Raw genomic sequence first — 72089 nt, 5'->3', positions numbered from 1 at the left:
ACTGAAGCTACCCACACAACACTATTCATAGAGACTATTATGCAAGAAACAGATTTTTACGACTAAGTCAGCTGCTGAAAAATATATGAATTTCACCAATGTGCATATTTCAAAAGTACCATGGATCAGACTGACTGATGAACAGCCTGGGGTACTCGAAGTTCGGTCAACTCTTAGTGAAACTGAAGAGTTCAAGGAATATTACATCTTGAAGAGAAACGTGAAGCCTTCTGATCTTCAACATGTGCAGCTGGAAACACTACACTGTGAATGTAGGCTGTCTGAAGAAAAGAGAAGGGATTTATCTATATTGATACCATTTGTAAAAGAGGAGAATACGTGGTTTTACAAGAAACTTGTGAAATGAGTGAAAATGGACATGATGGTACTTGCATCATTATCTGTGTTAAACCTACTGCAAACAGAAGGTTCATTTTCTTCAAACTGTGTATAATTTTGTTCTGAAATCCATTAACAGAGAATAAAAACACACGTGACAAGAAACCTGTATAGTTTTTGTGTTTGTATAGTGATCCAAAACTTTTATACTGCTTTTGTTGAAATGCTATATAAATTTTGTTGTTTATCTCTAAATCAGTTTTTGGCACTTGGCCCATTATTTACTTACATGCCACAAATATCCATACTTTTTTTTTCTTTTTAAGAATCCTCGTACTCCTGTAACAGTGAAGGATCTACTTTTTATATATTCATGTATGAAACAGGGGAAGAATGGTTCTTTGAATGCCTCTGTGCGTGCAGTAGTTATTGTAATTTTATCCTCATGATCCCTGTGTGAGCAATACGTAGGGGATTGTAGCATATTCCTAGAGTAATCATTCAAAGCCAGTTCCTGAAACGTTAACAGACTTTCCTGGGATAGTTTATGTACATCTTCAAGAGTCTGCCATTTCAGCTGCTTCAGTATCTGTGCCACTCTCCCATGGATTAAACAAACCTGTGACCGTTCGTGCTTCCCTTCTCTGAATACATTCAATATCCAATGTTAGTCCTGTCTGGTAAGGGTCCCACACACTATAATATTCTAGAACCAGTCATGTGAGTGACTTGTAAACAATCTCCTTTGTAGACTGATCGCACTTCCCTGGTATTCTACTAATAAACTGAAGTCTACCATCTGCTTTATCCATGACTGAACCAATGTGATCATTCAGTTTCATATTCCTGGTTAACCGAATATTACATCCAGGTATTTGTGCGAGTTGGCCAATCCCAACAGTCACTCACTGATATTATAGCCATAAAATACTACTTTCTTCATTTTGTGAAGTGCACAATTTTACATTTCTGAGCAATTAGAGAGCCAATCTCTGCAGCAAATTGAAATGTTATCAAGATCTAAATATTTATGCAGCTTCTCTAGGATAGTAGTTCATTATAGATAACTGCATCATCTGCAGAAAGCCCGATTTTACTATTAATATTGTCTGCAAGGTCATCAACATGCAACATGGACAGCAAGGATCCCAACACACTTCCAAGGGGCACACTCACAGTTACTTCTACATCTAACGATGACTCTTTATCCAAGATAACACGCTATGTCCTTCCTACCAAAAAGTCCTCCATCCAGTCACAAATTTCACTTGATACCTCATATGATAGCACTTTTTGGCAATAAGTGTAGATGCCGTACTGAATCAAGCACTTTTTGGAGATCTTGGGTATCACATGATCTTTTTCGAAATCCTTGCTGGTTAGCATTGAGGAGGCCATTCTGTTCAAGATATGTCGTTATGTTTGAGGTCAGAATAAGTTCTAAGATTCTACAACAAATAGATATCAAGGATACGAGACAGCAGTTCTGTGGATCACTCCTACTACCTTTCCTGTGCCTTTTTTCCAAGAACTGGGCATAGTTTTTTGTTCAAGGGATCAACGATAGATTAGTGAGAGAAGAGCCACAAATTCAGTATAACTGACGGGGATTCCATCACGGCCTGGAGCTTTGTTCAGTTTTAGCGATTTCAGCTGTTTCTCAATACCACTAACACAAATACCTATTTCATTCATCCCTTCAGTAGAAAATACAATCCCGGATTTTCCACAAATTTCCTGGTTGGAAAGTCACTCTTCCCTTTTTGTGTGACAGTATACTTTCCCACATGGCTGTCAAACTTATCAAACCTCTGTACGCTAAAAGTTTTATACACCAGCATAGAACTTTCCAGCACTTTAGGAAACAAAATCCAGCAAGAGCAATGCGTGTTGGAAAGATCTTTGATGTGCAATAATATGTACACTGCATATTTTCATATTACCAAAGTATATATACAAATTCCACTAAATACACCACTGTAGCTTCCAAAGCACTGAAATCAAGATAGCACAATGTGCTGTCAGCCAATCACAGCTCATATGACGCAATCACCAGCCAATGACAGCAGATATTCAGGGTATCACATAAGATAAAATGCATGTGTGTGAATATATGTCAAGCCTATAGTTCTTGAATCAATGAAGTAGTTGATGAAAGACGGATAGAATACACTGATACGCCAAAACATTTGATGACCATCCCCGCAATGTTGGCTGCCAGCTGGAAGTGTTGCAGGCATGTGACACGGTAACAAAACATGTAAGCAGAGCAACACAGACAGGGGATTACCCTAGCGAAGATATGGGAGGCACATGGGAAAATACACTGAAATAACCGACTTTGAAAAAGGGAAGATTATTATCATGTAGAGCCTGTGAACAAGTACCTCGAAAGCAACGTGGCTGCTCGAATGTTCATATGCTACTGTCATGAGCATCAACTCTTTAGGAAAGAGGTCAAAGGACCACCAGGCACTAAATGGTGACTCTTCACAGAATGTGGGGTTCAGACGCTTGTGTGATCTGTAAAGTAGGAGAGATGTTACCTCTGCCGAAAGAGCACAATGGTGGCAAATGCACAAGGGTTTCAGGCGCACCGTTCATTGTACATTGCTCTTCTTGGATGTCTGCAGCAGAGTACTCCTAAGTGTTCACATGTTGACCCAAAGACATATCAATTACGATTGCAGAAGGCATGAGACTATCGGGATTTGACTGGTGATCACTGGAAACATGTCGACTCTTCAGGTGAATCACATTTTTGCTATACTAGGTTGATGGTTATTTCCACAAATGCTGTCACTGAGGTGAACAGTGGTGCGAAACGTGCAGCTCTGGACGGATGTAGACTGGTGGCAGAAGTATTATGCTATGGGAGACATTCTTCTGCACTCTCATGGAACCTGTGGTAAAAATTGAAACGATCGTATGGCATTTTTGGCACGGGGACCCCATCTGGAAAAGTTCGCCGTCGGGCGTAAATCTCATGTCAGGTGACGCCACACTGGGCAACTCGTGCATCGGTGATGAGATGATGGTAACACTACACCCAGTCCACGGCCGGAGAAAACCTCCAAACCAACCTGGGATCGAAGTGCCTGCTGCATGGTAGGCAAGCACATTACCACTCATCTACACAGGCAAACAAAACCTGTGGTAGTAATCGAAGACAAGTCGACAGCTGTAGACCATCTGCATCCCTTCAGGCTTGATGTCTTCCCTAACAGTCATGTCATCTTTCAGCAGTATAATTGTCCATGTCTCTGAGCCAGAACCATGCTACAGTGGTTTGAGGAGCATTATAGTGAGCCCACATTGATGTCTCAGCGACCAAATTCGTCTGATGTAAATCCTACGGAGATTCCAGAATATTGTACAATATGCCTAACACTGTTTCCTGCTGAGCAAAGTTGACAATATGGACGATGATATATATGAAGGGCTTGGCACAAGATAGTGCTGGGCTTCATTTTCTCTTCTTAAATGAGTTGGTAGTTTCTTCATCATCACTAGGTGCAGCACTATTCAATATCTCTGTTAGGTTCCCAGATAGGCCAACACAGCAGCAGCAGAGGTACTCTTAAGCTTTTTATTGCCTCAATGAGATCACACTGAATATTTCAACAAGAGTAACCAAAGCCAAACACTTTCACAAGACGGCATTGACTGATTGTAGCAGTGGAAAGACGTCAGTAGAGAGAAAGCTTTATATTTCAGGAACATCTAGTGATTCGCAAGCTGTCTCTCAGATCCTGAAGATGAATATATTCCTCGCACATCTGAAGACTGGTCTCTTGAGAAAGGGTCATTTGGAGCACAAATTACATTTTCTTTGATATTGTGGCAAAGCACTGTATTGCTCAAAAATTTGCTCAGTTAATGATGCAAAGTGTGCTATAACCAAAATAATGGATCTGACCTTTATGGAATGTGTAGGTAACTTATTTAGTATGTTAAGGGGTGCATATTTGTGTATTGAGCTTTATACAGCATGCTAGATTAAAGATAGACCTTGTACCTCTTGAATGAGTAGCGTAGTGTTCTGCAGTGGGCATACACTACACTACCGAAATTTTGTCCAATGTATTTATAATCTCTCAAAGTCAAGGTTTAATTGCTATGCAGAAATACTACCATATATTTTTGTGGCCTTTTTATAGAAATAATGAAAGTGGTGATGTCCATTTTCAGGAAGAGGATGAAACGACTGTTAGACCACCATCACGACACCTACGAAGATTAAGACAGCTCATTGGGGAACAGAAATTCAAACAGTACCCAAAAAAGGAGGATGAAGATGAAGAGGAGAAGGTAAATAAGAAGAAACAAAGGTTCTCCCTATATCCAATGACAGTGCGAAGAAGAGTTACTCAGCAAAGGAGCTGGGACCTAACGAGGGGGGAGGGAGGGGGGGGGGGGGGGAGTCCTGGGTATTAACAGAAGGTAAAGCATCCAAATTTAAAAAATTCTTTTTGGAATATGACTGATTTCAACACACATAATGCATACTTGTCTTGCATTACGGAACACACAATTACTCAGAAGTACATAGAAAAGCATAAAAATGCTGCTGAATCTAGGAGCTTTACATGCTCCTACTCAGTATATTTTTCAGGAAAACATGTAGATATTTGTCATAATCAGTTTTTGTCTTTGCGTGGGTTACAAACAAAAGACATCATCAAAATATTCAGCAAATGGTAATAACAAGTTCTATGCGAACTGATAGTAGAGGAATGCATTCAAATAGGCCAAACAAGTACTCTGACCAGCGTGTGGAGATATTAGGACCCATATTTGCCTTATTCCGAAATACCAGTCACATTATTAAAAAAGCCAAAACCGAACTATAGTTTATCTGAACTATGATTTAACCATATAGTCTCTTTACACAGACTATTATGTACCATGGTGCAATGAAAGTGGTTTTGAAACTGTCAGTGCAGACACTACAGACATGTATTTTGTAGAGTGTTCAACACTGGATTTAAGGTCCCCCAATCAGATACATGTGATAACCATAGCAAAAGCAAATCCAAGCACTGCATTAAATGATCTTGAACTTTGAAAGCTTGAAGCCGAATGCAGAGCACATTTACTCAGAGCGTGGAGGGAATGAAGAATCTCCTACAGTAGCAGACTGAAGCAGCAAAGGAAAATGGCTCACTTACATGTAATAACCATGGATCTTCAGCAAGTGCTTCCTACTCCTATATTGACACCTGGGCCGGTGGTCTACCAACACAAATTGTGGACTTCGTTGTCCATGACTGTGCTAAAGGGGGGGGTGGGGGGGGGGGTTTACATGTTCCAGTAGAATGAGACAGTTGGAAGTGAAGCAGTGACAAAATTTTTAGCTGTATTATGAAGTACTTACAAATCAGCAATGCTAATAATGCAAAGAATCTTGTGTTCTCAGACAACTGCGTAGGGCAGAACACGAATTGGAACATTACAGCTTTTGGCTCCATCTAGTAATCAGTGGTCAATGCGATTCTGTGGAGCACTGCTTTCTTATCCCAGACCATACTTTTTTTTGCCTTCAGACAAGGATTTTTCTAGAATCGACAAATTCAAGAAAGCTCATTGCGGAAATGTGTATACCCTTAATGAGTGTAAAGATTATTTCAAAAAGCTGCAAGAAGAAAGGTTTCAGTCACCTCTATGGAGAGAGAAGAGATTTTTAATCAACTGATTGCTTTTTGAAAAAATACAGAAGAGGACAACTGCTGACTACAAATGCCTCTTAAGTTCGCGAAAATTCACAGTTTAAAATTCCTGAGTGAAACAACAGGAACAATATAAGTGAAACTTTCTGTGCTTGGTAAAGCACCTCCAGTCACAACTGTGAAGTGAGGACAGCCAGCAGATGTTCAGCTCATTCAGAAGTACAGGGAACCAATCCCAGCTGACTCAAAGTAGTTCAAGGATTTGCAAGATCTACTCCAGTTCAACCAGCCAGTGTACCATCCATATTATAATAGTATTAAGTGCAAAGATGCAAAGAGATAGGACATATAGGAAGTGGCGGCGATTACGACTGCCCTCTTATTAATGTTGACTGAACAATCTGTGCTTATCATTGAGAAAGAATATTTTCTTGTGCTCGACATTTGTTTCATATCACACATTAAAACATACTTTTATGAATTATTGCCAAATATTTACCAGGTGTATATGTGGACGAGGAAAAAAGTGGGGAAAATACACTTTCTGTGTTAAGTGAGAGTATACTTTTCCTTGGAACTGTAAAACTTACCTGTCTTTCGAATGGTTATGGTTTTATACACCGGTGTAGACTTTCCTAGCACTTTAGAAAATGAAACTCAGGGAACAAAACACATTTTGGGAAGATGTTTGATGTGCAGCAACATTTACACTGCATATTTTCGTATTATGAAAGTATAAATTCAGTTTCCACCAAACACCACATGTTACTTTCCGAAGGATTGAAATCAAGATTGCGATGCGCTTTTGTAAACCAGTCATAGCTCACATCACGTGATCTTGCCAGCCGACAACAGTGGATATTCAGAACATAGGACACATGATGTAGCCAGCCAATAGCAACATCACAGTTAAGTAACGCAAACTCACACATAGGAAAAGTTAACGGTTTAAATTAATATACGTAGTATTATAGTATTGCCCCTTTTTGTGTGTTTTACACTTTGCGATACATCACACGAAAGTGCCAGTAAAATTTGTAAGAACGACGTAAATGTCAGATATGGGCTTGAAATTATTCTAAATCATAATACTCAAAGGGTTGATTTTTAAATGAGAGTCAAAAGCTATGATTTAAGAAATTCATCGTGCATTCTCGCACATAGTTCATCTTGTGTAAAAGGAAATTTACTCTGAAAGTAACGCTTTTCAGTCAACCATTCGCAATATTTTCCCACGACCTGTTAGAAATAGGTTCGTTTCACCAGTTGCCAGAGCGCGCCAGATAACGAACGTCACAGCTCTTGCGCAGCTACGATGACGCAGGAAGCCCATATGTTTGTACATGTAAAACATAAAAAGATCTTACATAATGTCATACAATAGAAAAGACATTAGAGAGCACTCCAAGAGCACGGGGATTTCGTGAACCACACTAAAATGCATAATTCGGTTTAAAGTGAACATTCGTATGTAAATTTTCTTAGAGTACCAGTACTGTATTATCTCATGTTTGGTTCTTTATTATGGCATAATGCCATACGTGCTAGAATATGAAAACGTGCACCTGAAATGCAGCGAACAGTTGAAACTAGCCAACAGTGTGGAATTACACACTCAGTTTCAAATAAATTCGCAATAAATTGGCTGGTTAAGCGGAAAAGATTAATAAAAGCCAAATTTCTTTAGAAAAATCGACAAAAATAACTCCATTGCTCTGCAATGTGATTAATGCTTGACTGTCAGAAAGGGGAAATAAAATAAAATCTGAAACTAGTAACATATTTTAGGCTTCTGTAATGATGTGAAGATATTTTAACTCACTTGATAGCTCCTGGTCACAGAAATCAGTTGTGTTTTCATTTGACATGAGCAATAAACGAAAAGGAAACAGCAAAATCACTAAACATAAACACGGGTCATGTGAGGCTATCCACCTCCGCATTGCAACTTAAGGCTGCTCTGTAGATCTGCCCCGGATCTACGAAATTTCCGAACTGGGGCAATACTAAGAGTGGTGCCCCTCCTCCCTCGAGCATTTGAGGTAGGACGCCAAAAATTTAAAAATCGACTTTTCAAAAATATGTTTATTTTGTAGCGCACATACATAAAACATGTGAGGAAATGTATGACATATTTGGTCTCAAATGTGCCTAAGTGCAGTGCCACACCTCTTCACATTACATTCTTCTATCGCACGTCACTGTATTTCGGTCTGTGGAACTCAAGTGTTTAACATTTTGTAATGGGTGCCATCAAACTATATTCAGGACAGTGGAAATTAAAATGTCCTGTGGTGCCTCTCTTGCTCCCAATTGGCTAGTTTGACAACCTGCCCGTTTGAAAAACTCATAATATATACTGGATGGGATTATTTGTAACCAGAACAGAACTCTTCAGAAAATTTGCACTCTTTATTGCCTGTTAGCTAATAACTTGGTGTGTGAGACATAAAATTAAATATAGGATACATAAAAGCAGTAAACATTTCTTCAATCCTTAAGTTCTTGCATTGCTTTTCTCACTAACCTTAGTAGAGCTTTACATGGCGTGCTTTCCTTTTGGGAAAGGACCTAATAGCTCATCAAAGTTCGTCAAACATTTTCCACATGAAAAAACCAAATATCATCATCTAATACTGAAGAAGCTATCAATACGAGTAGTACCCGAAGACTGATGTGGTTTCTCAATCTGATTACGTGTATTTTGTCACTGTCTGCTAGATAACATGAAATAGGTCTGCCTCATATTGCAGCAACTGTAACACACACCGAATAAATGACATTGTTTTGGCACAAATAGTCATTTTTGTAACACGACAGAATAGAATCATGAAGTAGCAATGTCAAATGCTTATTAGGCATACTACAAGCAAAAATATTCATGTTAGGCAATAGTTTCACATTTCATTCATACACTCTAACCTCTGAAGCACGAGATCAAAAAGTAGTAGTACGAAATGTTTATATAAATTTGAAATTGTCATTCTTCCATAATTTGTGTCATGTCCCCGTTTCTTCTCCTTCCTCGTTCTAACAAACTATCTTGTCATCACTAACTCTGTAACTATTCCTGCCAGGGTTAAAACTCATTCTACGGTTAGCTTGACTAACCCTGCCACAACCACCATTTTAGTTATCCCAGATTTATTCTCCAGTTAGGCATTACTACGTGTTCATACAACGCGTTTTCCGCGCTACTCCCAGAATAGAACTTTAGCGACCGCTGGCTGGGGACTGTACAACTGGGCCTTATCAGTGTAGCGTTCAGGCAAAAAATTTTCTGCCAAAATATTAGTTTCTTGGATTCACCGAGAAGATAATATGTAATTGTTCTTATCTGTTATTCAACAGGGATGCATTTCAAAACCTTGTGAATAATCGATAGAACAACATGTTGCTGGGTGTTAGGAGCTTTGTGAAACAGTCTTTAAGCCCCCCCCCCCCCCCCCCCCCAAAATCGCCGCCTGAAGCAAATACCCTGGTTTGAAGTAAAATACGAAAATCTGATTTATGGGATTTTCTGAAAATTTAAGACGCATTTTTCTCAGAAAGACAAAAGTGTGGCATAGCACTATCTTGCTCCGAGCCCTCTCACAAAAACTCCCTACTATCACCACCACCATATGGTATCCAGAACCTAAAAAAGACCCGAAACACAGTTGTGAACTCTCCTTAAAAAGCCTTAGCCCCAAGGAAATATCTGGGCTTTCTCTCTCCCAAAGGACTCATCATCTGCCCCACTCAAATTTAATTACGCAAGACTTGTTAAAGACGTTCTCTCTCCGACTCCTGGTTCCTACAGTGGAAACACTTTTTCACCACGAACTCTAGCAATCACACTCAACCAAAGACCAATGCCGAACACTGACTCAGCTCACTCCTCCTTCCAACTGTGATCCAAAGCCACTGCCACCCTATCACCCCACCCCCTTTTAACTTTCCAGAATTTCTTAGCTTCGAGCTTTGCCTCATCATCATTCCTCGAATTGCTCAAAACATGCAAGCTAACCTTACACCACAAAATGAACTGCAATACACCACTGCGAACCGATCTCAATCTTATAATCCTCCCTGTTGACAAAGGCTCCACCACTGCTGTTTTGAACTGCAAGGATTAACTGGCAGAAGGACTCTGCCAGCTGTCAGATTCATCCTCCTACAAACCCTGCCACAGTGATGCTTTCCAGAAATCCCGCAGGATCTCCAGTCTCTCCTCAAATTCTTACGCCCATCCCAGAACCTCCCCAGAATACTAGATGAAGGAATTTTTCCAGAATGTCTGAAGCTCACAGTTACACTACCTATGTATAAAAAAGGTTATAAAAACCTCCCAAACAACTACACACCCATAGCAATAGTACCAATCATATCCAAAATAATAGAAAATTGCATGCATATGGAGCTATTTTGAAAGCAACAAACTATTAAATGAACAGTAATTCGGATGCAAGCCTCACCTATCAACTGTAAAAGCACTTGAAGCTTTGGTGAACAATGTATATGAAGCATATGAAAAGAGGCTGCATATATCTGGAACCCTTATTAACTTAAGCAAAGTATTTGATTCAGTGTCTCATGACATTATCACTAAAAAAAAAGTTAGAATACTATGGCAATGAAGATATACCACTCACCTTATTCAAATCTTATTTAAGCAATAGATTACAGCTTGTATATGCAAATAAACAGAGATCAGCAATACTCCCTATAAAAAGAGGAATACCTCAAGGCTCAGTTCCTGGGCCTTTCCTGTTCATTGTCTATATTAACGATTTCTCGAATTACATACCATGTAAGAATATACTGTACGCTGATGATATAACGCTAATACTCTCAGGTGACAATTTACAAACTGTGCTGGATAACAACAGAGAAATAATGCAAATTACTAGTCACTGGTGTCAGGCCAATCAACTGTGCATAAACAATACAAAAAACAGAAGAAATAATTTTTAATCTAAAAGCTACAAAAAGTAAAAACAAAGCAGTGACACTCCTTGGACTGCACATAGACCATAAACTCTCCTGGGAAGAACACACCAATCACCTGTGCAGCAAACTAGCCTGTGTACTTTTTTTTACTGTACAAATTGAGGAACAGTGTGAGCAAACAGCTGTTATTACACTCTTAATTTGCTTTCTTCCATTCCCATCTGGAGTACGGAATTTTGCTGTGGGGTAATTCCTCAGGGGCTAAATTTATTTTCAGATGGCTAAAGAAGGCCGTCAGATGTATACTAGGATTCGCACCCAGAGATTCCTGCAGAAACCACTTTAAATATCTCAGTGTAATGACAGTGCCCAGCGTGTACATATGTAACTGTTTAATGTATGCTAAAGAAAATCTGAACAAATTCAGCACGAGATGTGATGTGTGTACACACACACACACACACACACACACACACACACACACAATACCAGAAATAGTCACATTTGGGCAAAAAATTTTTCAATAAGTTACCACACTCAGCTCGTACAGCCCCATTTAATAAATTCAAGAGTGTATTGCAAAATTGGTTAAAATGCAGTGAATTCTATGCAACTGAGGAATTCCAAGGAAATACTCATTACAATACAAGCTTTTAATATGTGATAAAGAAATGTTTTCAATTCTTAAATAAGCTAAATAATTCTGTGCATGTAAGTGTATTGTGCTTAACTGTACTCCATTGTAAACTTTGACGAAGCCAACTGTATGAAAAATACTGAAAGGCAAATAAAAATATTCTATTCTATTCTTTGAGTATTTCTCTCCCCTCACTCCTACCGCTCCCTGCACTCTCCAATTTCTATACGCTTCTTTAAGTATAAAACCAAACCACTCAGGACACCCCACTGTGGCCAGTTATTGTACCTCCACAGAGAATCTCTGCTCTCTTAGACCAATACCTTCAGCCTATTGCACCCAACCTACCCTACTATATAAAAGATACTAACCATTTCCTCCACCAACTCTCCACAGTTCCTGTACCTTTACCACATGGTGCCCTGCTCGTCATTATTGATGCCATCTCCCTTCACACTAACATCCCATTAGGGCCTTGCCAGGATTGAACACTAACTTTCCCAATGCATTCGAAACCTACAACCTCCTTCCTGGTCACCATGACCATATATTCTCACCCACAATCATTTCTCCTTTGAATGGATCACCTACAAACCTAATGGGCACCTGCATGGCACCACCCTGTCCCAACCTATTCATGGGCCATCTAGAGGAATTTTTCCTAATCACCCAGAATCCCAAATCCCTCACCTGGTTCAGATGCACTGATGACATTTTCACAGTTTGGATCAAGGGTGAGGCCAACCCATCCACATTCCTCCAGAATCTCAACACCTTCTCCCCATTCACTTCACCTGCTTCCTCCTCAACCCAACAAGCCACCTACCTTGATGTTGACCTCCACCTCAGAGATGGCAACATCATTATCTCTGTCCTTATCAAACTACTAGCCAACAGCAACACCTCCACTTCAACAGTGCCACCCATTCCGTACCAACAAGTTCCTTCCATACAGCCCATGGCCGTCACATCTGTAGTGACGTTCAATCCCTCTCAGAATATACCAAGATACTGAGGCCTTCACAGACCATAATTACCCTCCCAACCTTGCACAAAAGCAGATTTCCTATGCCTTATCTCTCCAGCTAACACCTGCGTCCCATAATCCCACCGTCCAACCACAGAAGAGCATTCCCCCTCAGACTTAGTACCGGAGAAACAGAATCACTTTCTCTGGCAGGGTTTCGACTACCTCTCATTGTGCCCTGAAATGAGGTATGTCCTATACACTTTCTTTCCCACCCCTCCTCCCTCTGCCACCCACCGATCCTAAACAATATCCTTGTCCATCCCTACACAACCTCTGCTCTCAACCCCTTGCCTCATGGTTACTATCTCTGTAATACACCTAGACATGCCCTATACATGCACCATCACCACCACCACCACCAGTCAGGTCACAAGCATCACCTATCCCATCAAAGGCAGGGCTACCTGTGAAACCAGTCATGTGATCTACAAACTTAAATACACTCCTGGAAATGGAAAAAAGAACACATTGACACTGGTGTGTCAGACCCACCATACTTGCTCCGGACACTGCGAGAGGGCTGTACAAGCAATGATCACACGCACGGCACAGCGGACACACCAGGAACCGCGGTGTTGGCCGTCGAATGGCGCTAGCTGCGCAGCATTTGTGCACCGCCCCCGTCAGTGTCAGGCAGTTTGCCGTGGCATACGGAGCTCCATCGCAGTCTTTAACACTGGTAGCATGCCGCGACAGCGTGGACGTGAACCATATGTGCAGTTGACGGACTTTGAGCGAGGGCGTATAGTGGGCATCCGGGAGGCCGGGTGGACGTACCGCCGAATTGCTCAACACGTGGGGCGTGAGGTCTCCACAGTACATCGATGTTGTCGCCAGTGGTCGGCGGAAGGTGCACGTGCCCGTCGACCTGGGACCGGACCGCAGCGGCGCACGGATGCACGCCAAGACCGTAGGATCCTACGCAATGCCGTAGGGGACCGCACCGCCACTTCCCAGCAAATTAGGGACACTGTTGCTCCTGGGGTATCGGCGAGGACCATTCGCAACCGTCTCCAAGAAGCTGGGCTACAGTCCCGCACACCGTTAGGCCGTCTTCCGCTCACGCCCCAACATCGTGCAGCCCGCCTCCAGTGGTGTCGCGACAGGCGTGAATGGAGGGACGAATAGAGACGTGTCGTCTTCAGCGATGAGAGTCGCTTCTGCCTTGGTGCCAATGATGGTCGTATGCGTGTTTGGCGCCGTGCAGGTGAGCGCCACAATCAGGACTGCATACGACCGAGGCACACAGGGCCAACACCCGGCATCATGGTGTGGAGAGCGATCTCCTACACTGGCCGTACACCACTGGTGATCGTCGAGGGGACACTGAGTAGTGCACGGTACATCCAAACCGTCATCGAACCCATCGTTCTATCGTTCCTAGACCGGCAAGGGAACTTGCTGTTCCAACAGGACAATGCACGTCTGCATGTATCCCGTGCCACCCAACGTGCTCTAGAAGGTGTAAGTCAACTACCCTGGCCAGCAAGATCTCCGGATCTGTCCCCCATTGAGCATGTTTGGGACTGGATGAAGCGTCGTCTCACGCGGTCTGCACATCCAGCACGAACGCTGGTCCAACTGAGGCGCCAGGTGGAAATGGCATGGCAAGCCGTTCCACAGGACTACATCCAGCATCTCTACGATCGTCTCCATGGGAGAATAGCAGCCTGCATTGCTGCGAAAGGTGGATATACACTGTACTAGTGCCGACATTTTGCATGCTCTGTTGCCTGTGTCTATGTGCCTGTGGTTCTGTCAGTGTGATCATGTGATGTATCGGACCCCAGGAATGTGTCAATAAAGTTTCCCCTTCCTGGGACAATGAATTCACGGTGTTCTTATTTCAATTTCCAGGAGTGTACAACCACTGTGCTGCTTTCTATGTGGGCATGACAACCAAGCTGTCTGATCGCATGAATAAACACCAGAAAACTAGACAAGAAACAGCTGGAGCACCCAGTTGTCGAGTACACTGCCCAACTTTACATTCGTTTTAATGTCTGCTCCACAGCCTGTGACATCTGGATACTTCCTATGAATACCAGCTTATCTGAACTGTGCAGGTGGAAACTGCCCTGCAATATATCCTAATTTTCTCAACAGTCCTGGCTTCAACCTTTGTTAGTCACTGCCCACACCCACCTATCCCTTTCCCTGTTCCCACTCCAGTACTACAAAGCTCTTCATTCCACCAATGCACCCACAGCCTTTACTTCTTTTCCACTGCCCCCCCCTCCCCCATTCTGACCTCCCTCTAACCTCCCCATTACACCTAGCTGCCCTACCCTCTCTCCACTTTGTCCCTGTATGCTCCCATTCTGATCTCAGCAGCCAGTGTGTGTGTGTGTGTGTGTGTGTGTGTGTGTGTGTGTGTGTGTGTGCGTGTGTGCGTGTGAGAGAGAGAGAGAGAGAGAGAGAGAGAGAGAGAGAGAGAGAGAGAGAGAAAAAATTTGGATGAAGGCCTTTCTGGCCTAAAGCTTACTGACTGACCATCTTTTTGTTGTGCCTATCTGCGACTCAGCATCTCTGCTATATGAGTAGCAATCTACCCTTTTTATAATATTCTCAATATTCTACCCTTTTTATAATATTCTCAATATTCTATCCTGGATTTTCCATTATTCTCTGTGAAATTCATGTACTGTATCAAAGAGACATTAACATTACAATAATCCCACTATTTTAGCAAGAGTTCTTCAGACCAATACAGAAACAGAATTCATTTTATAACCTTCTGCAATGATTTTAAAATTACTGCTGACTGAGTAGTCATTCTTTGTAACTATCCATGGCATAGTTACCATAGTAAGGAACAGAACAATAAAGCTTAGGATGAGAAGAAAATCTGACAACTTCTAAACAGTCAAATATTATCAGCGTCAGCACTGTTTCAGTTTTGTAACCATACTTAAAATTTATTTCATTTCTGACAATCTGTATATCAGACACATTCAGACCATTTGAAATGTTCTGAGAACTTCAAACACTTCATAGTACCAGAAGTTTCCATTAATTTAAGCCTTTACACCAATTACAGTTGGGAGCAAATAGGATCAGTAGCAACTTAGAACCCTTTGGAAAATATAATTTAAGGGACAGATTCATATCCCTCATATGAGCAAATATCAATGCATAGCCTGTAAATATTGGTCTATGGTACTTTTCAATCATCACTGATGTATATACAACAGAACAAGATCTTCACTGTCATTCTAATGAGCCAAATAATAGGGCATTTGCCCAATGCCATATCTTCATGTTCATATTCTCATTGAACCACCTAAAACATCAACTGGGAAAACCTACCAGTTTTGACATGTTTTTGTGCTCTATTCTGTGGAGAGAAGAAAAAGTTTGCTTTAAATTACTGCAACTGTACACAACACAGTTGAAAATAAATACTTCAGAAATTGTTATTTCTTTTTTTAAATAGCTGGCAGTTAAGCCAGTTTAATTTTTTTAAATTTCTGTCTGCTTGTGTCTGTGTATGTGTGGATGGATATGTGTGTGTGTGCGAGTGTATACCTGTCCTTTTTTCCCCCTAAGGTAAGTCTTTCCGCTCCCGGGATTGGAATGACTCCTTACCCTCTCCCTCAAAACCCATATCCTTTTGTCTTTCCTTCTCCTTCCCTCTTTCCTGACGAGGCAACCATTGGTTGCGAAAGCTAGAATTGTGTGTGTATGTTTGTGTTTGTTTGTGTGTCTATCGACCTGCCAGCGCTTTTGTTTGGTAAGTTTCATCATCTTTCTTTTTAGATATATTTTTCCCACGTGGAATATTTCCCTCTATTATATATATATATATATATATATATATATATATATATATATATATATATATATAATAGAGGGAAACATTCCACGTGGGAAAAATATATCTAAAAAGAAAGATCATGAAACTTACCAAACAAAAGCGCTGGCAGGTCGATAGACACACAAACAAACACAAACACACACACAAAATTCTAGCTTTCGCAACCAATGGTTGCCTCGTCAGGAAACACTGTCCATCCACACATGGATATGTGCGTGTGTGCGAGTGTATACCTGTCCTTTTTTCCCCCTAAGGTAAGTCTTTCCGCTCCCGGGATTGGAATGACTCCTTACCCTCTCCCTTAAAACCCACTTCCTTTCGTCTTCCCCTCTCCTTCCCTCTTTCCTGATGAGGCAACAGTTTGTTGCGAAAGCTTGAATTTTGTGTGTATTTTTGTGTTTGTTTGTGTGTCTATCGACCTGCCAGCGCTTTTGTTCGGTAAGTCACCTCATCTTTGTTTTTTTATATATATATATATATATATATATATATATATATATATATATATAAAAACAAAGATGTGACTTACCAAACGAAAGTGCTGGCAGGTCGATACACACACAAACAAACACAAACATAAACACAAAATTCAAGCTTTCGCAACCAACGGTTGCTTCATCAGGAAAGAGGGAAGGAGAGGGAAAGACGAAAGGCTGTGGGTTTTAAGGGGGTTTGCGGTTGGATACGGGTGTGTGTGTGTGTGTGTGTGTGTGTGTGTGTGTGTGTGTGTGTGTGTGTGTGTGTGTGTGCGTGTGCGTGTGCGTGTGCGCGCGCGCGCGCGCGCGAGCGAGCGAGCGAGCGAGCGAGCGAGTGTATACCTGTCCTTTTTCCCCCTAGGGTAAGTCTTTCCGTTCCCGGGATTGGAATGACTCCTTACCCTCTCCCTTAAAACCCACATCCTTTCGTCTTTCCCTCTCCTTCCCTCTTTCCCGGTGAAGCAACCGTTGGTTGCGAAAGCTCGAATTTTGTGTGTATGTTTGTGTGTCTATTGACCTGCCAGCACTTTCGTTTGGTAAGTCACATCATCTTTGTTTTTTAGATATATTTTTTCCCATGTGGAATGATTCCCTCTATATATTTGGGTGGGTGGAGCACCTGCCCTCTCTCTAACTCATAAAACAGATTTGTATGAAAGCTAACAGAACTCTCAGTCAAGCTTACGTGCCTTCTCATGGCTCAGTGCCAATACAGCTAGCTAGATTCAAGAGATAACGATTACTTCGTTTCATCTACAGGACTGCCTATATATGTATCTCAAAAGAGCATTTTTAAACTATCTTATTACATGTAGCTAAATGTAGAAGTATAAATGTTACTCAACACAGATTTCCCTTGCCCGTGTGTATACAATGCCGTGCAAAAGATGACCAATTGTTTTCATTGTCACGTCAACAAGGAAAATATCAATTTATCTAACAAATTATCAACACTCTTCTATATACATCTCATGCACAGCACTGTAATCTTTGGTTATCGACAGTTATATTTATCTCATTTTATTCAATAATTTGTGGAACTTATTTCACAATTCCTAACCTTTCTGTCTTGATTTATAATGAAATTTAATTTTATGTTTTAGTACTGAGAATCAAAAGTTCTGTATTATGCTCTTTAAAAAAAAGGGGGGGGGGGGGAGGGGCAAGCCTTACTTGGGTTGCTTAGGGAAGTACACTGATTGCTTACAATGTTAGGAATTCGTTTCTTTTCCAAACACTGTAAGGTTGTAAAGCCCACACCTTTATCCTTATTAAACAGTTTAAATGCCAAATTGACAAACCTTTAGCTTACCAACAAACTGTTAATCCATAATGGTAGGAAAAAACATTATATTTCAATTTCTTCAGTTTATTCATCTGAAATGATTAACTGGAAGCAAGCAGCAAAGAATAATCAAGTGTGGCTGCAGATCCAATTACCAATTTGCTCACTACAAATTTTTATTTGTTTCTGGTATACTTGAAAAGCTTTATCAAAAGATTGCCAGACAATCTATTACATAAACAAACCTACATAAGGAACTTACAAACCTGGTGTTACACATATATGATTACATTTGCCACAAGACTGACATGATCCACCACTTACAGCCTCTGCTGGACAGGGACTTACATCTCCTGTCATCTGCCTGTTTTTTTCTATAATTGAATGTCCAGAATAAGTATAAGAGACACAAGACACAAACTTTTGGGATTTTACTTTCACTGCAGAAGCTTGGCTAGCAAAAAAACAAAAAAAAGGAACATTTACATAATCATGCCAGCCTACTTCTGGGCACACTTTGCACAATTTTATTAACATGTTATAGACCAAAAATAAAAATTATTTAACCCAATTTGTGATTATTTTTTCTTACTTTTATTCTACTAATCCATATTTAAAATGCCTTTATAACTGGTAGATTAAAAGAAATTAACAATGATATTTCTGATCTGGAAACATACTGTCGAATTGTGTAGCTACATGGCAGCTCTACATCAACAGTAACTGATTAAACAGTCATAAAGATTATTAAATTCCATCAGAAGTACAGCAAATTAACAAACAAAATGTCACTAAACTACTAATCATAATAAATCTGTAGAATTCAACTACAAATCTCAGAAAATCAGAGCTCAACCAGATAATATCTGGTCACTGAAAACATGATGGTGGTAGTATTGGATTTAGGGAATGCAGAACAGTTTTAGGAACGTTGAACACTTTTGTTTTATTAATTTGAATTTACAATAGCTATAACTTTTAATTCCCTATGCTGAAGTGCTAATGATTACAGAACGTTTAACTGAGGCCACAAACTGCCTGCATTGTATAATCACTTTATGCGACTTCAATCCAAAGTAACATTTTCAAGCAATACATACGAAAATTAATGCCGTAACATTAATACCTAACCCTTGTATAGCTCCTGGGTTTCACATGGAAGCAAGCAGTAGCAGCAGCAACAGGGAGTGGAAAACTGAAGGGATTACAGAGGAATAATGTCTTGGAAGATTTCCAAATCAATCATTGGAATAGAAGGTTAATGAAGTTACACTCGTACAGGAATTTGTTCACGGTGTTGAACTTTCATGGCACACATTTCCACAATTCTGTCACACTTCCACAAACACACAAGAAGCATCCAAAACATTCACAACAAGGTTTACATATAAAACACATTTGTCAGTCCATTTGTCGTTGGCAAATCAAGCATTCATACTTCTCAAATATTAAATAGCACTCTCAGCAACAAGCATATACACATCCATAAACTAGCACACACTATCATACACTACACATAGGCTCATTGATACAATGCAGTTTACGTACTTCCATGCCTTTGGAAGGGTACTGAACACACTTCGGCTGGCATGTAATTTATTCACAGGCACACAGGGACGCAAGTATCACACATCAGTCAGAAATACGCGAGGAGGTCCAAGCTCAATAAGAAATACCATACTTATTCCTGAGTATTTTCACAACGGAAACCAGACTAGCAAATGATAAATGCATAATCTGTTGCAATGGTCACACTCCAGAATCAGCGTAGAAAAATAATGACCCACAACATGAGAAATGTGACCACATAACCAAGCTCAATTCATTTCTATTCATTCAACACCCAATGTGCGGAAATGCTCATGAGGACCTCCTCAAATCACAGAATTTTTTTGGTTCAGGTCAGTGAGTTACCTTGGACTTTTTATTATCTATGTCACCTAAAAACAAGACTTACAAATAGTTACAAATTTACACAACCATCCTTATGGGTTTGTGAAGTAATCTGATAATATGATTACTTACATGCTCCAATAATGAGCAAAACAGCCATCAAACAATATAACGAAACCTGACTCCACTATACAAATTAAACTCAGCAATATATAAAAATATTTCGGATCTCACTTACAGGAAGGTCTAGCAGAGACTCCTTATGAACAATTAAATTGTACAGCGCAGAATTTGTAACATTTACTTACCCCTGATCATAAACTAGGAGTAATACTGACCTGTCCTTTAAAATAGGGCAGACGATAAACGCAACATAATTTTTCATTCATATCAAAGCCACTGAGATCAATTATTCTCAGCTTATTATGCTTTTATAAAGGCACTTCAATCAACAAATTTTCATCACTGAAATAAATATCAGCAGTTAAGTGAGTGATGTGCCTTTTATGGTAAAAAAGTCTCAAGTATCTAACCAAAGCACTTCACATCTTGGTAACAAATCTGACCAGTAAGATATGTCAGTTGCACTGCAACATTTAAACATACTTCCTCTGCTGGAAAATACTGTAATTTTTTCATGTTTACAATTTCCTGAGCAAGAAAAAACACACAATGTGCAGAGGAGGAAATGCTACATGCGTCGATCAGAAGATAAGGCGTACAGTAAGACATTTGTCGTTAAAAAATTATATATTTTGTGTAATCAGAATTAGCCTCGAATGATCCACACGCATCTTCTTCCATCCTTCCTCACACTGCATCACATCTTGTCGAGTTGCGTCGATCGGTCGGTCCATAGTCTTCAAGCACACTCTTTCGCCCTGGTAGGTGCGTCCCTCTCACAACAAACAACCAGACACACGCTCGTTCGTTCGCACATACTTCGTTTCCAGTAACTGTGCACACGAATATTTATCACTGTACTATTTTGTTTTCTTTTATTCATTATAAATCAATCGCTCACTCTGTTGCACTGCCTTTCACCCTGGACGAGCCTTCAGAGTGGAGTGGGGATTTGCAGACAACCAAAAGTAGGAATAATATTGAGAAAGTATTTCATCCAAATTTCTTCATGTGGGATTATACATACAGAGGCGGATCTGTAAAGGGAAAATTCTTAGCTTCAGAACCAAAACTGGAAAAACATGAATATTTCTACAAAGACTTAACAATCGTACATTTTTGTTGTGGAGATTGGTATTATCTTTCCAGTCTCACTACCATTCATTTTAACATCCATACAACACGAACTCCTCTGCACACCAGTGCCATGAAACAACACTTCGCAAACTTTTCCAGTTAAAGTTACTCTGGATTTTAAATATCAACCAGCAGCTACTATGTGTAGAGTCTAAGCAACATATTACCACCGCAGAAATTACTGTAAGTGTAACATCCTACCCATTTCTGTGATCCTTATGAATAAAGTCTTTATTTTAAAAGGAAATCATCTCGTTTCCATTACCTCATAAATTTTAACTTGAAGAAAATTTGTTCATTATCTTCAAAATGATCAAAATATTATAAACTTTACACCAACTGCCCTTTAAATGCTGCAATTCATGAAGTGTTACGTTAAGTCAACATTTTCATGTAATGTTGTTTGCATTAGTGTTTCACAGGTTAGAACTAACATGAATAAGTGTGTTACTCACCAACTGGAGGCTGGTGTGGCTGCAGCAGATTTCAGCTTACGCACTTCTCTCGTGGCCCAAGTAGCAAGAGTTTTAGTCTTTGTGACACGGGATCGACGACCCTGCGTCAATAATTCTGTAATGGGCTCCACATCCAATAGCTGTAGCATCTTAGCACCAAATGCTGTACACAGGTCACTGCAATCAATTACAAAGAGAAAAGGTAAGCCGAACACCACCAGGGGTAATTCAGTGGACAACAGGACATTCAGATATCTGAGTATCACAGTTATTCAGTTAGCACAATAAAATAATACAGAGTTAAAAAGAATGGCTACCAACAAACACCTCATTGGCTTGACTTGTTTTACATGAGATCATTCCAATTACACTGCAACTTCTAAACGAAGACAAAAAATTAGTTTTAAATTTGAATATTTTTAACATGGAGCAGCAGAGTCAACAACTAAAATGTAATTATATTAAATTTCAGCCTCCAGTTGCATAAGCAAAGAACTTTACCTAGGTTTCGGCTATAATAATGTAGCCTTCTTCAGAAATGCCATAATATAAGAATAAAATTAAAACATGCCGGATATTGGCCTTGTCAAAGTTGAAATTTTAGTACTACAGTACATAGTCAAAAGACTGCGTCACTTCTACCAATGTTTTGCCGATAGGCCACACAAACGGGCCAGACAGGTGGGCCGTGGGTGCAGAGTCTTAACAGAGTTATGACATGTTTTAATGTTAATCTTATATTATGACATTTCTGAAGAAGGCTACATTATTATAGCCAAAACCTAGATAAAGTTTCTTTGCTTATCCAACTGGTGGTTAAAATTTAATATAGTTTTAAATTTTCCAAAATTGATCATGTTTTACTGTAGTAATAACATGGTAAAATTACTACAAACAACACAATATTTAAATAATAACTCCAGCCATCAGAAACTCATTATGCTACTAATATGAATCTCATTTTCATTTTCAATAAATTCATGCTTGTCTACATCAAAACAAAGCATACAAATGTAAACCAACTATAAATAGTACCTCATATACAGTAGTGTTATGAAAATCGTCACACAAATTCTCTGTCAATATTAAAAAAAAGGGGGCGGGGCAGGTTGTTATTTAATGCTGAAAATAGTAATCCATTGGTCTACTTTCTGTAAAATGATGATCTGACTAATGCTTTTGCCTCTTATGTTGCAAAATACCAACAAGCACTAAACAAAGTGCCAGAAATTGAACACGAAGACAAAGATAGAACAGTGGGCATTCACATTTCTAAAAGCTTCTCAATCATACTTGACGACACATGGTAATTTTTCTTAGTATCTATTCCTTAATTACCTAAATCATGTAAACAACTCCCAAACCACTACATTGATTCTTTAACACACAAATACACTGAAACACAGGTGCATAAGATTTTTGTAACAATAAGTTTAAGCAAAAAGATTTTCAACATTTATACACATGTTGTTTGTATCTCTGATTTCCAGCTTAAGGGAACTTATTTCTCATTCTGTACAATCTCTGGAATGTGTATGTTCCTGCTTCATGTTTGTGCACCATTTAATGATAAAAATGTATATTTATACTGACACTCAGGTTTCTATCTGTTAGAACACTTTTAACCCTAGCATTACCAACGTATTTTTTGTTAGATGTAATACCAACGGGGGGGCCTCAAAGGCCCATAAAGAATACCACAATTTATTTTATCATAAATCAAGTTTATTTACTTCTGATACCTCTAATAACAATTCAAAATGCTTAGACAATGTTTTTGTATACTGGATAATAAAAGATGTTATTATAATAGGAATAAAATGAACAAATCACGAGATTCAGTTTATATATTTTTTGGAATAATGTTTCCAAATAGTGTTTTCTTATAAAAACGACTTTTTTAATTCGATACACTACATGAAGCAAACAAAATTTACTGTCTCATTCTGCAACGCATTTTTCACACAACACTGTCTTCCTTCAGTGTTTCCCACAGACGTGTTTGTGGCACTGAGAGCAGGTAACAGTTGACTTTCCCAGCTTGTTGTACTTTATCTTTTTAGATGCAGCTTCTTGGCAGCATAGGTGGCACCGTCCACGTGTTCCTGGTTCTGCTGTTGAGGATGATGGTTCTACAGAGCAGCTGAGCTTCCGTTGTGTGATGCTTTCCATTGCCATTATTACTGGCTTCTGAAGTCCATACAAATTTTGTGCCCGTTTATCTACTTGAGATCTTATTAGTTCGAGACCTAAGTTAGTGATAAAAACTCTTCTGCGGTTTAGCAAATTCTTTTTCCAATTCGGAAAGTTGAGGAGGAAGAGTGAATATGCATTTATTGCTGCTATGTCAATGAGTGTGTAGAAGAGGGACACAGGCCATCTTCTTGTTCCTCTCTTTGTGCTGTAGTGTCTTGCCATCTGGTCTATGGTGTCCACGCCTCCCTTTGTAGAATTATAAAAAAGATTTATGTTAGTCTTTTTTGAGTCTTCATTCAACACCCCTTCTGAGTGATAAGTTGAAAGCATCAACAGCAGTCGTTTTGGCTTCTTGCGGACTAGCATTGATGCAACAGTAACTGGTGGCCTCTGTGTCTGAGGGTCAGTATAAGCAAAGATGGAAGAGTGTAAACTGCGGCCAGTTGTAGTCTTCAGCTCTTCAGGTATGTGTCGTCTGTTAGACTGTAGGGTGCCAACAAGTGTGAGGTGAAAATCATTCCATAGAGTCTCAGCAAGCTCCACTGAAGTATAGTACCGATCTGTGGTAACATTACGGCCTGATTTTTCAATAGGTTTTATTAGTCTCTTTACAATTTCCATCGGTCCATTTGAATGCTGTGTATTTCCTGACTTGCCTGTATAGATGTCCATGCTGATCACATATCTAGTCTCAGAATCAGACAGCATTCGAATTAGAATGCCGTATTTTCCAGGTTTTTCTTTTAGAAACACCTTGAATGGACAGCGACCATGGAACAAAGACAACATCTCATCCACTGTTGTATGTAGACCAGGAATGAAATACAATGGAAGTGAAGAATTGAAGCTTTCAAAAATTTCCCTCATTGGAGCAAACTTGTCAGTCTGGCGACGAATTTCTCTTGTGTTCTTATCATCAAACCTCAATATTTTAGTCAATTCGAAAAATCGGGTCCGACTCATTGATCCATAGTACACTTGTCGGCCCTGAAGCAAAGACCATAAATCTTGGACAGGTATCTTATTGTCATGATTTGAACCCATGATTAGCAAGAGTCCTATATAACAAAATAACTCATCTTCATCTGTGTGCTGAATACCTAGTCGAGAAGCCTCTTCATTTGAGTGTAGTTTTATTAGATTCATAATTTGAGGTGTAAAAAAGAGCTCTATAGCCTCTTTCGGAGACGCAATTCTTCCTTGTTGTCCTAGCCCCATTCTTTTTCGCACTATATTTTGTACAGAACGCCGATATTGTCGAGATGGCTTCGTAATATACTCTCGTCCACTTTTTGCAATGAATTTATCACATTCCGTATCATTATCATCTGGTGGATTGGCTTCAACCTCATCTTCATTCTCAGACGATGAATCCGTTCTAATTTCTTCCACATCATCATCCACTTCACTTTCCTCTAAATCTGATTCGTTCAAAACTTCTTCTAGCACTCTTTCAATGGAGCTATCACGTAAACGATGTCTACTCATGTTGCTGGTTCAACAGCAGCAGAAACACTGAAAATAACAATGGTCCGCTTCATAATAATATGTCTGAAGGCAACAATGCCAAAATTCGTTTCATGGTAAGAATTTGAAACGAGAGACTCAACCTCGTAAATCTTTCCTTGCTATTACCAACGGGTGGGCTTCTAAGGCCCACAGAGAATTAAATCAAGTAAATGAATTTTAATTACATTTTTATTCCGAAATTCTGTAATGACTCAATAGTACATTCAATAACGAACAATTACCTTTGCTTTCAAGTTCATATATCAAAGGGTGTGGATACAACATAGAAAAACTGAGTCAGTGGGCCTACGAGGCCCCCCCGTTGGTAATGCTAGGGTTAAGAAGCTATAATATTTTTTTTACAATTTGTAATTCCATTTCCGTTTTATAAAAACAAGTGATGAATTATACCTTGTTTCTAGTTAAATGAATTTTAAAACAATAGGTCAAGTCACATTCAGGAAACTAAACTGAAATGTAGTCTACTGATCCACCTGAAGATGAGGATGTATGCCTCAAAATACACTGTGGGAGAAAATAAGTGAGTGGTACAATTCACTGTTTTAATTTATCTTTTACATGACATTTTTAAGTTCTACTCTTCTTATTTTATCATTCGACATGCAAATAATAAAAGCAAACACTAACAATATATTAATACATTAAAAAGTGAGCTGTAATAAACTGTGACTGCAGGAATTCTGATGTAACCTATAGTTAAAAGTGCTCTACTGTGATACGTCAAGACTATAGTGTTTCCTAAAATTTGAGATAAAAGCTATTTCACAGAAGCAGTATAATAACGTTATGCCCACTTTTCTCTCTAAAATAGTTCCTCCGAGTAGTAGTTGTAGTAGTAAATCACATTAACAGACAAACTAATATTTCAATTCAACAACAACTATAGTAACTAAAAAATGTTACGTAATACTCCACGCATTGAAAGATAGTGTTTTAGAGCAAGGTAACGACTACCCTCACAAAAACCATGGCAAATGATACAAACCCAATGAGTCCTGCACAGCATGCAACATTGCTGTCATTTCTATCAGCATCTTGAGCAATAACTGTTATGAATTGTACAATATATGGCACATGTGGTTCCATAAGCTGAACATCTGGGCTTGGAGTCTGGCCGTCACCTTTCAAGCCTTGTACAATACCAGTATAGGCTTCCAACACACCTTCACGTAAATCGTTCAGGTAATCAATCATGTCAAAATCATTCTGAAAAAACAACGAACATTGTTGCAGAACATAGGAAAATCTGACTATCCATCTTATGTTCTTTCACAGTAAGTAGGTAACATTACATAGATACATATTAATAATCCAAAGATTGCTTTTTAAACTATTCTTTACTGTAGAAGTGTTCCAGAGAAAGACAGATATACAGACCTAATGGAAGAGCTGGGAACCATCACATTACACTAAAATACCAAATTCTCAAATTCTCTTTTGAATGAACAAATCTAACTGAAAAACAAAAGTACAGGTTAGCAATATTTTACATTGCCATTTAGTCTTAATGCATCGCAGTTCCGTGTATTATGTACCCAAGCACCTCTCCAGGGGACACCACCTTGACGAAGCGCTGTCCGTGCGGGTGGAGAGGCTTGCGTATCCGCGGGAAGCTGAGGGCTATGCCAAAGGTAGAGGACCTACTGCCGGAAAGACCTCAACCGATGGATCAGACTAAGAGTGTCCCACAACATCCCTTCTTCCCTATCCCTGACCCAACCCAAGGTGTGATGCGATCCATACCGAGGGGTGCTTGGCACATGGGAAAATGTGTCTCAAACGGAGCCTCAGGGATACCCGGCGACCTCCCAGAGTAATTAGCCTTACACCGCGTGGGGTATTCGTGGTGTGGACCTTCTAGATCCCCAAATCTCGTGGGACCGACATTGACATGATTACAGAAAAAGAAACTGAGGGGCAAATTGAGACCTCAGATACCCAAACATCGGGGACTGAATCGATGGAAGGCACACTACTGAATCAGGGTCTAGACCTGAGCCAGAAGTGGGAACTGTAACCGAGAAGCTAGACCAGATTAAGATCAAAGGCTTGTCTGGGGCCCAAAGGAGGAAGCTACTCAGGGAACAGAGGGAAAAGGAAGGAAAAGAATGGCTTCCTAAACACAAACAGAAGGAAGTAAAGGGACTAGAACCCAAGACCCCCAGAAAAAAACTGTCTCAGGTTGAAGGGGACACCCAGACCCCCACAACGTCAAAGACAGGTAGTAAGCGGATAAGGGAGGAATCAAAGACTCCCTCCTCCCTGGGTAAGCGAGTCCAGAAAAAACCGAGGCAAGAAATAGGGAAACAGACCTATAGTACTGCAGTCTCGGTTTTTAGGATGACAGTTATCCAGGAAGGTTATCCACTGGTGGCCATTACCTTGCAGCAGGACGAACTAGTACAGATGGCCCCCTGAAAAGATTAGGGGGGGGGGGGGGGGGGACACTGGCCTAGGTCCCAACTTCAGGAGGGTCTATCGAGACCGTGGTGCACTCATTTTTGTCTGCGACGGGGTGCACACAGTAGAATCGCTTTAAGGACAAGGTGCCCATGATATCCCCGTGGGAAGATGCGAAGCTGCTGGTCAAGACGGCAGCAGAGCTTCTTAAAACCGCAAAGATATCATTATGGGTACCCAAGATCCTTAAGGAAGTCTCCCCCAAGACTGTTCGGAAAAGTCCCGATAGAAGACTGGAGAGTGATTAACCAGAAGGTTGCTCCGGAAGGACGAACCCTGGTGGTGGAGGTTGGTGGGAAGCCACTGAAGGCGATGCGGGAGCAGGACCTGAAACTGTTTTTAGGGTTCTTGCAGGTCACCATTAGGATTCTCAAAGACCGCAAAGATTGCAGTAAGATGGAGCCTGGAGGTGCTGCAGATTAATCTGCAGCACAGTAAAGGGGCCTCTGCTGCCCTGAGCCACTGCCTGAGGAGACAGGAAGTGGGCGTGGCCCTGATACAAGAACCCTATTTATACAAAGGGGGTGTACCGGCCTCTGACGCACTGGAGGTAAGCTGATCTATGCTAGAAATCTAAGAAACTCCAGAACACGCATCTATGTTAAAAACGGCATTTCTTTCATACCAATGATAGATTTCTGCTCTAGCGACTTAGTGACGATCAAAATGCAGCAATGTGAGGAAGGTATCACGAGGGAAATTGTCTTGGCCTCAGCATACCTTCCTTACGAAGACAGTTCTCCCCCTCCCTTGGAGGTGAGGAGATTGGTAGAGACTTGCCATCGGCAAGGTGACCAACTGCTGGTGGGGTGCAATGCCAATGCCCCCAACCTAGTGTGGGGCAGCAAGGACACTAACAGTAGAGGTGAGTACCTTCTTGAATTCCTCTCAGCTAACAACCTGGAGGTCCTGAATAGGGGCAATGAACCTACATTCAGGAATAGCAGAAGGGAAGAAGTAATTGAAATAACATTTGGTTCCATGACGATGGGTAGCTATGTCAAACAATGGCATGTGATGTTGGAGCCATCCTCATCGGACCACATGTACATTAAAGTCAAGGTTTAAATGGGAATCAGACCAAGACTTATAGAAATCCCAGGAAAACAGACTGGGAGACATACAGGAGAGACCTTGACTTAGGGTCATCAGAAATTAAAACCACGATAAGGAAGCCAGTAGAATTTGAGGAAGTAGCAGAGGCTGTTACCTCTGCCATAGTGACCTCATATCAGGATAACTGCACAATCACCATGAAGTGCACAAATAGGAGTGTTCCTTGGTGGAATAACAAATTGGAAACGCAAAGAAAACAGGTACGGAGACTGTTTAATATTGCGAGACGCAAAGGACAACAGGCTAAATATCGTGAGGCCCTTGTCAATTACAACCTTGCAATAAGACAAGCAAAGGAGGCATCCTGGAAGGCATTCTGTGAAGAACTGGAAGGCACGGCTGCACAAGCCAGACTTCACCAAGATTCTCACTAGAGTACCAACTCACTCAGGAGGGACGTTGAGGAAGGAGGATGGGGAATATACAAAGATAGCACATGAGACGCTGGAATTGCTCCTCAAAACTCACTTTCCTCAATACGCTCTGCCGGCTAACACAGACCAGTATGTGACCCCAGAGAGACAACGGTTCTCAGACACTCGAAGAAAGGACTGGGAATCAGCCAAGGAGTGTGTGAACTTCAACAAAATCCAGTGGGTGGTGGGAACATTCCAGCCGTTTAAGTCACCTGGCCCAGATGGAATTTTTCCAGCTCTCCTGCAACAGGCAGGAGGAAACCTTATAAGAATCCTATGCAGGCTATTTAGGGTTAGCTTAGCAGTAGGAATCATTCCCAATGTTTGGAGGGCAGTGAAGGTTGTCTTCATTCCAAAGCCAGGGAGAATTGATCATACCAAGGCCAAGGATATGAGACCAGTCAGTCTGTCCTCCTCCATTCTCAAAACACTGCAAAAACTTGTTAATGTATACGTTGGGGAGAGTAGGCTATGTAGTGCCCCTCTACACCTGAACCATCATGCATATCAACCAGGTAAATCATGTGCAACAGCTCTCCACCAACTCATCGGGAAGGTGGAAAAAGCACTTGACTTCCAAGAAATAGTCCTCTTGCATCTTCCTGGATATCGAGGGGGCCTTTAGCAACACGACCTTCGATTCCATGATAAGGGCAGCAGAGGTACATGATCTAGGGACCACTATATGTAGGTAGGCCAGAGCCATGATTAGTGGAAGGAAGGTAGAGGCTACCATGATGAATGAAAAGATGGTAATTAAGACCACTAGAGGCTGTCCACAAGGAGGAGTTTTGTCCCCTCTATTGTGGAATCTAGTGGTGAACGAACTCATTGAGGAACTAAATTCCAGACAATGCTTCCGCCAAGGATACGCAGATGACCTTGTCATAGTAATACTTGGCAAATTCACTGACACAGTTAGGAATATGGCACAAGGAGGGTTGGACATTGTGCAAAAATGGTGCATTAAACAGGATCTGAGAGTTAATCGTAACAAGACTGTTCTGGTGCCATTTACGAAGAGACATATTCAGCATGCAAGTTGAAATCTAAAGCTCTTCAATGAAACTCTACCTGTGAAGCGGACACTGAAATATCTAGGGGTAACCTTGGATGAGAAGCTAACTTTGACCCCTCATATTAAGAGTATCTGCTCCAAGGCAAAAAGTACTTTAGTGAGAACTAGCAGGGCTTGTGGCAAAAACTGGGGTCTAAGCCCCAAGGGAATGCACTGGATATACACCACAGTGGTTAGACCTAGGATTTCCTATGGGGCCATAGTGTTGTGGAAGAAGGTAGAACAGCGGGATGCTGCTGAAGAGCTTGCTAAGGTGCAGAGATTGGCCTGCTTAGCCATAACGGGTGGAATTAGCAGCACACCAACCGCTGGAATGGAAGCCATGCTGGACGTGCCTCCACTTCACCTTTGGGTTAAGATGGAGGCAGCAGCTGGGCCATACAGACTTAAAACTGGCTAAAACTGGGTCTCATTTGGATATCCAGAATCACACACTAACATAGTGAGTGAGGTAAATATAGGTATGGCTGGGGAAATGCCCGCTGACTGTATAATGACTCGTAACTGCTTCGACAAGCCTTACAATATAATAATTGGAAGTAAGGAGCAGTGGGAGAAAACAGTTCGACACCGTACGGGGGACATCGTTTGGTTCACCGATGGGTCAAAAACAGATCAAGGCGTTGGGGCAGGGTTGTACAGGGTTCAGCCAAGACTGGAGAGCAGCATCTTTCTAGGAAAACTGGCCTCTGTATTCCAAGCCGAAATTTCTGCAATCAGGGCATGTGGGGAGACGAATATGAGTAGGTGCTACAATGATCGTAGCATCTACATCTACTCAGACAGCCAGGCAGCCCTGAAATCATTGGCAGCTCCTGCAACAAGATGTAAGATTGTTGCAGATTGCCACAGGGCTCTGGTGGAGCTAGGGGGAAGCAATAGGGTGCACCTAGTGTGGGTCCCTGGCCACTCAGGGATCTGTGGCAATGAACAAGCCGATAGATTGGCTAGGATGGGGGCAACAACTCCATTTATTGGACCGGGACCTGTCTTGACAATCATCAAGGCCATGATCAAATTAGAACTACGGAACTGGCTTAGGAAACAGCACGTAGGATATTGGACCAAGGTCCATAAACAAAAACATGGTATGGTAATGATGCCCAAGACATGTTTTAAAAGAAGTTCTGTGATCCTGGGATTGAACAGGAAAGAGATCAAACTCATGACTGGACTGATGACCGGCCATGGGAACTTCAAAAACACCTACACACAATGGGTATAATGGAAGAGGACCCTAAATGTAGGATCTGTGATGAGGGTGAAAAAACTGCATCACACCTAATCTCTGAATGCATGGCATTGGAGAGTAAAAGATACAGAATCTTCGGGACAACTAGACCTGAAGAAATTGTGTCTAACAAATAACTGGTAGAGGGACTCCTTGCACTATTTAAGGGCACTGGTTGGCTTTACTAGATATACAGGGAGCGATACCACACAATAAACCTAGCTTCTGTGTGGGCAGTGGTGAGTTGGACCTAAGCTGTTTTAGCTCTCCTGTTAAAATCAAATCAAATGTACCCAAGCAGAGTTACAGTTTACGATGGATTGTGGTACAACAGAAATGCATGACCTGAATTTTTGTATGAGAGAAATGGAAACCTTGGGAAAGAGCCCATGCATGGGCCCATTGGATGGCACCTTGGAGCTGGCAGTGGGAGCTGCACCAAATGCGAAAATTATCAATGTACAACACAGGGACAACCAGTGGCCCAACAGGGGTCAGTAGCCCCATTGATGGTGATGTGGAAGAGTGTGACACTGAACACACATCCCTCTGGGGCACCAATCTCTTGGACCCGTACGCAGCTGCATGAAGTGCTAACTCTAACTGGAAACAACTGGTAAGATAAAAACTGACAAATAAAAATCTAAATCTGAAGGGGACCTCGAAAGCCCCAGTCATGAAGAGTAAGTAAAATGTGATGACACCATACGGTGTCATACATCCAATGCAGGTCAAAAAGGACTTTTAGAAAAAGCCTGTCGGGTTGCTGCTTCCAATCTACGCATATCTACAGTTGTGGATTGTCCCTCCTGGAAACCACGAAGACAGGAAGCCAAAAGGCCCTGAGATTTGAGAACCCAGCATAATCTGCAGGCAACCATCATTTTAGGCAGCTTACAGAGCATGTTTTTCAGAGTAATCCTTAGTGTGATGGTCACAATATTCAACTGGTAACTGTCAAGAGACATTGGTCTCTTGCCTGTCTTAAGGAATTGGACAACTATGCTATCTTGCCATTGCAACAGAAAGACACCTTGGAGCCAAATACGGTTGAAGTCCCTGAGGAGATGCTGCCCTTGGGGAACATTCAGATGTTGGATCATCTGATAGTCAACTGAATAAGGGTCTAGGGCCATGTCGTGATACGAGGCAAGAGCCTGAAGCAGTTCCCATTCACTGAAGGATTCAGCTTGGTGGGAAGTGAAAGATAAGGGAATATCTTTTACTTGTTGCATCTGCCGTAGAAAGGTACCTGGTCAGGAAGAGGATGCCGATGCGGTCACGAAGTGGGATCACAAGGTATTCCAAAAGAACAGATGAATCAGTAGAAAGACACGAAGACCAGAAACAGTTGCTGATCATTGGTGGCTTGTGAGGTCCGCACCTCAGATGAAGAGGCATACGTCCCCAGGGAGGAGACAAGACTCCCAGCATTCCTTCTTAATTTGCTTGATTAAGAAGCACGCCTTAGCACGAAGTTGCTTAAATGTGATAAAGTTGGTCTGCAAATGACGTCGTCTGAATCACTGCAGGTCTCATCGACACTCCTGAATAGCTATTGCAAGGTCTTGGGCCCACCACAGCATCAGCTGTTGGTGGTGGTGGTGGTGGTGGTGGTGGTTGTAGAAAGGGGAATAGCAGTTCCAGTGGTGTGGATGATCACGTCGCAAACATCTTGTACAACCTCACCAATAATACCTGACAAAGAGGTGGGAAATGTAAAAGCAAAGTCAAGCAAAGGACAGTTGACTCTGTCTACTACATTGGGTACTTCACAGTCAGCCAGTTTGGTGGTGGCAATGATATGACAGGATCACCAATTTCCACTGGATGATTAATATGACTGGTGGCCAAGTTAGGCATGAAGGGGCCAGAAGGACAAGTCATGCCACAGGATCAATGCCCATCACAAATGGGGACAGAACCACAGCCACAAAACGTTGGCTCACAATCTTACAGTGTGGAGGGATCTGGTGCCTCCAGGGGCTCTGGAGGAACCTTGTCCTGATTCTACTTTGTTCATGGGGGATATCTGCATTAAGTGTAGGGACAGTTGAAGAGCAGACTGCCCAGCGACCCACAGGCTGTGGCTCCTTCAGCCATCATTTGGCATCAGGCCTCCTGGGAGAGGTATCCCGAGGAGGGCTTGTCTCCTGTAGACACGAAAAGAAGGAGAATGTTTCTTCAGCCAGGTGCGGGAAGTGGATCCTGAAGAAGGTACCATGGGAACCACTGTAGAGGAAGATTGTGAAATCTGGTTTGGGAAAAGTGGATTGGAGGGGGGGGGGGGGGGGGGGTGGCGTGGCATGGTTATGGTATTAGCATAACTGATAGTCATATACACAAGTTACACACATTCAGTATAAAAGAGCAGACATTCCATAGATTTGTATTCATGGATCTTCTATTCTTTCTTGAAAACTGGACAACTGATGAACATGGAGGGTGATGTTCTGCATGGTTGACACACAAAGGTGGATGTTCACTACGACCAACTTTGGAGAGTGATTGCCACAGTTGCCACATTTTGGATCCGCCATGCAGGGGGATGACATATGTTCAAAGAAACATCTAAAGTACTTCATACGCTGCAGGACATATGGTTTCACATCATCACACCTGTACACCATGACCTTAACTTTCCCCAGGAGAACACTCCCCCCCCCCCCCCCCAAAGCTTAAGACAAAGGCACCCATATTCATACAATTATCCTTGGGCCCTTTTTGTACACACCTGATAAAATGTGTGCTTGCCACTGGAAAGCAGCCTGGAGCTCCTAATTTGGTTCAATTGTAAGACCTCTATGGAAAACGATTTCTTGGACCATTTTCTAAGTTTAGGTTGGGACAATGGTCACACATCACCTAGATGATCACATAACTGGAGAGCTGTAGAAAGGACAGCAGAGGAAGTTTTAATTAATAACAAACCATTTCGCATTTTTCCCCAGACACTCAACTTCCCCAAATTTGTCTTGAAAGTTTCCGACAAAAGAATAATGGTTTTACTGTAGAAAAGGTACAACAGTCCTGGTACATACAAAGTACTGGGTGAAGTGTATCGCTCCCAGAGGTCTGGCCCATCCTTCATCCCATGAAATGGCCAGGGAAGGAAATGCTGTGGGGTGTTATCTCTCTGCGTTATAATTATCTTTTCTACCTGAACAGACTGCTCAGGTCTTCTGGCCACCAACAAAAGAAAGTTTAATTTGCTTCATGCACAAATCGTCCGCCATGGTGCCACCTACTCTGAATCAGGGCTCTTCCCACAGGTGCCACTCAGCCACAGCAACTGTTAACTGGACAGTAAACTGTTGCCCAAACTTCCCATGCCGTGACAAGAACATACTCTGGTTTTCATGGAGTTTCTAGCTCAGACACAAACACTGTGATCTGTGCATGGTCAGGAGGCTACCATTATGCAAGTACTTGACCAAACCCCCCCCCCCCCAAAAAAAAAAATAAATAAATAAATTAATTAATTCATTAATAATAATAATAATAATAATAATAAAATAAAACCCATCCACCCACACACACACACACACACACACACACACACACACACACACACACACAAAATGGAATTGTTACAAATGATAGAATATGCATCACAATGGCAACCTCCCCTACATGAACTGCACTTCTATAAAATGTGGAAAGTAGTAGCAAGTCAAGCCTAAAATGAGACCATTTAATTAGGAATTTAAAGTTATAGACTGCTGGAAGGGATAAAACTAAGTGTTCAACATCAAAAGCCAGATCTAAGCACAATCGGCATTAAAGCAGAGATGAAAAGAACAGTAGAAGGATAGGCTTGCAGCACAGAGAGGGAAGTAGCACTGCAAGGGCTGGGGCCCTGTGAGGGGGAAGCACATACTCGCAAAAGTCACACGAACCACCAGGAAGGGAGGGGGGTGTACATGGGGAACGGGAGGAGGAGCCACGATAAGGAGGAGAAGGGATTGATCTTACCGATGGAGGAGATGACAAACAGTGTAGCCAAAATATTAGATTTGTGCAAAAGAATGGTTTGCAAATAAAGGAAGGTGGGGGACAAAGCTGTTCAGAGAAGTGCTCACAATGAGAATTCACCATATAGTGGAGAAGCTGAGTCGCTATAGGCAGAATAAAACGATTCACACAATCATAGCTTTCGGCCTTTGTCAGCAGTAGACACACATACACACATGCACACTCACGCAAGCGCAACTTGCACACACGTCTGCAGTCTCAGAGAGCTGAAACTACACTCCAAGCAGCAGCACCAGTGCATGATGAGAGTGGCGACTGGGTAGGGGTAAGGAGGAGGCTGGGGCGGGGAGGGGGGAGGGATAGTATGGTGGGAGTGGCAGACAATGAAGTGATAGTGGGGGGGGGGGGATGCACAAGTGCACAGATGCCATAGTATCTAACTTAATACAAATAGTACTGCTAGCAAACTTCTTGTGACAAGGCAACTGTCTTGCTCTAGCGGCATCTGGCTGCAGCCTTTTGTTTCCTTTCCCTTTTCCCATCTGCTCTTTCACTTCTAGTGCAACATGGGAACGCGCTGTTTGGCCTGGTCTGCTCTAGAGCATCACACACAATTTGTTTTTGTCAATTCAACCAGTGACCCGTCCAAAAACTTTTTCCTTAACATGCATGACTGGTGGGAATAATATAACAAAACAATCTTATAAGATTTACTACCATCTCTTCTTGATCTCCCTCCTCTCATTACTAGAAAAACCTACAAAGGCACAGATAATCTCTGTTCATACAGTGAGACTACATCAGAATAACACATTTACTTAATGCATTAGTGTTAAGGAATGTCATATTTGATTATGTTAGCCAAATACCTGACTGCATATGGAGTTGTTTTGACATGTTTGTCAAACATAGACCACATCTGCTGTGTTTGACAAAGTTTGATTAGGGGAAAATTTGATGGGAGGGCACACATTGTTCGTGTTGTTGTTTCAAAGCATGTGTTCGGTGAAAAATTTATATCACTGAGTTTCCACAACAATGAAAACTACAATCAAGGATGAAAACAAAGCAGCCCCAGCAATTGTCACAATGGTAGCAGTGTTGCATCTTTCACAACAATAAATTACACAGGACTAGGTTAAGAAAAACAAATATTCTACACTAACCATAAAAGCAGGAATGCCATAAAATAAAAAGAACTATTTCCCCTCGCTTCCTCCACAGATGATGTATGCTATACATTCCCATTCTCCAACTCTAAACAAGTTATTGAAAGTTTCATTGTCCATTCGCAGAAATTAACTCTGGCTGTTGACCCTGCCTTTTAAATATTAATTACATCTTCCCTACAATTCTGAAACTCCTCTTCACCTGAAATTATTCTGTATTCAAGACTTTTGTACAACAGGTGTTACATGCCTTTCGCCAAAACTAGTCGCAAATTAAAAAATAAATTTAACAGTACCTTATAGTGTTTTACAATGTAATTTCTAAAGCTTATCAGATGAGTAGAACACAAGCAAATAAAAACTATTTTTAATACTTATTCCATACTCACTCTATCAACTTGGGCTTGTGACGCCTGAGCCAATGTAGGAAAAATTACTTCAAGATACTTCTTGAATTCTGCACCAATGCTCAAAGCTATGTCTCCAAATACTGACAATATCTGTGGCTTTACTGACCGATGAACAGTTGTGTCCTTTAAAAATATTTAACACAGAATTTATTAAACAACAAATTTTCAGACAACAAATAAGAAATTTAGAGAGAGACTGTTATACTTACCCTTAAGTTTTCAAGAAGCAACATCATAATTTCATCACAGTAAGGAAGAACTTTAATTTTTAAAGCTCTGCAGATGTCCCCAGTTAATCCAACTGCAGCACCACAAACCTGTGACAGTATAAGGTACTGAAATTCCTAAATCAATTCTAAGCACAATATAAACAGAAAAATTTAATCTTTGCAATTTTCATTAATGTGTAATGTTACAGACTATGTTCTTAATTAAACTTTTCTACAGTTTCCCTTAGTGACCTCGGGTTATATCTGGCACTGCAGGATATTCTCAAGTCCTTGTCTTGTATTGAGGAATTGCATAATCAATACAAGTATTATTTCCTCCAACTCCTCTATTTATTTTGCAACATGAAGGGAACTAAGTCCCAAAGGATAGAGAGAAATCTTCATATATTGATCAGGGAATAAGTCTATGTCCTATCTGACCTCAGGACATAACACGAAGACTCCTTCCACATTATTTCTTCTCATCAACATCCTAAATTTAGCAGCAATGATAAAGTGATGAAGAGCTGCATACAGAAGTTTCCACTTCTATCTTTCTGAAATTTTGTACCAGAGTAGAAGAGTTATTTACATTAAGTGTCATACACAATCCCTTCAAACATACACCACTTACTGAAGTAGAACTATACATGTCTCATTACACTAAAAGGACATGTGAAACTTATTTTCGTAGATCAAACTGACAAATAACAAAACATTAAACTTGACCCACATTCAAGTGAAAACATACTAAGTATCTCAACTAATTCCTCCAACCCATTTAGCAGTGAATAATTTTTTCATTATTTGTATATATCCAGTAGAGACACTGCAAATATGACAAAGGGGCCTGAAGCATAATTGCAGATTAAGCTTGAAGCTGATTCTCACAACATGTATGACATGTTCAATAATTTACCAATTCAGATTTGTCAACTTTTTCTCATACACTCTTGCCAGTCAACCCTGTTATCATTTGCACCGCCATTCGATGTATATACCCTGTATCCCATGGCTACTGTACATTTAAGCAGTATTTAAGGATAGTCTGTGCAACTGTTTTGCACACTCTCTCTTTCACACACTTTCTGTAGTTACTCAATGTCCTACCAATGTACCATTGCCAACTATTTGCTTCACCTACAACAACTTATGTGGTCAATCCACTTTAAATACTTACAAATTATTGTTGCTGAATTTTTTATGTGATGACTTATCAATTATGACTAATTAAACCTGTAGTTGAAGGACATCACATGTATGTTGCATGAAAAACTTTGCATTTCTCTACCTTAAGAGTTGACATTTCATCAAAGTCTAAGTGAACATTACAGCAATTTTTACTGGGTAGAATTCTCTCACAGATAACGGCATTGAATGCGAAAAGCCTGAGATTGCAACTAACACTATCCACTGAGCTATTTGTTAATAATACGAAGAGCACTGGCCTTAATACACCACTTAAGCCCCATCAAAAATTACTTCAGTTACTGTAGACGACTATCAAGAATAGCGTGTTGCATCTTGACATCAGGAGATTTTTGATCTAGTTGCATTCCTGGCTAGACATCCTGTAGGAACAAATCTTCTCTAAGTTGGTATTGTGGCACTAATCAATAGTTATTCCAAAGTCTAGAAACACAGAAACATTCCGGTTTCCTCTAGCCATGGCACTGAGGATATTGTGAAGAGCACACGTTTAGTTTCACATGATCAGTATTTACAATACTCATACTGATTTCCAAGGAGAAGGTTATTTTGTTTCAGGTAAGTCGTTAAGTTTGAAAGCAATATACCACAGATTTTACTGTGTCTCAGCTGCATGAACAGGACCCAGCAAAAACACCTCCCACATTTGGAGAGGCCACTGTGTGAATTGTTAGGATACTGACATGGAGGAGTACCTATCAATACCAGTGTACATACCACTTTCAATAGGAGCAATGGCTTGACTAGGTGAACATTGTGTGTTTATTGTGGAGTATATTACTAATGGTGGTTCTACAATTGCTGCTCAGCGAGTAATTCACATTTGCTACAAACTTGTCTAGCAATTATGTTTATGATGGAAAAAAACTGTGAATTTGGGTATCAAACTTTAGGGCATCAGGCTCCGCGCTGAAAAAAATCTACTGGCCAACTTCGGACGGTAACAACGCCAGATAATATGGCACACGTGTGTCCATCCACCAATCTCCACAGGATTCAACACTTAAACATGAAGCTGGCATGGGATTGGCTGCTAGGAGTGTACAAGAATCCTGCACAGAGAGCCTCACATGCACCCATACAGAAGGATGGTTACCTAAGACTTGAGCAAGAGCAATTTGGAAACTCTCTGAGCTGTGTGAAGAAATTTTTCAGGACACCCCCCAGCACTATTTTGTTTCCTTCTGATGAGGTCCACTTCCACTTGTTTAGTACTGTAAATGGAACTTCCACTACTGGGCTGCAGAAAACCCTTCAGAGCTTCAACGACTATTTCACGTCCATGGTGTTAAGAGTTTGCTGTACTGTTGCTAAATTTGGCACGTGGGGACCGTATTTTTTTTCTCCTGGGGAAGATGGCAGAACTGTAACGGTTACTTCAAATTGCTGCTGTCACATGATGAGAGACCTCTCTTCAACATATGTAGAACAAGTTCGTTGGAGACCATGAAGAGCGAGAAGTCTGGTTCCAACATGACAGAACCACAGTTCACATTCTTCCGTGCTCTCTAGAAATGTTGAGAGATTTGTTTCATTGAGATCATGTCTCTTCACCAGGAGACATTACCAGCCCCCCCCCCCCCCCCCATCACCTGATTTACCATCTTTTAATTTTTTTTTCTCTGAGGACACTTAAAGGCTCAGTGAACATACACCATGCCACAACCCTACAAGCACTTTTGGAGGCAATCGCTCAAAAAGTGGCTGCCATTCCACCGGAAATGATGCTAAGAAATATGGGAAAGGCCTCAATATGTCAACGCCAAAAACCACTTACTGGACGTAATTTTTAAAACCAACCAACATACAATGAAATTGTATTTGTCTTTCCCAATAGAACGTTTTTCCTAAGTATCATTGTTTGTTTGTAAGCACCTATTGAAATATATGAGGTCTTCTTCTGAACCCTGTAACTCTAATTTTACAACTCTTCTAGTTCCATCAAACCATCTTCATATCCATGAACATAAGAAAAATAGAGTAACTAATTGGCGTAAATAAGCAGAGTGTACACGCAGACAAGGAAAAAAATTCCCGGATTTTTCCCAGTTAAAAATACACTTTCTGAATATAAATTGTATTAAAGTACTGAAGAAAAATGAATGGATTGATGATGATGAAATCAATGAATATACAGTGATACAAAATAATACCAATGCGAAATGTCAGTGGTGAACTTGAGATCTAGTGAATGAATGGGTTGTGGAAATTGAAAATTTATATAAGATTGGAACTCTAACTTAATTTACACCAGGATTCGAATCCAACACAAATTTTAAGTTGCTATGATGTATTCATCATGTCCTGTAACATTTAGAGTTGATTTTAATCAGCCCACAATTAATTGGTAAGAAAAACTTCACAAGTGCTGGATGAGAGAAAACATCCTGTGAAACAGCTACAAAAGCTTTTTCTGAAAATCGTATAAAACAAATAGTTTAGCACACTATTCATGATGAAAATATACTAGTCTTGCTGGCAACCCAACCCCTTTGAAGATGTTCACGTAGACGATGGTATCAGTGATCACTAGACAATTTAGTACCAGCGGGCACAAAGATGTATGTAGATCAAAAAAACTGTTTTCAGTGAGATAAGGGGGATATTTTCATATATCAGACAGCTAGAATAATGAAACTTCCCGGCAGATTAAAACTGTGTGCCGGACCGAGACTCAAACTCGGGACCTTTGCCTTTGGATATCAATGAAAATTTTTTTAAGGAAACTTTCAGTGCTTGAACTTACCGCAGCAACTGGCAGGTCTTATTCTATATCACAGAAGCTGTCAGAAGAAATGAATGTTCTCAACATCCACCTCCAGGTTTAGGAACATTCACATCTCGAAGGATGTTAATTGAAAATATTTATTTTAAGTATGTCAAAATAATATAAATGTCAATTTCAGTGATGATGTTACTTTTTGTATAAAATTCAGTACCTTACTTCAATAATAATTGAATATATACCGCCAATATCACACAGGAATAGGCAGTAGCCATAAGATCAGTTTTAGAGTAATATGAATCTCCTCATTTTCAAAAATTCATATCTTTGTTCACAGTCTGATATCAAAGTTGAAATTTTTACAGTATGTTGCTATCATACAGGTGTACAAACTGTGCAAAAATAATATTTTTATATTCAGTACCACCTCAGATAACTAACCCCAAACTTTACAAAAAATGAAAATTTTCAAATTTCGAAAATTCATAAGAAATTAAGGAAACATTTGTAAGTGTTCTTGCTCGATATGAAGCTAGCAGTGTGTGATATCTAACTACAGGAAAAAAATACTCTCATAAATCACTCCTTGTTTTCTTATTTTTGGGGCTAAAGAGTTTATGTTTCAAAATTTGGATACCAAACTTTGGAGGTCATTTTGAATGGTTATTTTTGAATTTAGGGTATTTTGCATAACAGACAATGCCGTAGAGGACACTTCTCTGAAAACAATCATGTCAATTGCAATGTTTTAACTGAACCCAGTGCAGAGGTATCATATTTTTGTTAATGTCTCTAAACTGAAACATTGTCACGCGCTTACGAACGAAAATGGTCGCCATTCAGTAAACGTGAAAGGTAAAATTTTTTTAAAAACTGTTTTGAACTTCTCAATTATAAGGTGATCACATACAAAAAAATTAAGATACTTAAAAATGGTCAAGCAACCAACTTAATTTTTATTGGACCACTTAACTTTGGATTGACCCTGATGTATCTGGTTCCAGCCCCCCATTTAAATCAAAACTGGAAGAGAAGTAATTTCTGGGACAAATGATACAAACTGTAAGCTCCAACTAAACACTTTGAGCACAGCTGTTTGTCTTCATCTTTTCTGCAGGTCAAACTGATTTTTTCTGATCTCAGAAGCCAGAGGAAGTTATCATCCTCTGCCCATAACTGCTACTAGTATGATTCTCTTAATGCTGAATAGTGACATGGTTCCCCTTTCCATCACTTCCCTATGGGGTACCATTATTCACCGTCCATCTGAACTAATGACAGTTAACTAACTCCTTTCTTCATGTGTTTGCTGTGACCTGACATGGCGTGTAGAATGCTTTCCAAACAACAGAAATTTCACACATTCACTCAGGTTTTACTGCCCGTTTCAGACAGCACCGCATACTTTTTGGTCAGGTGGGTGGGTGTTTCACACCAGGTGCTCCATGTACAATTTCTTTGATTGTACAGAGTACTTAGTACACAACACAGCCAAGTGAACTGATATGTTGGAGATGAAACAGAATTTGTGAGAGTAAATAATACTAAGACAATCTCTGATTATCTCAGGTATATTTCATTAAGAAAGGAGGGGGGGGGGGGGGGGATGGGAAAGACAGTGCTTCCAAAACTCGTTTGCAACAGCTGCCAGCTGCTGAACAGAGCAACTTTCAACTGTGCATAAATTTTGGCCAACTCATTCTAACCCTGAAAACAAAACTCAAAATATATGATTTGCATTTTTGGCTTTAGTCCCATAGTATATCCCTGCATGTGGTAATGAAAATGGTAAAATGATGGTATTAAGTTCATCAATAGCATCTATCTGCATATAGAAGGACAATTCAGATTGTTTACCTATCTTATGTCAAAATAATCAAAACAGATAAATTTGCCTGCACAATAACACATGAAGTAAAAACAGAAATTTCAGGTAGGAATATCAACAATGTAAGAGAAGACAGATTGCTACTTACTGTAAAGAAGACATGTCAAGTTTTAGACAGTTGCCAACATAAAACTTGCTTGGCAACTTCAGAAGGGCTCAGCAGCAAACAGTAATTTATCCCTTTTAGTGCCAAATACGATCTGATCGTGATCCTGATTTTCGGCGAAAAATGCCAGTAACGATCTGATCGTGATGCCTTTCTCATTCATTTTTTCTGCGCTTGAAGGCAAAGTTGTTAGTATTTCCTAGCGAATGAGAAAGGCATCACGATCAGATCGTTACTGGCATTTTTCGCCGAAAATCTGGATCACGATCAGATCGTATTTGGCACTAAAAGGGTTATGACACATATTCTGGAATTTCCCATTGATCAAAATCCAAAAATTACACAAACCATATGCAATTTATACATTCTTGACTTTTGAACACAAAGATACCAATAACTTTTCACCCAACTTGACTTGTCTTCTTTACGGTAAGTAGGCAACCTGTCTTTTCCTGCGTTGTTGACGGGCATTAAAAAGTTTCTTAAGGAAAGTAGGTAAAAATAGTATAAACCAAACACATGATACCTGGTACTCAGCATGATTTTTTAGGCCAAGGCAAAGGAAAGGCTTAAATGCATCCATGTATTTCATAAAGCCTTCACCCAAAACCTCAACTAGAGTAGACACAGCCATCAGTGCATCTTCCTGTACACCACCAGATTTACAAGAGTTTGAATTGAACATCTGAAGCAGTGCCGTCATTATAGCATCAGAAATTTGGGGTGCATCCTCTGGAGTTACTTTCCTCAGCACGCTCTAAAAAAGAATAACACCATCATCAAGAAACTTGATCACTTATTGACAAATTAATTTGGCCAATTCAGAATACAGTATAACTATCTTGGATTTAAGCAAATTTTACCACTAAAAAACAAAAAACTTATTTCCAGGAAAATTTAGTTGATTCCTCTAAAATGGCCATTACAAGACGTGCTTGGCAATATCATAAGGACTCAATAGGAAACATTAATTTACAATACATATTCTTCAATTTCCAACTGATCATAATCCAATAATTTTCACAAACCATATGCAATCAATACCTTCTTGACTTTTTCATCTTATGTTAACACAAAGATACCAATAACTTTTCATTCCGAGTACTAGTGCAAACATCTGAAATCTCACAATTGACTGAAGAGCACAGATACAAACCATCCACGTAATGCTAAGAACTAGCACATGAACCTTTTAGTCAGATGGGATTATTATACTAGACACACAGATCACACCAAAAGCTTTGTACTTTCTATAGTGATTTATTCACCATCATTTAACAAGTGATGATGATAATGTTTGGTTTGTGGGGCACTCAACTGCGCGGTCATCAGCATCCATACAAAGTCCCAATTTGTTCACAGTCCAATCCAACTACTGTCACAAATGATGAGGATGATGATGATGAAATGATGAGGACAACACAAACACCCAGTCCCCAGGCAGAGAAAATCCCCAACCCGGCCGGGAATCATTTAATGATTGAACATGAAATGGACATCACACTGTGATATTATTTATTTCCTGTGGTCAAGATGCTGAACCACCTTCAACTTAGCAGATTATGTTCACCATCTGAAAACCTTATACTTTCAAAGCAAAACCAAATACAAATTTTTTTGTAAGAGCTAGAAACAAAAATGATTTAATGGTAAAACGTGGCTTCTAAACCATTACTATACATTTACTTGAATGACAACCACCAGGAATTCCAGAAACATGTCGAAATTAACACAAGAATTGTTTCCAAAGATGATAAGACACCCACATCTGTGGCAATTTATTGAATGTGCTTGTATTGTTAATTGTAACCTGCATCTAACAACTTGATGCGCAATACAGCATCTTCGAATAAAAATTACCCTCAGCAGGAATGTCAGTACTGTCAGGACACACATGAAGGTACATACACTCTAGCTTTGGAACTAATAATTCCTTCCTTTGGTAGGAGAGGGTGATGGTTTGGGGATTGATGAAAAGGAAGGCCAGATCACCCTGAACTCAGGATGAATGACAACAGGTGGGTCCCCATCATCCTGGCATCTGAGTGACCTGTCCTCCATTCTTACCAATCCACGACCTCTCCTTGTCATGAAAGCATTAGTTACAAAAGCAAAGATAGTGTATGTATTTTATATGTGAGCTTATCTGCAGTAATGACATTTCTCCTAAAGGGCCACACAGAGGAGACAGTTGCAGACAGCTCAATGTGAGCTTTTGGCCAAAAGGCTGCCCCCCTGACATAGAAACAAACAAACAAACAAAACACACACACACACACACACACACACACACACACACACACACACAGTGCATGAATGCGCATCAAGGAAATTATATGAAAGTACATGAGAGGCTGTTGACTGATACAAAGAATCTTGTGGTCTCCAAACTTGAGAAATCTCTGTATAGGCTCAGGCAAGCTCCTTGATACCGTAGCATGAAGTTTCTAAATTTTCTTTTATAGTTTAATTTTCAAGCAAACAATACTGATACATACTTATTCTGTGGCACCATCAGTACTGAAGTACAATTAATATTATATGTAGATGGCTTACCACATCTAAGTCAAGGAAAGTGATTTGTAAAGTGGACACATCACTAGAAGACTCTTCTCTTTCGACAACTGGAGGTAATAATTATATTGTGGAAATGGAAATCTGATGAGATCATGCTGGTAAAAAAAATGGTAACACATGCGCGTACATGAGAAAAATAACAGAAAATTTTACAATGGACAATGCAAATGGTTCGTGTCTTCCATCAAAGTCTCCCGTTGATTTATTACACACAAAAAAAGTTGGGGGAGGGGGGTTTGTGGTTTAAACTGACGAAATACTGTACTGTGAAGTTTTTGTATGGCCATCTTTTTGGCTGGAGGTCTTAGAGACCATGGCCGTTCACATAAACTGTTTATGTTGGCCACTGATGCAGCTTATATATGGTTCATGATAAACCCCTCAACATCAACTAAGGCCTGAAAATGACGCACTGAAGTGCTGTAGCTAGTAGCTACATAAAGGGCATAAGGATGGCTGTAGGTGTTCTATTTTTTTACAGTACTGTGAAGTGGTCAGATCACTTATGAATGGTGTGAATAGGTTTCTGAACCATCTTTATAATGCACCTTGGGAAGCAGTAATGTGTTATGAGCACTCCAAAGGATTGCCTTATCAGTGACAAGGTTTACAATTTCGCTACCCTGCAGGATTTCGTGCTCTGGATCTGTCTTAACACTCATCCATTATTGAACGCCGTCTTCATTACATTTATCGAGTTCTTTTAGGATAATGGGTGTTTCAGTCATGCCATTTTGTTTGTAATTTTCAATTACATATCGAGAACTTTCTGCCACACCCAAAATTGTATACCAGGCTCTTTCAACATTTGTTCCTGCACACTATTCCATGCTGCTGCAATTATGTAGGACATCTGTCAAATCAATATTTTCATGATGTATGAACAGGTTTTCTTCTCCCTCCTCTTCAATTCATAATGCTAACTTAAATAACAGTTCTATTCTGAAGTACCATTTGAAACTCTCAGTAACATCTTTATCCACAGGCTGTAATAAAGATGTTACTTAAGATGGAAGAAACATGACTTTAATGAGATCATCCTTTTCATTTAAAATATCACCATGGATGAGTTGGAGCATTGTGAAGGAACAGCAATATTTTCTCCCTTTTGCCAAACTGATAAGCTTTTACAGAGTGTACAGAAAACATCCATAAACCATACTATGAAAATTTTACTATTCATCCATGCGCTTTTTGTGACCTGTAGGTTAGGTTAGTGGTGTTTAACGTCCCGTCGACAACGAGGTCATTAGAGACGGAGCGCAAGCTCGGGTTAGGGAAGGATGGGGTAGGAAATCGGCCGTGCCCTTTCAAAGGAACCATCCCGGCATTTGCCTGAAACGATTTAGGGAAATCACGGAAAACCTAAATCAGGATGGCCGGAGACGGGATTGAACCGTCGTCCTCCCGAATGCGAGTCCAGTGTGCTAACCACTGCGCCACCTCGCTCGGTGTGACCTGTAAACAACAGGCATCACAGATATACTAATGTGTTTGAAACAACACAGTTTTTCCACTTTTAACAATGACCACCATAGGCAGCCAGTGGCCACCAGTAGCATTAGCAAAAGCTAAAGCAGTACTACAATCCTTGCTTATTTCAGGACAATGTGCTGCTAATTCATTATGCAAAGATACTTTTTCTTGGCGAAGCTTTCCAAATGAGCTCAGTTTTACCACTATTGTAAACATTTTCAAGAGCAAACTCTTCTGCCCCCAAACTCCCATTAGCTTGATTTGGAAAGAATCAGCAAAGAATTTTTCTCCTTGTATTCGAAGCTCATGGATGCTGTGTCTTCATTAAGCATTTTATCCAACCCATGTTTGCTATATAATTCATAGGTCCTCCAAGGTTTTCATTAAATCGAATTGCCTTTTCACACAGAATGTGACCAGAGGGAAGTTCTCCTTGTGATCTTTGGGCAAGAATTTGTAGACAGCTTCATCTAATTCCATGTTTGCAGTGACTGTAGTTTTAAGACATTTTGATCCATCAGTAGAATCATATAACATTTGTGATGCTCATCTTTTTTTTACACCCTTAATTGTCAACTTACCAAACTTTTACTCATTAGGTAACTATGCTGCTAATTCAACTTTCTCTAATCTTTTATTAATCTCTCATTTATTTCTCCTAGAAAGGACAATACGTTTACATTTAGACATTTTAAACTCAAGTTTATATCATGCAGAAAAGTTGAAACACATGATCATAGCAGGCAGTAAACCGTTACTATTGTCGGCAACTCAGCAATGGTGACAGGGTGTGGGCAGCCTGTAGCTGGGCGAAGGCAGCACACAAAACTGAGTGACAGTTCTGTCGAGCAGTCACTCAGCTGACTGACATTCGGATAAATAATCAATACACTACTGTATCAAAGAACAACTTGTCAATATGTTTACAAGAGCATTAACCATAAGAAGAATTGTTTATCTGATATTTTAAAAAGAAATGCATTCGCTAAAATAGCACGAATGCTGAAAGTTTTGCACACTTGCATTTAGTTTGAAAGGAAGCTAGCTCCATCAAACTATTCATGACGTAGAGGTAGAAATGTTATTTCAAAACTTTGACATTCCTCTCTCTGCAAGTCTTTAAACACCTCATCACTTTATGGCTAACCCTGCTATGTATTCTAATCTGTTCAACATTTAAATTCCATAATGAGTTGTCCTCTGAAAATCTCAAATTATCTCACTGGTTGGAGGAGGAAGGAAACGAACGTTCATAATATGCAGTCAATGCCTACAACGAGAAAATTTGAACAGAGGAGATAACACACAAGCAGCAAATCACTTTTTGGAAATTTGACTACACAGGAATAAACAAAGATAACAAAAGAAAAACTGAGAAAACAATATTTAAAACTAATCTGTAACAATACACAATGGTCTGTTAAAGTACTTTGTCAAATACTCTTAAGCAGAAAAAAAACTACAAAGCCATTACACATCACACAATACCTGTGTTCAGCAATGGAGGCCAGAACTGAGTTTCATATTATGACTCACTAGAAACCATTTGTGTAAAGATCAAGGAACACCATACATTATGCACCGACCAAATGAGGCAATGCAGCTGGTGAAATACTGACCTAATATGCAGTAGGACGGAGATGCACTGGCTACACATCCTGATTTGGGTTTCCCTAAACTACTAAGGCAAATGCCGAGATGATTCCTTATCCAACACCACAGCCAACCACCTGCCCCATTCTTAAAAGACCAACTGTCTTATTGTACACACACACACACACACACACACACACACACACACACACACACACACACACACTAACCTGTAGTGTTGCACAAAGCAGACTTTGCACATCATTATATTGTGCTCTGTCACTATGGTTCTGTATGTGCGTTTCCATCTGCAAAACCTGTTGCAGTCTCTCAAGAATAACCATTGTTGTCTTTTGCACTGTAATGTAACAATCCCTTGGAGAATTTTTAACCATTTCCATTAATGCTTCATAAGCTGCTGAGCGAAGATTTGCCTGTAAGAAGATAAAAATGTAACAAAACAAATTGTTGTCAATGTTTGAATTATCATTATCACATTGTCAAACCATTTTGTAAAAACTAACTTGTGCACCATCAGCTCTGTCAGTAGTTTCCAACAGCCTCTGAACAATAAACTCAAAATAATGTGACAAACAATAGGTTTCTGGTTGTGACTGTTCCTCTTTCCCTACTGCTTGTTCATAACTTGCTTCTGCTAATCCTGTAAATGCCCAACAGACATTTGCAGCAACACGTGGTTCTGCTTTAAGTCCATTCACAAGTGCCTCCAACAAAGGTTTCAAATATGTTTCATTGATTGCAGCCTCTGGTATTATTTCACACACCCTCCCAAAAGTCCATGCTGCAGTATCTCTCACAACAACACTGCTATCGTACATAAGTTCTATTAATGTGGGCATTGCCTGCTCTACAAGTGGCTTCAGGGTTTTTGGTTCCAAGCCACCTAAAATAGAACCTGCAATGGAAATCAGAATTGACATTCTTGGTTTAAAAGTGTTTACAGTTTGTCACAATTACAATCAATAGGCACAAACACCCACCAAAAGCCATTAGCGCTGCATCCCTGTACCTCCAATCAGTACTTTTTATATTGTCTTTGACAAATGGCAGGACAAATGGAACTATGTCATCTTCACAACATGTAGCAAGAAGCATGAGGCACACCCCAGCTGCCTTACTCGGGTTCCAATCATCTTCATCATCAAATTCTTCCTGCAATTTGTAATTCAAATGTTAACAAAAATTTACGGAAACTGACAACCAGGAATGCATATGCACAACTTACTTGTTTCGTCAACTTCTGCATCAACACAGGTACAAGAAATTGAAGAGCGCCCTTGGCATAAAACCTTGATGTTCTCTGAGGTGGTCTGCCAATTTCAGCAGCCTCACTATCTTCAATTGCTAAATCTACTTCCTCATCACTTACATTTGACCAGAATTCAATTCCCTGCAGAGCAACTTCATCAATGTCTGAGCGCATAGCCTCCAATGTAATCTGAAAAATAATTTTTACATGGCAAGTTAGTGTTTTCTTAATTCATCAATATTAAACAATAAAATATAAAACCACAGAACTGACCAGGTGTGACCACTCTGTACAAAACAAATAACACAGATACTAACAGTGGTTGCTACTTTGTTACCAAACTACTATTTTAGAGCCGGGAAGAATTTCAAGTTATCCCCAGCGAGAGAGAGAGAGAGAGAGAGAGAGAGAGAGAGAGAGAGAGAGAGAGAGAGAACAAACCCTGTGCAGTGAGGGGAGCAACAGAGTGACTGATGGCTCCCAGGAGTGAGGGAAGGGTAAGGTCATATTTTTATCAAGCACTGGAAAGGAGGGGCCAGACATGAATACACAACTGAGAAAATTGGTGAAAGATGGGCCCAACGAAAATTAAAATTAAAGAATAAAATGAAGTTTGGAAGGATACTAAATATGCTGCAAGAACAACTGTTGTCTGTGAAACTGAGATTTAATTTCAGGGACCTGTATCACAACTGTTCTTCAGAAGCTATATAGTTTAATTTTTTATGCATGCTGCTACTGACTGGAAAAACACTGTTCAAAATTTTTACTTTTCATACATGGTGTGCGTGCTCAAATGAGACATTAACCCTTTGACCAGTAAAGAGTGCTCTCCACATTCCGTACTGAGAGAGGTTTTGTTGTTACTATACTGCTCGTCAAATGCTGCTACCTTTGCTGAGAGCGAGCATTCTGGCCACTATGAAGAACTTATTTAATTTTAAGAAAACTATTCAGCGAAAAGAATTTCATTTTTGCGCACATTTGATATCTTTGCTCGAGAAAGAACTGAATTTCTTTTCGTTATTTGTCACAGTTACTGTTCCGCAAATCAAATAAAGTGCTGCATGAAATTTTCAAGAGTCTTGAGTGGTAAAAAGACATTGGATAATCTTTGTATATGGCTTATTTTGGCTCATACTTTGCTGGGTATGAAATTTAGAAGTTTTTATTTATACTTGAGAGCAGAAGGGTATTTCATTCTCGGGTTACTAGTTTTTATATCTGGCCGACAAACGCACACAGCATGCAGAATTCTGCCTCTGTACATCATAGCAATCATCGTAATACAACACATCAAAGAGAGGGTTTTTGCAAATGTCAGCGCACAGAGAGGTATGTCTGTTGTATGGTACATGTCAAAACAGGATACATAAACACGTCATTAACACTTAAGGGAAACCCAGAGAAAGCATTCAAAACACACCCTCAGCACCTGGAAAGCGGCGGGTCATAATGAGTTAACTTGTCCGCAGCAGTCAAAGGGCTGAGGGGTAAGCAGAAACCTTGAAAGCCACTTTTATGTCAACAAAAATACAAGTATAGTTATGTGTAAATTAATTTTAAGCAATTTACTGCAATAAAAAACAGGAAAACCCAGAAAGAAAGAATTTTTAACACACTACAGACTGGAATAATTTTTTTCCAGTTCAGATAAATTGCCAATACCGTCTTGTTCACATTCTGAGTAAATATATTGCCTTCCTTATAATGTTGATGGTGCTTTTATGATCTCAAGTATGTGTTGTTCTGGTATTCAGGAAGTATCTTCAGTAGATGGTCAGTGGAAGGAATGGGCAGAATGATGGGGACATAGTTGACCAAGGTACTTTTACACTTCCCACTAACCTAGCTTTGTCATATATAATAAGCACCATATAGCACGGGTTGTAAATTTGTGGTTGAAACAGCTGGAATTTCTTCATCTGTGTTAAATGTTTTGATTGCACATGCAGCGACGTCATTGGAAACTCTGCTTACTCTCATCTTTCTTAAACCACTGGGCTTGTACTAGAGATTTTCTTTTGTCCCAGCAATTGTGTGGCATTCGGCAAACCATCTTTCCTATTCAAATTGAATTTGTTCAGTTTCTTTCTGTGTAAAAAGATACCTGAAATGCTGTCATTGCAGACCTTTAACAGATCCAGATATTTGCTTATCTAAATGCCTCTACAAACTAGGACGAGCTGCCAATGCTTTAGCTGTTCCTCCAATTCCATCCACAAGGAGATTTTCCATGGCTGGTTCCAAATAAATTCCACTGAGGAAAGATCCCGAGTTCTTTTTGTGCAGACAAACTGGTAAATTACTTGGGTTGAGTAGCAGACTAATCATGAAAGTAGTAAATGAGCTTCATTTCTCCTATCGTTACCCTCAAATATTTAATCAGTCCCATTACGAATGCACGACCTACACTGGTATCATGACGGAGGCAGTCACTAACAATACAGTCACTGATGTTCTGTTCCACCAAAGTAAATCACAAAGGGTGTGGCTTGGTTATTATACCAAGGAAACCCTTTAACCGCATCTTTAATGACAAATGAATAGTTCTCAGTAAAATCCAACAATATGATTTGCAAGATTTTCTTCCCGGTGCCCCAAATATGAACTTTGGTGTCTTAAAACAAAATGGTGGCCTGTCCGATGGTTAATTTTTAGAACCCCCACCCTATAAACTGTTCTACAGTTGAAGTGGCCTCTTAATTCCAAGAAAGTACAAGTTTTTCTTCAGCAGTTGCACAACACTTCTCTACGTAGTTATGAAGAAAGTCACAATCGCAAAATATCATATACCTAAATGACCAATTTTGGCAGAGACAGTAGGCCTTCTTCATGATGACTGCGCTGTAACAATCATAAAAATGATTGGTAATTAGGGAAGTCAGTCTTTGATAAAATATACAAAGACCAAAGTAAAAAGGCATGTTTTACCCATTTGCTGGAGCTGGTAACATGCTGAGCAACTGTGTGTTGTCAAGACGATAACTGCTGCTAATGACTGAACTGCCAGTGTTACACAGTGCTTTATAGCAGGCCTATTGCTGCATTACGTCGGCTGCAGCCGATGCGATCTTACGGTATGTAAGAACATTTATGAAATGCAAATCAAATATAAAACTAACAGTACAGATATATGGGGTCAATTCTGGTGTCTGATTACACACGTCTGCTTTCAGCAGTGAGATCACACACCTAAGGCAGAGAAGCTACATACGAAGTAATCTCTCAAAATGAGTGATCATATCCATCGCAAACGAATGTAGCATACGGGAGTTACACAGTTCACGTGATTAATTATTTAGCCACAAATTGTACCGACAAGAATTAAAGGTAACAAAAATAAATAAGAATATCAAAGAGGAGTATAAATGTCTGGGGGGGAGGGGGGGGGGGGGGAAACTTCATTTATGTGAGTACAAAAATCACAGAGAACCTTTAGATCCAGTACAGTATAGCGCATAGTGAAGTCATAATATTATGAATCATCACTGTTAACTTTTAACACTAATTGTTAAATCTATAGAAGTAACGAAATTTGAACAAAAAGTAGGGCCTAACAAATACTGAAATCAGTAATTGGAACTGACCTATACAGGTTAATTCTAGTTACCGATTAAAACTATTCCACGGTTTGTTATTTAGATTGTTTTCAAGTGTGTACACTAAAGTGTTACAGGAATTCTGCATACGGTATTACTATTATCATTACTACGAAAAGGAGAAAAATTTGGAAGCTGTACCTATAACATTTATTAGTTTTCATAGTAGCTCTGAGATCAATAAGAAATCTAGAAATCCTACAAAAATGTAGTCCACAGATTTACTGCAAAATATGTCCAAAATTATGAACCATTGAAAAGCTGGAATTGGTAACAAGAACTAACCTCCTACACAGGCCAATTCTAACTATCGATTCCAGCCAGTGTATGATTCATTAATTAGATCGTTTTTTTTTTCAGCAGGTGCGTGCATTAAAATGTAGACTAACATGAGTTCTGCAGTTGTAATTGCCCTCTGAACTACTGTAAAAAAAGTTACTAATATTGGAATCGGTAACTAGAATTGACCTATATAGAAGGTCAGTTCTAATTACATAGTACAGTTTTTGTTATAGATCGCAGTAGTTTTAGAGAGCAATTACAAATGTAGAAATGGTATTACATTTCAGTGCATCTAACTGCAAAAATAATTTAGAAATGAATCATGAAGCAGTTGGAATCTGTAACTGGAATTTACCTACAGAGGTTAATTCTAGTTATTGATTCCAATATTCTTTATTTCTTTTAGATATTTGTTAGTGATTTACTGGCTTTTCTTTTAGAATTTAGTGTGTCAGCTTCTCCACATTTTATGCTACTCTTTCATATTTGTTGCGATTCCTTTAATTTTCCTGTTTCTCTGATACATTCTAGTTCTTCCCCACTTAAAACCCCACCTTTCCTGCACTTCTCCCGTTAGATTCAATAATTAATATAAAATTAACACTATTTTATAACAGTATGACTTCACCACGTGCTTAACTGTAATGCAATTTAAAGGCTCACTCTGCTTTTCTAGTTGCATAAATTATGAGAATACTTCTTACCAGAAATGAAAATTTGTTTTTAATTCTTGTTCTTAATGGTTTTCGTTATCTTCAGTTCGTTTCAATGTAATTCATGACTAAGTAAATAACTGCATGAATGTGCTTTAATTTATGGTATGCTACATTTGTTTGTTTACGAATATGACCCGTACCTTTCATAGATTGATTACACGTAGCATCTTTGCCTTAGGTATGAGGTCATTGCTCAAAGCCGATTACTGGAATCTGACACTAGAATTTATCTGATATATGTATGTCATTATACAAGGGCTATTGCTTACATAAATAGTGCAGATCATTAACATAGTTGCTTAGTTGTAAACTTTAAACAGAAGTGTACCAATACAAAAGGTTACGCGAACGTTGAATGGTGGTGCACATTCGTACTTCAAGGTGGCACCATTTCCATGGAAATGGTGATGTGCTGGCCATTACTTGTCAAAGACCATGCTGTAGCACACTGTTGCCTAGGCAACGTTGTATAGTGCCTACTGACATCGAAAGATATATATGCAGGCTGTGCTGTTCCTGTGGAGATGATGTCAAAGACCACGCTGTACAGCATTGTTGCCTAGGCGACACTGTATGGCCTTCGACAAGCAACAGCCAACATCACCATTTCCATGGAAATGGTGTCATCTTGAAGTACCAACAAGCATCACCATCTGGTGTTCAACGTTCACTCAACTTTTCATATTGATGCACTTGTATGTAAACTTAAGCATTTTTATTAATGACTTGCACTATTGAAACAGCAGTACTTGTATAATGATATACATTTGACTGAATTGTTAGTTCATTTGCACATCATAAATATTTTTTGTTACAGTAAGAGTCGAGGGGCATGAAAGGGAAGCAGTGGTTGGGAAAGGAGTGAGACAGTGTTGTAGCCTCTCCCCGATGTTATTCAATCTGTATATTGAGCAAGCAGTAAAGGAAACAAAAGAAAAATTCGGAGTAGGTATTAAAATTCATGGACAAGAAGGAAAAACTTTGAGGTTCGCCGATGACATTGTAATTCTGTCAGAGACAGCAAAGGACTTTGAAGAGCAGTTGAACGGAATGGACAGTGTCTTGAAAGGAGGATATAAGATGAACAACAATAAAAGCAAAACAAGGATAATGGAATGTAGTCAAATTAAGTCGGGTGATGCTGAGGGAATTAGATTAGGAAATGAGACACTTAAAGTAGTAAAGGAGTTTTGCTATTTAGGGAGTAAAATAACTGATAATGGTCGAACTAGAGAGGATATAAAATGTAGACTGGCAATGGCAAGGAAAGCGTTTCTGAAGAAGAGAAATTTGTTAACATCAAGTATAGATTTAAGTGTCAGAAAGTCGTTTCTGAAAGTATTTGTATGGAGTGTAGCCATATATGGAAGTGAAACATGGACGATAACCAGTTTGGACAAGAAGAGAATAGAAGCTTTCGAAATGTGGTGCTACAGAATAATGCTGAAGATAAGGTGGGTAGATCACGTAACTAATGAGGAGGTATTGAATAGGATTGGGGAGAAGAGAAGTTTGTGGCACAACTTGACTAGAAGCAGGGATCGGTTGGTAGGACATGTTTTGAGGCATCAATGGATCACAAATTTAGCATTGGAGGGCACCGTGGAGGGTAAAAATCGTAGAGGGAGACAGGAGATGAATACACTAAGCAGATTCAGAAGGATGTAGGTTGCAGTAGGTACTGGGAGATGAAGAAGCTTGCACAGGATAGAGCAGCATGGAGAGCTGCATCAAACCAGTCTCAGGACTGAAGACCACAACAACAACAAGATCCCACTGGCTGCAGCTGACGTAATGCAGCAAATTGGTGCGCTATAAAGCACTATTTAACATATGGCAGTACAGCCACTAGCCACAGTTATCTTGACAACACACAGCTGCTCAGCAAATGCATAAAACATCATGCCTTTTTAGTTCAATCTTCGTAAATTTTATGCAAGACTGGCTTCCCTAATCACCGTGCACTTCTATAATATTTACAGCACAATCAATCTGAAGATGGCCTACCGCATGTGTCAAAACCGGTCATTTAAATAAATTATTTTTTGCAATTGTGACTTTGTTCATAAGTAATTATCACGAGTAAGGTCACTGACATTCCTAGCCATTTTGGGTAAAATCACTTCTCTAAGTGTACCCTATCAGTATGTACTCACTGATTGTATTCTATTATTTTGTCTGGAAAATATTCTCTGAAAAACATTACCCAGATGAGCCTCCAGCTCATGTTTCCAGCACACTGTCCTCAACATTGTAGCATGCAGTCTTCACTCCACACATCTCTCCATTTTGTTGGTAGTTCCTTGTGTTCACCAATTTTCATCCGTAATAGGTGTCTCTGCCAACTTTAGTTTGACATTTTGATGTGTTACACATACACGAACTGTGTACCAAAAGCACCAATTGTAATTCACCACTGTGGCCCCATTTCACAAAGTTCTGGGAACCTCAAATCACTGTCATATTCCTTATAATAAGCTATGAGTATTTCTTTTAAGTTACGATGCGGGAGGCATTTCTGCTTACAGACTTTTTCAACCATCCACTCTTACACCCATTTTTGTTTCATTACAGCCATGAAACTTCACCTTGAAGAACCTGATTACTTTATGTGTGATCTTTATCATTGAGTCTTTTTCCCTTCTGTTTTGCAGGTACTGCCAAAATGCCATACTCCATCTTTAGTTTCCTTGCCTGCTTCACCAGTCTCGCAGAAACACGAAGTTCTTTTGCTGCTCTTTTAATATTCCAGCTCCTAAAAGCCAGAGTCATAATTTGAACTTCGTTGGAGTGATATGAATAATACACTTTAATATCCTTACATTTCTGGCACTGCTTCACTGTGTATTTCCCGCATTAGTAGAACTCTCACAAGCAGCTGCTTGCATAGTCTTCATGATGGAATCTTGTGCTTTAACTTTCTGCCATACGTAACCCATTGAATCCTTACTGCTAATTTGTTCGAGCTCTGAAAGTGACACTCCCACAAGTTGCTAAGGAAGTCTTCATTGTGCAACAAGTGTCAAGTGCATCCATCTAATCATCAAACAGTGACTCCTGTTCACCCTGAGCCTTTAATTTCTTATGAGCAAATTCTTGTCTACATCTGGGACAAAGCATCTGGTTAAGCTTGAGAACTTTATTGGTCAACAGTTTCAGTTTTTCAACATGAGAAATGAAAACTGGATGTAAATCCTCTTGTTTTCCCAAACAGATTACCGAAGGTATTTTGGAGAAACTGAAATTTCATCAACCACAGGGCATAATGGTACGAACGAGTATGGGTGTCTTCAGTAAATGCAAGTCCAGATCTAAGTTTTAAAAGATCACTGTCCAAATACGACATTTCTTTCAGTGGCTTAAGCTACCTTACCACAATAAAATGGCGAAGGATTGTGAAATCAGTCTCATCTTGACTGCAAGAAAAGATAGCATCTGGCAGTTCTTGATTTATATCCCAAAAAAACCAGATTGGTTCAGCCATTAAGTTTTCTAAATTCAAGCTAATCATAAGATAGGAACTGACAGTTACATAAATACACACATCCCTTCAAGAAATGGTTTATCAAGTTTTAACAATGTTTTCAATAATGTCTCAAATAATGTTTGTTGGGGGAATAAAGCCAATAATGAATTTACAAAACCTTTTTGGATCATTTCATCCATAAGCAGGCAGTGGCATAAAATTTAACTATACAGCTTCTGAAGCTTAAAAGATACTCTTTCCAGACACAGCAAGATTTAAACAATGTTCAAGCAATGTCTTGCCAACATATTCAATGTTTTCGATGTCTTACATAACGTCGTATGAAATTTATTGAAGGATGAAATCGCAAAAACTTTTGGGGGTAATTTCATCAGTAGGTAGGTGTTTTTTCATTGCAGCTTATAGTCTGGAAGTTTATTTGTACTTGAATATACTTAGTGTTCTTATTGACACAAAAGCAGTTTTCACCGATTTTACTTTGTTTGCTCATTATCATATTCAAACATATCCAATGAATACGAAAAGTAATAACTTTCAGCGATTCTTGTCAGCTATAAGCAGACACGGGACAAAATTTCTGCTTCTGAAGCTGAAGGAATTCTCTTTCAGGATATAGCAAGATAAAAAGATGAAAAGAATACACAGTTGAGATAAGGGTCCCAAAACCACCCAAAATATTTTCATCAAACTTGATACAGAAGGTCAGTTTGGAGAGTAAAGGAAGGACAGAGGCTACTTTCCAAAAAGTACAAGGCAACAGCATAGGTGTATGTCCTATTACCAATTCTCTAAAAAATCATAATTTATGGTTTGTTACAGATGGTGTCTCCCAGTCGTACAGCGAATTTTCTGCATTTCTGAAAAAGCACAGCTGTCACCTGATGTATTTAAAAACCTGATCAGTAATATTTTCTTATTCGACACAGTTTTTCCAAGTGCACAACAGCAAGGGCTTTTAAGTTAAGAGTACCTTTCATAAAAGTTATCCGAAGTTAGTTCTTTGGCATGCTTGTAGGAGGTACAAACTTTGTCTCTATAAGAGATTGTAGAAATGGAACCAAAGGAATATTGAGCTGAAACTGTACATATACATATAAAAGCAAGACACTGGAGAAACTTTCGATAAAATTTCATTTGATTCTGAAATTGAGTACAGACCCTGGTTCACTTTATGTGGAATGATTTTATTTCCATACCCAGAATTCACGAAACTTTTAATATTTCAACGAGTACTTTCAGTTGCCAATATACTGGAAAAATAAAACCCCGTATTATAAAAACATCAGTGATAACCAAATTTCCTCTCTCAAGTACAAAAATTCTGATAAATTATACAGGGGAGTAACTGGTAAGGTCACACTCTTTTTCTGTGTCTGGGTATTTCCAATTTCCCACCTAATACTGCAACAAGATGTTATGTGAGAAGAAAAATGGTTTGCAGCTGGATCGTAAAAGTTAGTCTTTTATTTAATCTTTTATTTTAAATTGGAGGGAGTACAAGGGTAATCCCAAAAGCAAGGTCTCCTATTTTTTATATAAGTACAGAACTCTGTTTGTGTGGCAGTTGGTCACACTGTTATGAAGAGTGCTTTACGCGCTGTGTTTCAACATGTGCACGCCGCGCTGAGGCGCTCGGTCTTGGCTTGGCAGCTGTTGAGAATGGAGCTCCTGTTGGATGCTACCGCTAAGTGCGAATTGCGCACAGTTATTCGGTTTTTGAACGCAAAGGGCACTGCGCCGATTGAAATTCATCGCCAATTGACAGAAGTGTATGGCGAGTCGTGCATGGATGTCAAAAATGTTCGTAATTGGTGTAGAGAGCTTGCAGCTGGTCGGTCCAAAATTCACAACAAACAAAGGAGCGGGAGACTTTCAGTTTCTGAGGAAACAGTGTTGAAGGCTGAGCACTAGGACCACAATTAATTAACGCTGACAGGTACTGTGAGACTGAAAAAACTCAAACGGGCAGTTCAGAGCCGGAGAAGAGGAATGTCGAGCAAGGGCGTACACATTCTCCATGACAACGCTCGCCCGCACATCGATCGGCAAACCGTTGCTCTACTGCAAGAGTTTCAGTGGAACAATCACCCACCCTATAACCCTGACTTGGCACTCAGTGACTATCACCTGTTCCCTAAGTTAAAAGAAAATTTGGCCAGAAAGCGATTCAGCTCCAATGACAATGTGAAATAAGAGGTTCGTAACTTTCTGAACAGCATGACGGCAAGCTGGTATGACATGGGCATACAAAAACTGCCACAGTATCTACAAAAACGTATCGACAGAAATGGCGATTCTGTCAATAAATAGCTAAATGTTTAAGCTGTAAACTGGTGTAAATCATTGTAGAAATAAACAGGTCTATGTAATTATTAGAAAATAGGAGACCTTACTTTTGGGATTACCCTCATATTTCGCCCAAGAGTATATTTTTCACATGTGAGATCATTCCAATATGTTGCAGATCAGTTGCAGTGGAGGTGCGGTCATAGAACTATTGTCAGAGGGTCAAATGCATGCAGAAAATGTTACACATTAGTTATTCAGAAGAGTATGAGGCATCTTGAGATTAAGAGCAAGGTGAAACAAGTTATTACACAGATCGTGTAGCTGAAAATACTAATTTTGAAGAACTGAGGCAAGCTGTGATATCGATGTTTGTGTGGTTGAATGGTCTGTCGGATACAAACCACTTCCAAAGAAACAAACACTTGTCTGCTGGCTACACTTTGTAGCAATCTGAATTCAAAACTGGTAAACTTCTTTCAATTTCTATCAATTCAGCTGCTCACATCAGCAACCCCACCGCAAGTCTTCCTGTAATGAGTGAATAAAATTATGTTTTGTTCTCCTTCCACTACAAGTACCATGTCAGTTCTAACTGTAGTGTTGTCACGTATGGGTTGCATGGCTACAAATGCAGATGGCACGACTCTGCAATATGCCAAACAACTTTAAAGCTACAGATTTGAAATCAGTGTTCTGCAGATTTTGTAGTTGTTGAACTGGGTGTAAACCAAGAAACCAACAAACAAATCAGAGCACTATGTCACTTTGTTGAAAGAATTTTAAAAAGTTTCAGAAAAAACTTCTGCAAAAGCAACACTCTCCTCGAACCATTAAGGTTATTTCTTCAGCCATGCCAGCAGTAATCAAAATCTCAAACATCCAAAAGAATATTGGGTCACGACAAAACAGCATTAAATTTATCTGCATAATCACTTTCACAAAACTGATGTTAATTTCATCAAACACAGATATTAGTTTCACCAAAAAAATGCATGCCACATTTTCAGGTACCCACTAACTACATGTAACACTAATCGGGGAATAGGTGTTAGCCTATGTGCGAAATTAAGGGTCTGACAGCACTCTTGCTATGTAGTGTGTATGGTTCCCTACCTTTCAAGAGACAATTTAAGCAATTTCTACATACTAACCTTTCTGAAGACAGCTGTTATTATACAAGTTTAAAGCAGTGAACAGCTTCAGTGAATTTGATCGACGTCACTCGTACAACTTCTATGCTTCTTACCACATTCCAATTAAATACAGGAAAACTGATTTACATAGGTAACAAAAACTCAACTATACAACAGAAAGAAATCAATTTTTCAGGGAATGCCATGGATTCATTAACTTTCGGACAAATGAATGCACTTACTGGAAACAATGCCTGCCCCATGTATGGCTCCATATACTGGTAATAAAGTGACATTATCTTCACCAGACACTGAAGAGCTGCAACTCGCACTTGAGTATCCTGTGATTGGGTGGCTTCACACACAACCTCCATGATGAAGTTCCTCTCCGACTAAAAAAAAAAAGGAAGAATGGATGGTTTGAGTGCACAAGAAAAATTACATTTTATAAATCACAATAGCAAGAAATCTTGAGCTTTGTATCTATGCCTATCAGGTATACCATCCAATCATTACCAAATGAAGATAAAATACTGTCTTTTTTTACAAACCTCCTTGTCAAAATTTGCTCGGGTGAATTCCAAAGAGTTGAGAAGAGCAGTCGTTGCAGCCAATCTGACTCTGTTACTTGGTTCATTTTGCCTCATTCCATGAATTATTGCAGTAAGTATGTGATTAGATTGTGAAACCAGCACTTCATGTTCCTGAAAGTAAACTGGTTTATTAGCTATGAATTTTACAGCAGATACACGAAGAATACAAAATCTGAATACTTACAATATCTTGGCATATGTAACCTATGGCTTCGAGTGTTGCTTCCTTCATCATTTCTGTACTCGTTGCACTGATAACATTATTAACCATAATGCCAATCAATTCTGGCCACTGCCCAACAGGTAATTCTGCAACTGCCACGTAGGCCACACACTGAGCAGCTGAACTTGGACGGTTATTTTCAGTTCCTAAAGCAGCTAATATCTAGAAAAGTAAATTCAATAATAACGAATATATCAGTACTACTTCAAACATCATGTCTCTAATCAAGAAGGCAACACCACTCACATTCTTCTTAATATAACTTCTGGTCTCCTCTGGAAAACCAAGCCACCTCTGTTGGTACTGTGTCTTAAGAGCAGTGTCCTTGGATGTAAGAGTATTCTTGAGCTGCAGTCCAGCTGCCATTCTCGCCACCGGACTATTGCCACCATGATGCAGTATATCTGATAAGGTTTTCAGGAACTCACCCTAGAAGAAGTAAAAAGATTGCACAGCACTTTTTCTCTATTGCACTTGATAAGGGCAGTTAGCTCTTGTTAACTACGGGCACATAGGTTTTTTTATCCTTTTGAGCAATACTGAGAAAATTTTCAAAAAGATACGTAATTAATGTTCTTTCAAATAATGTGTATTTTGTCTTAAAAATCAGCTCCTCTTCATACAAACTACTTGGCCTGAAAGTGATCCTTATTTTTACATTTACAGTGCCAAACTTGACCAAAACAAAAATCAATCATTAGTTGCATATAGTAATCTGTTGATAAGCCCGCCCAGTTAGCCATGTGGTCTAACGCATGACTTCCCGGATTGGGAAGGAGCGCCTGGTCCCCAGCACAAATCCGCCTGGTGGACTTGTGACGAGGTCTGGTGAGCTGGCCAGTCTGTGGACGGTTGTTATGTAGTTTTCCATCTGCCTCGGTGAATGCAGGCTGGTTCCCCTTATTCCGCCACAGCTCCACTATGTAGGCGATTGCTGCAAAAACAAGTTCTCCACGTACGCATACACCACCATTACTGTACCACCCAAACATAGGGGTTACACTCGTCTGGTGTGAGACATTCTCGGAGGGGTGGGTGAGGGGTCCACCGGGGGCCGAATCGCACAATAACCCTGAAAGAAGTGAGGGGTGAAGTGGACTGCGGTAGTCGTCGTGGACCACTGCGGCTGCGACGGGGACCGAGCTTCTCCATCATTTCAAAGCCCCCGGTTAACATACAATACAATCGGTTGATAAACGTTTTGTAGAAATTTCACACACCAATTTTCAATTAACGGTTCACATATTTCTTAAGATTCAAAATTAACTTACCATTCCTCACAGCATACAATTCATCAATTCTGAACTACTTGCTTAATGTTGTCACTGCCAAATGCCACGAGAAAAACCACTCTTTTGTGTTTTGAAATATGATGACCCACATATATAAAAATTCTCCTTACCACCTTATGGAATACATCATTAAAAAAGGATTCTTTTAAATGGTATAGTCACAGACATCTCTCACACATCACGGTCTTTGCAGGTTTCGATAGTAAGATATTTCAGATTATTTTAAATTACAAAAAACTTTACTTGTCAAGCTCATAAAATTATATTACTAACTTAAAATCTTACATTTTTGTCTTCTTAGACAGTAGTAATACCCACTACAGTTATTATGATGCAGCAAGATCCTAGAGATTTTATTGACTGTTTAGCAGGAGGAATACCACACAGTGTGAAATGATGCCATGGCATTTGATAACAAAAACAAAGTGGTGATGCTTTGCTGTATGTGAACTCCAAACATCTCAATATAAACTGTCTCCATTTGAAACTGAGACCGGAACTAATGATATTAGCATTTCATTGATTTAGTGGTTATTAAAGCTAATTAACTAATACCTCTTCATACCTTTCAAAGCACCTTTCCTCATTCAAAGTGTTACAAATGTGTGCCTAACTCTGAGATGGTTTTCACTATTATGAAGAGTAAACATTATTTATCCAGCTCTTAGTGAAGTTGATGTATAAAAAAAAAACCTTTATTACTTGTTTGATTAAATTTTTGCTATGAATAATAACTAAAAATGTGTGATAGCTATTCAAACAAAACTGTCCAATACTCATGAATACACATTTTCAACAGTTTGCTTGCAATCACAAAAAGTTTGTGATACCAATAGAGTGAACTTTAATAGGAGCCTAAAAAATTAATTGTGACCTACTCCTAGTACAGTACTCCACAGATGGATTTCTTAGACGAACCAAAAGATGCACATGTTAACAAGTATGTCACACAAAGCTACATAATACCAGAGTTCAACACAGCTTCAGTAGCATGAACTGTCTAAAAACTCCACATGAACTGTTTCTGTTCTGCCAAGCCTTGGCTAAACTGGTCTGTTAGTTATCTTATGCAGTTTAGTATGTACACACGTAACTGTGAAAAGCTTTGTAAATATTTAATATATAATTTTATTGTTCTGACATGTTCCACATCCTGAATACTGTATCTAATTTAATCACAACCCACATAAATTAACAATTTTGTCTTATCATACATCCAAAAAAGCAGTGAAACCTTAGGAAGCTAATAACTACCGATCACTTAAGTGTCTCCCAAAAATAACCTAAAATTCATTTGCCCAAGTTTTATCTAATTAACACTAAGCTGTGACTGTTAGAATTATACTTAAGGATCAGCACATATTAAATCATACATTAGAGCATAATGAGTGGAAAAATTTATTATGTTTGTTTACTGTATGGAAGTACCTATGGAGTAAACACAAATACTCAATACTCGACTGATGTTTAACTTCAAGAAATGGTAACTGCTCACTATTCTGAGAATGATATGAAAGAAAATGTAAACAACTTCAAAATTACTGATGTTACAACGATGAAACTGATGCCACTGTAAAGGTCTCTTCTGTTCTACCATTTGGTTTTATGAGAAGCTAAAACATATTTTTTAAACCAAATGAAATTTATTTTTCTTAAATACGTTCCTTCTATGTAGGCCAATGAATATAAATGGCTGAAATTACAAAATGAGAGTGAATTTGTTCTAGTGCAATCGCTTTGTGTAGCATTACTTTTCTCCTTTTTTAAACAAAAACAGAGATATGTTGATTAAAATCATTCTTATGCAGCAGTCTGTTTTCAGTAACTTTTCCTTTAAATATATCTTCAGGCATATGGTATGTTAGGAGTAAACATGTTATTAAATTCTCATCAAGTATAATATTACGGCTTGTTTTGGATGGACAGTACTGATTTCAGGTTTGTTATTAAAATATTAGCGTTTTTATGTATTATAATGACCATGACAGCACGGATTTTTCTAAACAGTTCCCACATCAAAAATATTTCTTTTCCGTATGCACCAACTTTTTTCATAACAGCTGAGAGCGAATCCAGCTAAACTTTATGAAAGGCTGTCCACACACAGCATTTGTGCACAATCCAGTGCAGATGCTGACAATTTGTCTTGTCCAATTGGAGACACCTATGAGAAAGTAACAGACAGTCAAATACAAGCTCTTAACCATATAATTCCCATATCATTAAACATGAAGTTTTTGCATTGTGTCGATGGCCTTTCATTTCCCAAGAGTACCTCACATTTGAATTACCATATATATGTAACTACAGTTTTGCACTAAATTACTGCACACATACTAAATTTCACATAAATACAAAATCTTGCCAGTGACAATGATACGTAGTGTATCTCACAATCTTAATTTAAACTGCAAAGAGGCAGTTTCATTTGCCACATGCAATCATGTTTTACCCAAACCACTACTGCTTTGTCTCATAAGCTTGCATGTTCCCAGTTGGTTGCCACTCTACCATTCACAATGCCAACCATCACTCTCAGGAAAAGCAGCAGTAGTTAACATACAAGACAGTGTATGGATAGCACATGGTAAGCTTTTACTATAAAGCACTCCCTACAGTCCTCCTTTAACTCCTCTTCTGAATGACTTCTTTATTGGCCCGTTCACCACATGCCTGTTTTTAGCTGTCTTCCATTATGTCAACTGGGACTGACGTACAGTCTTTGTGTTCTATACTTTTGACTTGGGCGCATATGACCCCAGTTGTTTTTAGCGCCCTAAAGCAAAATGAAACCAAACCGAAGTTCATTAACACCCGATTTCAAAAACTAAGCGAGCAGCATAGCGCAGTGGTTAGCACACTGGACTCACATTCAGGGGGACAATGGTTCAAACCCATGCCTGCCCATCCTGACAAGACTTTCTGAGATTGCCTTAAATCACTGAAGTGAAATGCTGGAATGGTGCCTTGAAAAGGGCATGGCCACTTTTGTTCTCCATCCTTCCCTAATCCGAGCTTGTGCTCCAACTCTAATGACCTCAATGTCAATGCAATGTTGAACATTAATCTCTTATTCCTCATCCTCAAAATCTACATTGTCTCATTTATAACACATTTCATCCAATGATTAAAAATTATATTCAAACAGTTTACAATAAGTAACAAACAGACAGCACAACATTTAAGAAATGTTATGACACTTATCTGGGGGAGAATGCTGGTGTATCAAAAGTAGTGTAGCACGTAACTGTGAGTGACAAATAAATTACAAAATAGCCAGCACTGCTGGTGTGGAGGAATATATTGAGACGTGAAGCTTTATGAACAGATCTTCACAAAAAGGATGATTCTAAACATCAAATAATTACCTGGGGCTATAAATAAGTCAACCATTTGTACAGCATAAGCACTCCACAGAGATCTCATACTACTAATACTGCACAATGAGAGTATTAATAACATCCATGAATACAATATCTATCCAAAGCAATATGGATTCCTATAACAGGAGTTCATTAGAACAAGCACAGACGATAAAGACTTCAGAACTAAAATCTGACCACTGTTCCACTCAAGAAATTATTCTAATCGTCAGGTGGGCATGAAATGGCTACGAAAACATGTACTAGGAAACCTAAGTTTTGTTATCTGTCTGTAGACTTACTGTAAACCAAAACTAGTGTGTAGCAGATTCATCTACACTTATCAAACTCATCCATATTGACAGATGTTGTGCAGTGGATTGATTATCATAATCTGGTCACATACAATAGTATGAGGGTCGCCTAAATGTTAGTTTGTGTACAAAGCAGTTTACAAACAGTTTCAAAAACTTTTGAAGTATACCAGTCTACAAGAAAATACTGAGATTGCTGGAGAAAAGTCATGGTTTGCATACCAAATTTGTTTGTGCCGCTTGTTCCAGATAATTTTGTGCCTGTTCCAATTCAGTTTTATCTAGAAACAGAAAGAGAAAGTACGTCAAAAGCAGTCAAATATTGTCCATTAGGTGACATTGACGAAAATAAAAAAAATGATTTCTTCTGAGTTATACATGAAAATGCAATGCATTACATCGCAGAAGAAAGTTTGGTGGTACTTTCATCACCCAAGCATCAACTTTAAAAAAAGAATTGTAAAATATCTCTTCCCTCGCCCCATGGCTGAATTGCCATGAGACATCATCAACGAATTTGAACGAATATCACTACACACTTTTAAAGACGAATTGCTTATTTCAACACATACCTGGCGAAACAGTCTTCTCCAACACTTGAATTAGTTCCATTGTAACTTCGGGATTCATTTTCATTCAATTACGATCTATATTGTCAATTTCTAATCAAAATTTAACGCGAATATTGTCTCCCGTTTCCACCACAACCGGCAATCACCCACATGTAAATTGTACCACTGCGCAAGAATCCAACGACGAACGCAGTTGAAGAATCACTAACATATTTTGGAAACCCATAAAATCGAAGTTACACCCTTATATTTACGTCATATTTTACTAACATACGCTCCAATTCGGAATACGTGATTCAGAAAGTATCCAATCTTGAAATACAACAGGTACTATATTTTTGTAACTATGAATCACAGAAAGTAGCAATATGAAAAATTTCGCGCCATCAAGTCTTTGATCAAACAATCGATACAATAAATTAATTCCTTAGTGTACTAAACATTATAATGCATTCTAGCACTTCGAAAAATTTAGGTAGAAATTCAAATGAAAAAAAAAACCACTCCAAAGTTGCAAGTCAATGGTACGACAAGTTGCTGGTAACGCAAAAACGAAATGTACGAAACAAATAGATACGTGTCTTTTTGTTGGGAAAATATAACAGTGGAAAGACATTACACAATCTTAAATTCCTTCCATCTTCACTCAGTAATACATGACAGCTGTTTCTTCTATTTAGGTGTACTATATTGCTGCAGATTCATCATCGGGAAGCACATCATCCATGCCGTACGTACTTACTTACGTTAGATTTGTACAAATAACGAAACAGTTATTTTTTCTGAAAACTGTATTTAACTTTATTGTTTTACTGTTTATATTGCATGATTTTATTCAATACAAAAGTTTTTCTCCGTTGAATAGGCTTACATTTACCTTACCCTACTTAATTAAGCTTGACAAGGCAGCACGCGCTTGAATATTGAGCTCGTGACGATGAGTAGTTGATAGTGTAATAACTGTCAATTACGTTAGTATTACACCACAAGGAAGTTAATTAGAACTAATTTCATCTTATCTATTGAAGGTTTCACTTGTTTCAACGTAATTCTCAACACCAACAACAAAAATCTGAAGGGCCCGTGTCTGCGTACTTTAGATGTAGGTTTTTATACAAATTTAAGACGTTTGAGTAAGTATTAAGTGAAGAATTTAGGTAGTTTTCGTTACACATATATTTAATAGTGCCGTATCTGGTCGGGGAATTAAAGGTTTTTAGTACTATCTTCTATTTCTTTTCAAAACGCGTTAAGGCCCTGTCGCTCATGCACTATCTTAGGTCTAATTTTTCGGGTATACAAGTTTTGAGTTTTAACGTTATTTTAAGTGCATTACGGTACTATATTAATAGAATGCATATATAATAGTGGTACACCTAATTTTAAGAGACTCTTGAGATATGTAGTTAATAGAACATTACTGTTATTGTCTAGATGAATTTTGTAACTAGATTTTAAACCTCCATAAGTGACAAGACAGTGTTTGAGTTGCCATAGGAAAGTTAGTTCAATGGTTCTACGTTCAAAGGCTAGGAAAGCAGCAGAACAGGAAGTGAAAATTACAGCACTTAAGGCTGAATTGGATAGTACTGGGGAGTGGGGAGGAGCTGACGAGGTTGGGGGGGGGGGGGGGATATTGACTACAAATGGGAAGTGGTAGTAAGGAAAAGGGGCCACAGAAAAAGAACAGTATCTGACAGTTTCATCATTGGCACAAACAATAAATTTGCCATGATACCTCAGTTAACCAACGGAGAGGCTCAGGTAGATGTAACTGTAGTTTATACTCAACACACTTTCACCAGGAAACCAAGTGTTTCAAAAAAAGTAGAAAGAACGAGGAAAGTTCTGTTGCTAGGTAGTCGCCATGGAAGAGGAATGATCAGACCCAGCTGAACAGTTCTATCAGGAGAGTCAATATGGAGTTAGATCAGCTGATTTTGGTGGAAACATTGACAGGCATAGGTTTGGCTCCTGTTGATGCTATAGGTAGCTGGGACTTCACAAGGCATGCTTTGCATCTCAATAGAAAAGGGAGAGGCAAACTACCCAGGGCAATAGCAAAATCTTTAGAGGGGTGGCGTGGTGTGGGGGGGACACTGAAACTCGTGGGAGAACCTCTTTATTAGGCTAAGATCAGTGTCCAATGATTCAGTAGTGAATGAAATAAAGCTTAATGAGAATCTCAGAAAAGCAGGTACTAAAGATGTAAAAATATCACAAGACTCTCATAAAATTACAGTGAAAAATAATATTAGTATATCACAAGATTCTCATAAAAGTACAGTTAAAATAGATTTAGTATATTGCATCAGAATATCAAGGGATTAAAAAACAAAGTAGTTGACCTTCTTGTTTGTTTAGAATATTCAGAAACTGACTATACCGGCAGACGCCAAGCCGAACAGATGCACCACCAGCAGTAGCAGCTATAGCAGTTGTCTGATATACAGTAATTTAGTTTCTGTTTTTTTTTTTTTGTTTTTTTTTTTTTTTTCAAGTGGTTCTGCAGAGAAGTGAACTACATCTGTGTGTTTAACTGTGTAGACTAGTGGTTAACTAATTACTCTAACAAGCGGACGCCACGACATCGGGAACGCGGATTTACTGTAAACTTCGTACACTCGTAGTACTCCATGAGGACAACAAGATGTGTAAGCAGTAGCGCGTACTTCTCAAGCGTTACAGCGAAAATCGCAAAATAATTTCGGTCGTCGAATATATATCTGTGCGTGGCCATTGTAACCTGAAGCGTCTGCAGCTGAATGGTGACGGTACGTTAGCTCAGCACAGTCTGCCTTCGGCAGAGCAACAAAGCGGACGCGTCCGTGTTGACCGCGTGCGGAGCGCGAGCTCGCCTTGTTTACTTTCTGACCGCCGTTACTTAAGTGCCGGCATCCGTGTAAGATCTATGGCGAACCGTTACCGTTAATCTACACTCCGATTTACTTTCTGCAACGATTATGCTCGACCCAAACGTTTTCTGCGAGAGGAAGTGAAGATCCCAGCGACCGATATTATCGGCATACATTTGTCAATCGTGAGCAGCACGGTCTATGTTAAAATCGTTAACGACGCGACTTGCGAACGCATCCTACGTGAGACCAAACAGGGGCTCCGCTTCAATCATGCTGATGGCAATGTGGGAGAGATAACCGTCGACCACGCAGGCTTAGGTATGCGAACGATACGCATTTTCGAATTGCCATTCGAACTTCCTGCTGAGGAAGTCGTCGCGGCACTCCGCCCATACGGCACAGTCCATGGCCACATTGCGGGGAAGTGGACACAGTTTCGGACGTATCCTGCCCTAAACGGGGTCCGACAGGTCACCATTGATCTCCGAAGCCACGTCCCGCCCTACTTACAGATCGGCGGATGCCGTGCAATAATTATATACGACGGCCAGCGTCGGACCTGTTCCGGGTGCGGCAAAGAAGGCGACCTTAGATCCGAATGCTTACAATTGCGTATTACGCAACTTCCAGCTCCCGAAGAACCACCCACGTCGCAATCTACAGTGCTACCGGTGACCTACGCCGCTGCTCTAGCTTCTTCTACCGCTTTGCAACGACGCCCGGGCGCCAACAACGACGCCACCAACGAGCCCGACCAGACACCGACGGAGAGCACCTCAGACGCCTCGCCGCCTCGGCCGGCCATCGACGCCGCTCCGACGATGCTGACGCAACCAGACGCTGACCCTGACCTCGGAAACACGATGGAGATCGACTCGCTCATCGTGCCTACAGCGGCCTTCCTGCCAGAGCGACGCGACTCCCTTCCGTCGTCGGACA

The 72089-nt window shown here is 39.7% G+C and overlaps 1 protein-coding gene across 2 annotated transcripts; it reads right to left on the bottom strand.

Moving 5' to 3' along the window:
- Positions 1 to 18343: 18343 nt before the first annotated feature.
- Positions 18344 to 68481, bottom strand: LOC124797913 (importin subunit beta-1). 2 transcript variants are annotated; one of them, XM_047261044.1, is made up of 16 exons: positions 68293 to 68480; positions 67943 to 68001; positions 62999 to 63181; positions 62714 to 62914; positions 62488 to 62640; positions 62179 to 62328; positions 50404 to 50616; positions 50159 to 50330; positions 49682 to 50073; positions 49388 to 49591; positions 44038 to 44268; positions 37584 to 37691; positions 37354 to 37497; positions 26505 to 26725; positions 21794 to 21970; positions 18344 to 21238 (listed from the first exon to the last, which is right to left on the bottom strand). In XM_047261044.1, coding segments are annotated over exons 1-16 (2673 nt in total). In that variant the 5' UTR covers positions 68357 to 68480; the 3' UTR covers positions 18344 to 21237. The 2 variants fall into 2 exon arrangements, with proteins under 2 accessions (XP_047117000.1, XP_047116999.1); XM_047261043.1 differs by lacking the exon at positions 18344 to 21238 and having other exon boundaries at positions 21790 to 21970; positions 68293 to 68481.
- Positions 68482 to 72089: the final 3608 nt, after the last annotated feature.

Source organism: Schistocerca piceifrons, chromosome 5 (genome assembly GCF_021461385.2).
Source record: "Schistocerca piceifrons isolate TAMUIC-IGC-003096 chromosome 5, iqSchPice1.1, whole genome shotgun sequence".
Taxonomy (NCBI): Eukaryota; Metazoa; Arthropoda; class Insecta; order Orthoptera; family Acrididae; genus Schistocerca; species Schistocerca piceifrons.
Note: the sequence above shows the minus strand (reverse complement) of the source record. Positions and strands in the feature narration are given on the sequence as shown.

Coding starts and splice junctions, on each gene's coding strand:
- LOC124797913 (XM_047261043.1), bottom strand. CDS start 68,356: ATGAAAATGAATCCCGAAGTTACAATGGAACTAATTCAAGTGTTGGAG. Junction 63,182..67,942: donor AAGCGGCACAAACAAATTTG/GTATGCAAACCA, acceptor TACTTCTTCTAG/GGTGAGTTCCTGAAAACCTT. Junction 50,331..50,403: donor TGCAGAAGTTGACGAAACAA/GTAAGTTGTGCA, acceptor TACAAATTGCAG/GAAGAATTTGATGATGAAGA.